Raw genomic sequence first — 72,089 nt, 5'->3', positions numbered from 1 at the left:
TGAGGAACCTAGAACCTTCCAACACAGTAAAAGCAACACATAGGCTGTTCTGGACCAATGAAAAAGAGATGTGTGGCCTTTCACCTTTAATCTTTGCTCTTAAGCCTTATCCTTCATTCCCCTACCCAGAGGCACAAGCCCATATCAGTCCCTAACGGCTTAGTGAGGTCAGCCGGTTGGTCTGAGATCCTGATCTAACAGTTCCTCTCATGTTTACTGATTTCTCCGGTTTCTTCCTGTGGAAGGTGTACCCGGGAGGCTCTGTAGGAGCATGGCTACATAGCCACTATCATTGACCACCAGGCCGATTTCTAAGATTAAAGCAGCAATTGAAAAACCTGCTATATTTTTCCTGATGATGCTATTAATGAACTTTTCAAAGTTAAGAATGATCTGAACTGATTTAAACCTTGGGGTGCTTTTGCATTTTCCTGTGACACGTTCATGGTACAAAGGGAGTCACCGTTCTTGGTATTTAGGAAGAGTACAGGCAGGAAGAGCCCGATTGTGTGTTAGTCCATTCCTGCAGTATAGTGTGAGCACCTAATGGCAAACATTTCCTATTTTAAGGAACGCTCAGACAGAGGAGGACTTTATACTTGGAGTGCGGCTCATAATCTCCTATTACCATACACCAATCTAGAAAGGGACGTGTTCTAGATTTTTAAATAAAATCTAACATTCATTAAGTGCTTTATTATGCACTAAGTACTACATATGCATTTTATCTTTTCCTTCTCACAAAAATTCTATGAGGTCAGTTTTATTATCCTCATATTGTGGATGAGAACATGAGGCAGAGAAAGGTTAAGTAGCTTTTCCAAAGTTACACAGTAATAAATGGCAACACTGGGACTCAATCAGAGATATGCCAGACAGCAAAGCCTGGGTTCCACTGAGACTCTTTTGGGGAGTCTATTTACGAAGAACTTTCTCACAGATAATCTCAGGTAAACTTCTAAACAACCCTGCACATTAAATATTATATCCTCATCTTATGGATGAAACCAATATGGTTAAAACGTACTTAGGTCCATTATTTTTGCATGTAAGTCACTTAAAAACGCCAAACAATCATATGAACCATTAGAAACTTTTTTTGTTAATCCTCACCTGAGGATATTTTTTTCCATTAATTTTTAGAGGAAGTGGAAGGGAGGCAGGGAGGGGAAAAGGAGAGAGACAGAGACAGAGAGAAACATCGATGTGGGAGACACCAATTGTTTGCCTCCTTCACAGACCCCAATTGGGGTAGGGGATTGAACCTGCAACCCAGGGTATGTGCCCTTGACCAGGAATCAAACCTGTGATCCTTCAGTGCGTGAGCTGACACTCTAACCACTGAGCCAGGGCCCATTAGAAACTCTCTATATGATGTTTTTTCACATGGCATATTTTAAATATTCATCACCTAAGAAAATTTTAATATAAAATTTTGCCAAGTCCCTTTCTGGATAGGGTTGCCAGGTTTAACAAATAAAAACACAGAACATCTAGTTAAATTTGAATTTCAGATAAACAGCAAATGATTTGCATAGGGCATATGTATACTATAAAAGGATTCATTGTTATCTGAAATTCAAATTTAACTGGGCATCCTAAATTTTATCTGGCAACCATACTTCTGGAAGATATATTTAGTATGCAATAAATAAGGACATTTTAAGCCAATCAGAAAAGGTTAGAATGATATTTCTTTATCATCAGCTAAGTTTGTACTAAGCATGCATCTGTTCAGGATGCCTGCCTAGATGCTATGCAACTACGTGGTCTAGTTTCTGCCTTCCAGGAGTTCACAGTCTCGAACAGTCATTATAAAATTGAAAATAGTGACAAGTTGATGATTCTTTTATATGTGCTTAGTTCTTGTGACTGAAAATTAATAATAGGAATTGCCATTTGTATAGTGTTTGATGTTTTGTGCTAATTCAAGATTTATAAAATGTTATGAGGGCTGTGGGTGTTCCCATTTCACAGATGCGTGAAGCTGATAAGGAGCTGAACTGGGGTTTGAGTCTCCTGACTCCAGACTCATTCATCTTTCCTCCACACTCTATAGTACCATGCTTCTCAAAGCAGCAGGCAGCCAGGAAGGGAGAGCACAGAGAAGGTGCGGCCAGAGCTAAATGAAAGCCCTGCTTTCTGGCCCTAGATGACAGCAACAGGTGAAGGTTCTCCAAGGAAGTGTCTGCGGGTTGATCTCAAGCCCCTAGGGCTCTGTTAATGGAGCAGTCAGGCAGCACTGGCTCAGGTGAACAACCTAGAAGGCAAGTTAGTTGGGAGCAAAAAGTAATCCAGGAAAAGTAATCCAAGAAGTGATCTGGCCTCCATCTAGGTCAGATGTGATGATTAATTTCATGAGTCAACTTGACTGGGCCACAGGGCTCCCAGTGAGTTGGTCCAACATTATTCTGGGTGTTTCTGTGAGGGAGGTTTTGAATGACTTTAATATTTAAATCGAGGCAGTACAGCAGATTGCCCTCCCTAATGGGGGTGAGCCCCATCCAATCAGATGAAGCCTGAGGAGAAAAAAAGGCTGACACTTCCCCAAATAAGAGGAAAGTCCTCCTGCCTCATGGCTTTGAGCTGGAAAGATCATTGTTATATGGCCTCTTCGAAGGACAGTTTGGAGGAGTATTGAGGGTCTTCATTTGGCTGCCCAGAGCACCTTTCCAACCTTCCCTTCCACTTCTCTTTGACACATACTGTACACTTGTCATTCCTGGTTCCCTAAGAGCCTGAGTTTTCCTGAGTCCATGCGCTGGCCAGGCCTTTCCTCCTCATCTGCAGAGAACATACTCAGATTTTGAGCCACTGGTCCTCAAACATCAGTGTGCATCAGAAGCACCTGGTGGCTTCGCTCCCAGAGTTTCTGATCAGGAGGTCTGGGGGTGGGGATGAGAATTTGCATTTCTAACACATTCCCAGGTGGCACTGATCTGTGAACCACACCTTGAGAACTAACACTTAGCAGGGCTTCTCAAACCTGGCTGAATCTACAATCACCTAAGGACCTTGCTAAAGGCAGAGCCTGATCCAGTAGGTCTGGGTGGATCCCAAGGTTCTGCTTCTCTAACAAGCTCTCAGGGCCCCCATTTTGAGCAGCATGATTGTAAGGCTCGGCTCAGAATATCCCTAATATTTTTTTCAGAGGAAGAGAACTCTCCCTCATCTCTATCAGTGATTCCCAAACTTGTCTCCACATTGGAATCACCTGGGGAGCTTTATCACCTGCTGCCTGTGTCCCATCCCCACACTGTGGTTGATCTCAGGTATGGCCTGGGCTCTGGGAGTTTTAAAAGATCCCCAGGTGACTCAAAATGCAAAATTATACGAGCCACTGCTCTAATCATTCATGGTACCACTCATGCCTCCATTATATTTCCATTGTAGCTTTGGTTGTTTATTTTGTCTTTGCTTTCATCCCATCTGCCCTACCAGCTCATGAACCCCCTGAATGTGGAAATGGAGTCTTTGTTTCCCTCACAGTGTTTTACACACAATAGTGCTTAATAAGTGTTGTTGAATAAATAAATGACAAAAATAAAAATGAAGGTATAAAAGATATTATCCAGTTCACCAGCACCTAGTAGAGTAGGGTTTCCCCAAAAGCTACTTACCTAAAATAATTTTTTCCCAAATAGACTTAGAGAAACTATTGCTCTTCACATGTTCAAGTTTCTGAACCGTTTAAATGGCCCTATGAATTCCATGGAGAAACTTTCTGGTACAGACTTTATTTCACAAAGTTGACTTTTTACTTGCTATGACAGGCTTACTAAGGAATCCAGCTCTGCTCCAGGATCCAGGGACACAGGCCTGCCAGCTCCTGGGATTCCCAAAAACCAGGAGTAGGGACCATCCAAGGCTTTTGCACTGACCCTCTCCCACAGGGGGACTCCGTGTGTCCTCCATCTATATAGGGTGTTGAGCATTAGGGAGTGGCCTTGTACCCCATGGCTGAGGGCTTCTATCAAGGGGCCAAATATCTTTGGAGTTAGTCCTTCCTGTCACTTTCTTCCCTTCCAGACCTCCCAGCAGCTACAAACGTAGCAAAATCAGCCAAGGCCCAGATCTCCAGGTCCTAAGTCTTGTCATGGAGTGAACACGCCTGTGGGTTTTGACAATGAGCATGGTTTCTTACAGTCCAATGGCTTCCTGGTCACACCTGGAGAAAGCAAAAGTTCTCACACTGCATTTATTCTCAGAGAAGGAGTAAGGGTTTACAATCACCCTCTGTGCTCGTAGCTACTATGTAGGGTCCCAGGTTCTCAGGCTATTTCCTGTTCGGAACGGATTTGTGTGAAGTCCTGACATTACCCCCAATCCAAGAAGAGTACTGAGGCCTGCAGCAGTGTGTGAGTTAGAAGAAGTTAGCTGCTCATGACCGAGATCCAAATACCCACTAGCTTAAATAAGTTGAATTTATCTTTTTCCTCCTTCTCATCTAACAAGACTTTTGGCTAATGTTCCAACTCAAAATACCATTAGAAGCAAGTGTCCTTTCATTTCCTGCTGTCCTGTCTTTAATTAGAGGACATTATCACTTCCTGATTGCAAGGTGGCTGTGGCATCTATGGGTTTCATGTTCTTATTTCCAGGCAGAGCACATAAGGAAGAGAAAAGCATCACCTCTCCCAGAATTTCCAAGAAACTGTGAGCTGATGCCACAAGGCTCCCTTAACTGCAAAGGAGCCTCGAAGAGTATTGTCATTGGGGCACAGAGCCAACTTATCCATTAGGTACAGTACGTGGAGCCCACCATACTTTTAGGAACCTACATAAATGTCTTAATTTTACTTCCTTTTAAAATCAGAAGAAAAAATAATATAATAAATATGAATGTATAATTATAAATTCAGTCTAGATTGCATTTTTCTTTAGACCAATAAAGTTGTGCAATAAATTTTATTTTATTTTTTAAATGGAGAAGCGGCCCACAAAGACAAAAGCACCTACGGACTATAAAGTTAGGATGCCTGAAAGGTTCCCACTGGCTTCTGAAGTGGCATGACGTCAACCAAGCACTTGCTGTCTTTGTTCCTTACCTTGAAAGTAAACCTGATAAGAATGTGGGCATTACAAAATCTGGTACACATAATTAATAAAAATAACAGCATTGTGCCCATTGGATAGATCTCACCCGCTAGAAGTATCCACTAGAATTTGTTAGTTTTTCTGAATAGTATATGTGACAAAAATTTTTTGAACTAAGATACTGTTGTGCAATGCTAAATTTCTTGATATTATTTTTCAACCCCAAGATATCTTAGTAACTTCAACCTTTGGCTGCTTATGGTTTATCATTGCTCAATCTGCTGGTTCTCTTTCTCAATGTTTTGCCAGTCAGATGGGCATTACTTAGATCAGTGGCTGTCACGGGCTCTGTGCTTTCTAAATACCTGACTGCCTGCACAGCCTGTCATCTTGGCCCTTCCCTGAAAGACCATTTAAGAGGTAGCCAGGCTAACGATCGCTATATTTCATTTGTGGGTGGGAAGGAGTGGGTTTTTCTTCTCCACCAACATTTGGCCACCAACTGCCAGGAGTGTCATTTATGTGCCATTTGGAAGAGTTGTGGGTCCCTAATTGTTTCCAGATGACATTTCAAGTGGATCATGTGGTTGAATTCACAGAGGGCAAGGGATATGCTTGGCACCTCAAAGCATTGAACCCGGAAACACTTTACAGAGAGCGTGTACCACGAAACCGTCCCTAAAAAGGAGGCTTTGGTTGACAATACAAGGGCAAAATTCTTGAGGCAGAGGCGTTCTTATTCAACTTGGTGTTCCCATGGCACAGTGTACCCAGTGACCTTTCGGGCCTCTCACAGAATCGTGGTCCAGTGAATTACATTACCAACCTAAAAGAAGCTGGCCTTCAAACCATTTTATGTTTCCAACACCAATTCAATATATTAGGTTTTCCTGGGGGAAACAAACTGTCATCATTTATGACCCTGACTAAGAGGAATGCCAGTATGCAATTAAATAAAATATTGTCAGCACCATGCTCTCTTAGACAAGGGGATATCCCTAGAATCAGCTTAGGAAGAAAAAAAAGCAAAGAGGGGAAAGGAAAGAGAAAGAAAGGAAGAGAGAAAGAGAGAGGGGTGGGGGGAGAGGGAAAGGAGAAAGAAGGGAAGGAGGGACTTAGGGGAGGAGGGAAGAGAGAAAAAGAATGCTACCTTTCTGAGAGGTGAGATTAATGAGTAAATTGCTTCACTGTCTAAACACTTTCTTCATCTAGAAAATGGGGATAGCATTACCTACTTCTGAGTAGTTGTGATGAAGACTAATCAAAACAATGCTTGTAAAACAATAACACAGTGGCTATCACAGTTTAAGACTCCAGTAGATGGCATCGATGTTATTACTATTATTGTTGCTGCTGTTGCTATTTATACAGTGAAGTGCAGTTACCAGTCTAGATCAGAAAATCTATTTTATGGTTATCCTTGCTATAGTATGGGTTTAGAAGACTAGAATTGGGAAAAAAAGAATATGAGAAAACCAAGTACTCTTTTAAAAATTTGTTTATTGAGGTATAATTTATATAACATTATATTAGTTTCAGGTGTACAACATAATGATTTGATATTTGTATACATTGCAAAGTGATTACCACAATAAGTGTAGTTACCATCTGTCTCCACACATAGTTACAATTTTAAAAAGTTGTTTCTTGTAATGAGGACTTTTAAAATCTACTTTCTTAGCAACTTTCAAATATGCAACACAGTACTACTAACTAGAGGACCATGATGTACATTACGTTTACATGATTTATTTATATTATAACCGAAAGTCTGTACCTTTTAACCCCTTTACCCATTTCACCCACTCCAAGATTTTATTTCTTGTTAGTTCACAATTTTCAACCAGCATGAATAAAATTTCTGAGAAAGCAATAACCTGAGGTATGACTCTGCTGTTCTCTACTAAATCATGGATTGGAATCTCTTGCACACCAGAGACAGTTTGTGATTTTTAAAATTAACTTCACATTAATGAATTCAATGAACTGTCTCCTACATTACCATTCCCTTTAGTTACATCATTGTGTCCCAGACTTTGAGAAATGAAACACGGAATCATGGGATTGGCATTCCCGAGAGGGCTGTCCTCTGAAGGGTGGGATTTCCTCCTGTTAATCACATACCCAGCACAGCAAGGAAGTCACACTTTGATCCTATCCTCCTAAAGGAGGACTCTCCCCTTTTCTTGGGACTGAGATGGGGTTGGAGGCCTCTGTTCCAGCTAAAGGGGAACAGGGTCAGTCCTCCTGTCCAGGAGTAAGGTGGCCCCTTCCTGGAAGGGTGTAGGAAGCTAAGGAGCCAGGTAACCTGTGGAAGAGCCCTAGGGAAGGTCCTAGGAGGAGACTCTAGGAGACACTCTATCTAAAAGCTAGTTTTTCATCTTCTCCTTTTTCATTAGCACTACCTTATACCCAATACTTCAATCTTCCTTTGTTAACATTGCCACATAGTTTTACTAGTAGCTGGTACCTGAAGGGATTGCCATCATCCACATGGAAGGGTCCAATGTCTGTACTTAGAGAAGAAGCCAGTTATAAGATGGCAAAAGATGGAAGACTAGTAAACAAGGAATATTGGAGCAAGAAAACTAGCTGAGGGGTGCAGGGATGACCAACTCTGTTGAATGGAGCATAAAAGCATTCCTAAGCAAATTCTCAAAATTTCACTAGGTGTGGTGAGAAAGTAGAGAAGAATCTGGCAAGATCATATCTCCACATCGCTCAGAATGGAATTCCAGACTATTGTTGTGTTTGCTTGTTTACAGTCATCGCTGTTTGAATTAAAAGGAAGAATTACCTCCTAAGCTGAAGAGTTTGCCAACATTTGGGTTGTATCAGCTTGTTGGGAATGCCATACCAACTACTATAGACTGGGTGGCTTCAACAGCAGAAATTTATTTTCTCAGTCTGGAGGCTGGAAGTCAGATCAAGTTGTGGGTGGGACTGGTTTCTCCTGAGGCCTCTCTCCTTGGCTTGTAGATGGCACCTTTTGCTGTGTCCTTTCGTGGCCTTTACTCTATGCACCCACATCCCTGGTGTCTCTCCCTCTTCTTATAAGGACATCAGTTTTATTGGATGAGGGCCCACCCTAGTGACCTCATAATCACCTCTCTAAAGTCCTTATATCCAAATGCTTTCACATTCTGGGGTAGATTGGGGGCCAGGGCTTCAATGAGAATTGGAAAAGGACACAATTCAGGGGATAATACAGGTGTCGGAATGCAGTAACATCTAGCCCCTAAATCTGGATAAATAAAACAAGGAGATGCAGATGGCATCAATGTCAGGTCACAACCTTTCTCCTCTTTATTCTGATCTTCTCTCTTATCTGGAATGCATGACATCATTTTTAACTGGTTGTGCTTCTGGCTATCTCCTAATGCTAGCTTTCCAGAAGGTATTAATAGAGAGCTCTCCATTAGGGATCAGTGAAATGGTGCGATGGAAAGGACCTGAGGGTTAAAATCATGAAATGAAGGGAGTCTCTTGTCTCTGGGCCCAGCAGTAAGAGCCTGGCTCAGAGACAAGTATGCTACACGCAAATCTGCTTTCTGCACTTGACTTCCCAACTACCTCTGGGGCATCCAATACTTCATTCAAACATACTCAAGGCAAAGCACTCAAAGGCTTGCTGAACATTTCTCTGTCAAGTTTCCAGCACTTCATTCCTCTTGTTAATGTGACAGAGAAAATTACACAAAGTATCCCGGATGTTTTATGCTACTTGTCTCAGAGTTTGCTTCAAAGTCTCAGAGTTTTCTGAATTTTACTTTCTGGAACAAATATTACAGGCAAAAGCATCAAGTAAGTCCAGGCAGTTTATTCTTTTTTTCTTTTTTTTTTTCAGAGAGGAAGGGAGAGAGAGAGACAGAAACATCAATGATAAGACAGAATCATTGACTGGCTGCCTCCTGCACGTCCCCCACTGGGGATTGAACCTGGGCATGTGCCCTGACCCGAATTGAACCTGGGACCTTTCAGTCCACAGGCCAACGCTCTAGCCACTGAGCACAACCAGCTAGGACCCATGCAGTTATTCTTCATGGTAGTGATAAGCAAGTTCTGGATATTTATGTCCAGAAGTAATCTGTCTTCTAGCCATTAATAACTAATGGCCATATAGTAGTAAGTTTAGTTGGCACGGGATTATTTACTCCATTTGATGATTCAACAACAACAGAATTTAAAAATATACCTGTTTCTATAGAGTTCTATAACACTGTGGCATTAACTGTCATTGCCCCAGGTTCTCCTTTTGTTTCTTTAACTGAAGACGACATATAAGGAGACCTATTTGATTCATCAAATCATAAAGCTAGACAGGACCCCAGAAATTGTTCAGTTAAATCTGCCAGGGAAACCAATACAAGACCATCAAAGTTTTCCAGGGCAGAAAAGCAGACTTTCCTATATATTTAGCTGTTGGAAAGGTTTTCCTGTATCAAAGTCACTTCCCTGCCAGTGTCTGAACGCAAATAAACTCTAAATCTTACCAAATCCCCTTCATGATATCCAGTCTCAGGGAGAGGCCTGGTATTCCACCATTTCTCAAGAAAATACACAAACTGAAGCCTGAACAGTGACCTGGGTCACCCTTGAAATCTTGATTTCTCGAATTAGTCATAGACACAGCCAGAAGAGCATTCAGCCTAGGGCTGATTCAAAAATTCGAACTTAATGGATGACTCATGTGGTCAATCCCTTTGAAATCTAGAGATTAGTTCTGGTCATAAATGTGAATTTTCAGGGGGAACTCTCTGTAATTTTTTTTGAAGTGCTTTTTTTTCTTATAATATGTTAGAAATGTGGCTGGTTGTTTATTTTAGGCTATCCGTGCCTCAACGTGGATTATTGAAGCATACTTTGTTGTCCTCAACTCTTTCTTTCTCCCAGTCTTCAACAAAGCTCTGTGTTTTTTAAGAATACCACCCACCCAACAGTGCCCTCTGCCTCCCACATGGCAACTTAGCAATGGGATCATCCAGTCCTGGCTCTGGACTCCCAGCTTGTGGTATTGGCCAAATAGGAAGTGATATTTGCTCAGTGACCTGCTGCTTGCAAACAGAGAAATGCAGGCACATGGGAGAGTAGCAATAAGTGGCTAGAGTAGGGCTTGGGCTGTACAATGTTGCACATTAAATGCATCATCATCAGCCCAGAAGCTTTCTGGACATAGAGTCAAGGTGGAAATGCTTCAGGACTTATCGACATAGTTGAACTCATCCCCCAATACTGCCCAATATAGTGCAGCAGCTAAGACCCTTATTTCATAGGTGGGGAAACGGAGTCCCAGAGACATGCATTTGCTCAAGTTCATGTAGCTGGAAAGTTGCATGTATAACTCAGGTACCCTGACATTATACTGGGTGGCTCTAAGGGCTTCTTCATCATCCCACCCATCCCATAATGCTACCTTAGCCTCACAACCATATAAGTCAATGCTCTGCATGCCAAACCAAAACCAGGTTGGAGTACATGAGCTGTGCAGCCAAGAAACCTGAGATGAGGGCATGCTTTACTCCCTCCCTCAAAAATTGTCCATTTCCTTCCCAGCCCCTGAGGCAGCTAAAAGGCACTGTGGTGGCTTTGATGCACAGTCTACAGAGAACAAAGGAATACAAGTAAGTAGTATCTCTAGCATCCTCAAATTCCCTCTGGGTTTCCTAACACAAGTTCCAACTCCTTGGCTCAATATTAGAAGTACTCCTTGGCTTATGTTAAACCTCCTGCTTCCTTTCTCTGCAGCTGTCCCCTTCCCTATCCCTTGCATCATTGTATTATTGCCCCTTGCTGTCCCTTTCCCCTTGGTCAAAGTGAGCCTCCCATACTCGTCTTCACCTAATTCTAGCTAAGCCTCCAAGGCCCAAATTCCTTTTCCTAGGCCTTGTTTAAGAGGGGTCCCCTCTACCTTCTCACTGAAGTCATCTAAGCACTCCCTCAACACTGATTAGACAGGATCAGCTGTTGTTTTCTGTGTATGTGTCTCCCAGATTTCTCCTTTCCTAAAGGCACCCATTATCAATGTTTTTTAATATCCACTGAACACAGCTGTACCTTCTCACCTCTGCACCTTTGGCCATGCTGTTCTCTCCTTGGAATTCCATTTCTCGTTTCTGCCTATTAGAACCCTACCTATGTATCAAAGTTCACCTGAAATGCTATCCTCCTTCAACTCGCTCTAATCCCCTGTTTTCAATGGGCACTGTCACAAATTACCACAAACCAGTAGCTTACAACAACTCTGCCTTCTGTCTCTGTCCTCTTGCCTCCCTCGTATAAGGACCCTGGTGATTGCACTGGTCCTACCTGGATATTCCAAGAAACCTCCCACCTCACCATCCTTAATTTTATGACATTTACAAAGGCCTTTTTTACCAGGTAAAATAACATATTCACATGTTTGGGAGATTCTCTTAATAAAGAATCTTTCTCATTTCTGATATCCCATAGCACTGTGTTTGTGTATCTGTAATTCAGGGCTTAACAGAGACTTTCATGAGCCTGTCTGTATCCCTAGAACAGGATAAATTCTCTGAGAGCAAGTGCCATGTCTTACTTGATCTTATGCTTCTACAATATTAAGCTCGATGCCTTGAATATAGCAGGTTTAGGCACAAGCCATTTTCACCACTCCATCTCTCCCACTTCATCTAGCCCAGTGCCTGCCATATAGCAGCTTAGTTAGAGAGTGTTTGTTAGACAACTTGGAATCAGTAAATGAATAAATATGCTCTATGGATACTGTGTGGGTGGTAGGTTAAAATATTGGAAGTTTGAAAGCTAATGAATCTATACTGCTTTTTTGTTTCTCCTTAGTAGGCTCAACAATGAAGAGAACAGGACTAGAACATAAGCTCCTGTTTTCCTAGTAAACACCCCCCTCTATTCTGGCCCCTTTCCTGCTTAGAAACAATAGCCTCCTGAGATTTTAGGTTTGATATTCCACAGCCACTTCTAAATGGCTCCAGCGGCTCTGAGTCAATGCTCCACTACTGAGAAGCACCTCATTGCCTTGAAAGCCAGACCACAGCAATATTGGCCCTCTTTGCAGCCTACTGACTCATGTTCCAGAACAGTCTGGCTACACATGCAGCCCTGTGAACTCTGTGGGGCAAGGGTGTAGCTCCATGCGGCATGGTGTACCCATGACATAGTGTCTTTCATATACAATGGCTTAGCACAATGCACTTGCACACAGGAAACTGAATAAAATGTACTTGAACCCTCGTATTTTCTATAAGTAGTTGTATAAATTAGTGCAATTTTTCTAGGGGTAGTTTAGGAAAAGACTAAAACATATTAATTGTGCATATCCTTTTCCCTTACAATTATATTTCTAGGAACATCCTAACCTTTCTCCCTTACTACAATGCCCCACATGGGTACAGAGATAATTTACTTACACAAATATGTTCATTTCAGAAATATCTATAGCAATAAATAATTGCAACAACTTATCAAGATGGTACTAGCTATTAAATTATGTTATAGTTAAAAAAAATTCCAAAATACTAAGTAGATATTAAAAACAAGAGAGCTGCATAAACTGGCATAGAAAATGTTCACAACATGTTGTTAAGTTAAAAACAAAAGTATGTGGCAGGCAGTGCACCTAAAGCAATTTGGCTTTTGAAGACAAAATCATAATATATTATTATATATAATATATGTATGTTAAGTTATATATGCAAACAGAAAGATCTGAAAGATAAAGAGATTATTTGGGGAGTATGTGATTTTGAAACATCTTCACTTTCTTTGAACATTTGAATTTGATTTTATAGTTAGGTTTTGGCTTTCTAGATGGAGAAAGGAAAAAAGAAACCTATTTCTGAAAAATATAGCAACAGATGCTAGGAAACAAGAGCGGGCAATAATGGGCATTTGGTAAGAGACCAAAATGCAGGACACTCTCCTTTCAGAGGAGACTGAACACCAAGAAGAAGGTGGCACCCCATCGTTAGTCCCAGTGAAACCAACTGCTTCACATTTACTTCCTGTTCCACAAAGTGACAGCAGTCACATCAAAGTACTTCTCGGTGACATTCGGATGTCAAGATTGCACTGCTCTCTACATCTGATTCTTCTCGGTGCTCCTGCAGCTTGACAAAAGCTCAAGGAAATCTTCCAGAATTCCCAGGGTGAGGAGGGAGAAAAAATACCTTTCGTTATTGAATTGATACAGGATTACAGGTAATATTAACAAAGAGTATTTTGAAAGTGCATTTAATTAGATTGTTTATGGTTTTAAATGGTTCCATTGTGAATTTTAGAGTTTTTAAATGAGTTTTCTTTTGCCCTTAAGTCCCTGTGTCTCTATATGTTTTTTTCCTCCTATACTCTTGAATTTAATCAATTTAGAATTCTTTACACATGACGATTATTTGAATTGAGTTTGGCCACCAAAATAGCAGGATGCTACCAAACTTATTTTTTTTTATATGAGAGTCCATATGTTTGTTTAAAAGTCAACATGGAAATATGTGCAAATATTCTAGAATTTTTTAAATGAGAAAAAAGTCTCCCTTAACTTGAAACCAGGCCTTATCGGTAGTTCCAGGTGTTCTGAAACAAGGTGGTTTGTATGTGTATGTAGTTGATGGATGGCGGGCACCAACCTCACTTTCTTCCTTAAAAATCAAATCCTCCAACAGACCCAAGAGGGTGCCCAATAATGATTTTCCAACTGACAGTTTTTTGTAGATACTTTTTTAACAAACATCATTCTATTTACTTTAGTCAACAATATTCCCACTGTTATCCTTAGGATGAGAACCACAAGGTTACACCTTTATACCCTGTCTAGTAACATGATTCCTCTATTCCAGAATAATAAACCCGATTATCTGTTTATTCAGAATTTCAATTTAATTCAGTATTCAGAAGCAATGCTAATTTTTTCTCTGAGTCTCATTTCCATCATTGGCAGTCTTCTCTGCAGACAATGTCTTTTACTGTAATGAGGCTAGAATTTCAAAACCTTGAGAAAAGGCTCTACTTAATAAAGTCATAATAAGAATTTACAAAAACTTGGTGCTGTTTATTTCTACTTAGAATGGCCTCCTTTGATCCAGAATCCCAGAACCCTTATCAGGAATCAGTGTACTAAGCAAAAACTCCAAGCTCGAGGAAGGAAAGAAGAAGAAAGGAATGCAAGTGCTTGTGTTATATGATATCATGACCCAAAGAATTCTAAGAGGCTTGGAGTACTGCAAATATCTTCCCAGTTGTAGGCAGGCCCAGCCTTGCAGAGTGCCACCGGCCAAGCTCCCCCCTCCTCTCCCGCAACCTCAAACTTCCTACCCAGGCACCTCCTGCTCTGACCCAGGCACCTTCCCACCATTGCCCACTCACCCTCTTACCTCTGGTTTGGATACTCACCTATAGGTAGGTGAGTTTGATTACATGTGGTTCAGGATATGAATAAACATATTTTGGGGATAAAATATCAACTCATCCTTTATTTCTTGGTCCATTCTAAAAAATAAAATGGCATCCCTCAGGACAGAACACAAATATGCCTGTTCATTCCAGGCAGGGGATCTAGTGATGGTGTTTCTCAGCACTTACACAGGAGAAGAAAATCCATTTTTTTTTGAAGTTGAAGATTTGGGCTCATGTTTAAAGAATACTCAAGTCTCTTACTGACTGAGCCATTAAGATCTTTTATGAGAAGAAATGAAGAAAATTGAGCTCTTGGATAAAGTAGAAGTTGGGGAAGCTGGGAAGTAAAAAAGTGCTAGAGTGGAGTTTGGAACCAGGAGGATGCTCCACCATGGCCAAGGGGCACCAGGAAAGGGATGGAGGGAGATCCTCTCTGGGGAGGTTATCATTTCTATTGTTTTATAAAACATGTTTGTCCATACAACTTTGTATGTATTTATGCAAGTGAACTGTAATATAAACTCTAGGGTTGCTAATTAGCATATGAAGCACCCTCATAGAACCTACGTATGGGCAATAGCTCCAAGTATTGCTCTCTAAATATACACCAGAGTTTTTAATTACAGTGAGGCATGTTACAAATACCTTTCCCAATTGGAATGAGAGATTTTTAAGAAGGTGGTTGGCCAGGAAGGTTTAGACATATTCTTGCCCCGCATGAATGAGGTGTCAGGTTATAGCAAGCCTAGCAGTCTAACTTCTTTGAGGGGGCGTGCCCTTGATCTAGAATGCCAATTGGTGCTATGTTCCCTTAGGACCACTTAGAAAGGACACTTAGAAAATGATCCTCTTGCCTGATTCTACCCACAGGTCAGCGGATACTACAGTCAATATTTGTTTCTTTTGCTTCAGCACAAGCTTTCCCCATGAAGTATGTGTTAAGGTGCCAGTAACATTGGAGAGTGAGGATCTCAGCAAGTTTAATAAATAAGTTGTGCGACTGTTTTGGTGCCTCCTTGTTTTAAAGGTTTATAAGTGTGGCAGTGCTGAGTCTGAGATTTTTACTCATTATAATGCATGTGATTTTGTTTATCTTAATAAACCACTTGGCAGAGAGGTTGATCAAAGAAGGCATGCGGCTCCCATCTACTCTACTAGTGGAAGGTGACTAATATTCACCAAAGAAACGTGACAGTTGGGAAAGGCCAGCCAATGGGCTTAAGTGAGTTCTTAAAAGAGAGGAAACTGCTAAAGAGCCCAGGAATGAAGTCCAAGCAGAGTTCCTGTTTGTCAACCACCTGGTGCATTAGACAAACGTGAGGCCAGGGGGACAGAGGTTCCTGGACCTCGACGTAGGGATAGCTCCAGAAACTATCTTGCGTCCTCGCCTGGTCTTCAACATGCTCTGCCTAGAACTGAAACCTCCATGATCCCCAGGAGCTTTGCGCACAGGCCTCGCCAGCTCTTCGGTACCCTGTCATTCTCCAAAAGCAAGTCCTCACTCCTCCTCCGAGCCCAAGAAGTGGCCGTTCAGCCAGGAGTCTTGTGGATGTCCACATGAAGTGGGGCTTTGGGAAGGATATTCACATAAGAGGTGATGTTCTGGTGACCATATTTTTCATAAGATAAAATGTGTTTCTATTGTGAATGTTTAGAATAATTAGTTAAATAAGGCAATGCATGTAGGCAGTGTGGAATAAAGGGGGCCAGTCTTGTGGGGGATAATACACAAAATAAAAACACAAAGAGAGCAGTAGAAGCAATGAATTTATCATCAACTGTAAGTATAGAATAATCATTTTGCCAAAGTGCTATTCAGATAAAAACCAGACAAGTTATTTTTTTTAAATATAATTTTATTTATTTTTACAGAGAGGAAGGGAGAGGAATAGAGAGTTAGAAACATCGATGAGAGAGAAACATCAATCAGCTGCCTCCTGCACACCCCCTACTGGGGATGTGCCTGCAACCAAGGTACATGCCCTTGATCGGAATCGAACCTGGTACCCTTGAGTTCACAGGCCGATGCGCTATCCACTGAGCCAAACTGGTTAGGGCCAGACAATTTATTATTTAAGTATCCAAGACAAATAGAGTTGCTGACTTGGAGCCGATTTTGTATGTCTTTATGCTGGAATTCTTTTTGCTTTAAAAATATATATGTAGCTAATTTGTATATATTTGTTTTCTTAGGTCTGGCAAGCTTATGGTTGTGGGTAAAAGAAAGCTGACCATAAGATCACTGATTCACCACAGATAATTGTTGAGAAACAAATCACGGAGACCTGGAAAGGTGTTAGAGAACTTGGTGGGCAAGGGAGGTGACACCAAAGGAGAAAATGACAACTTCTTAAAAGAGAAAAATAAGGTAAATAGTGAAACTGAACACTAGTCAATTTAACATCTCAGGATTTTCCAGAGTACATGATGAGGTAGGAGACAACCCTTTTGAATCAATCTGTGTCACAAAGAAACATCACTCTAGAGCAGTGGTTCTCAACCTTTCTAATGCCGCGACCCTTTAATACAGTTCCTCATGTTGTGGTGACCCCCAACCATAAAATTATTTTCGTTGCTACTTCATAACTGTAATTTTGCTACTGTTATGAGTCGTAATGTAAATATCTGTGTTTTCCGATGGTCTCAGCATATTAAATCTAACTAGACAAAGACCAAAGATTAAGTTAGGATTTTCTTATCAACTATGACTTTAAGTCAATGGGAGACATTAGAAAGTCATTGAAAAAAAATGCAGGGATCTGGCCATGGTGAAAGGTCTTTAGGCCTGAGTGGAAAGACAATTATATATCACTAGAGGCCTGGTGCACGAATTCATGCATGGGTGGGGTCCGGCCGACCAACCACCCATGGCCCCTCCCCCGGCCTGCCTGGCCCAAAGGCCAGGCTGGCCGGAGGTCGGGGGTGGGCAATTGGGGCCCGGATCAGGCTGGTTTGCTGCTGCAGTGCGTGTCATAGCAACCAATTGTCTGGTCATTCTGGTTGTTCTGCCGTTCTGGTCACTGGGCTTTTATATATGTAGATGAGAGACAAATAATCAAGTGATCACTTGGGTGGCAGGAGTGGGGAGTTGCAGATTTCTATGAATAGGCTCAGGAAGAAATAGCTAATGAGTGTGGTTTAAATCCAAAGATGTAGGTCACCTGGCACACCCTTCCTGAAGCTGTAGAATGAAGGAAAAATAAGGTTTATTGCATCCCATCAAGGTCCAGGCAAAAAACTCTGGTCATTAATACCTTAGTTAACTAGGATGGTACTTGCCCTACTTTAAAGGTAGGCATTTTTTCAAACCCAGAATTGAGAACTTAAGTAAAGAAATATCTTAAAAATGAAAACCCAATAATATTAATATTCTTGTATTAAAGATACCTAAAATTCAATATTTTATGTACTTGTAATGTTTGGGAATTGCATTTGAGTAATAGCTTTGTAACTTCAATTTAAAATATCTAATTAAGTAATTGATTCAGACTTGTAGTTCACACTGGAATTCTTACTAACTATATAATACAATATTGTAACACTTAAGAGAACACAGGGTTCATGATATTTATAAACTTAATTTATTAGATTTATATGAATTACTTGGTGAAGTTGGCCAGTCAGGCAATTAAATTACTCTAAAAGGAAATAAAGTACATTAAACTTATAAATACAGGGTAAAATATGTGAAAGTATTTAATTAACTAGCTGTAAATGGGATCAAGTATTGTTCAAAGGCCATTAGAGTGATTGCTATAATTGCAAGGCAGAACTAGAATAACAGGATTTGTAAAGTAAACTGAAAGCCTAGGAAGAATGATGTTATTAAAAATCGGTGACTTTAAGAAAGTGAATATTAATTTTTGAAAACAAAGTAAAAACCTGAATAGTCTTTTCGATATAGAAAAGCTATCCTTGAGTGAACCAAAAATCTCACATCAGCTTGTACAATGTCAGGATGGACCAGCAGCAAGTGTGAAAGTGACTAGGGCCGGATGTTGAGTCCTCAAAGGTTCCCTGGAGGTCTCAGAATGAAAAGCCTGCCAAGAGGTGCTGCAATCTTAGGCTGAGCAGAGATGAGAGTGTCAGAGAGAGGAAGCTGATCACCTCCCTCCATTCCACACTAATCACTCATGGAAACCTGTCATTAAGCCCAATTGTTGCCAACTGTCCTGAGCCTCACAGACTCTGAGGTTTTTCTTAGTTAATTTGTTTTGGTGGATATTTTGGTAGATAACAGAAGTGGGTGAGATTAGTTACCTTCCCACAAAGTCACCAGCAAGTTATAATGCAAGCAGGTCTTCAACTGAATTCTGCCTCTTGTCTACCAGGCATTTACTAAACAAACATCTATTAATAAGTAGACACCGAAACAATTTGTACAGCCTGCAAGGCCAGCTCTCTGTCCTTTTGTGTGATCTGACCACACTTTTCATGGAGAAGTCTCTAGAAGCAGATGTGACGATATTTCAGTGGCAGAAACCTGTTGACTCAGGGAAAAGCTGCCTTCAAAAACTGACAGGACTCTCACAGGGCACAGGCCCAGATTTGTGAGGCAGCTTCGCAGAACCGAGCAAAATACTTCAGAGAAAAGATCCCGAGACACAGACAGACCTGGGTTCAAATGTTGGCTGTCCCCATATACTAACTTGCCAATATTACAGAGTCTCTTTTGCCTTTCATTTCTTCATATGCAAGTCAGGGATAATAAAAAAAAATAGCCTATTTTTAAGGTTGTGGGAACTAAAGAATATAATGCCCAGAATGTACATAGTGTCCAATAGTCAGCACTCATTAAATATATTATTGTTACTGGTTTGTGAGGCAGAACTTGATTTTATGGGTGAGAATCAGAAATAGGAAAATTGTGAGTCGATTAAAAGAAAGTATTTTCTGGCAATTACAGTGTTAATAAAATAGATTAAGCTATCTTTTGCTGAAATAAATGGTCTAAGGTCTTATCAGAGGTTTATCTATAGTTTCGGAGGAGATTCCTTCGGAGGGTAGAAAATTAGATGTAGGAAGGTCTCTATTTCTCTTCAACACAGAGATTCTGTAATATTGGCCAGTTTTCTTTCCTGTGAGCTACAATGTAGATGTGATTATCCACGTGCAGTCACAGGAGTGCTCTCTAGTCTGCTAGTTTTACCCATGGAGAAGGTTGATCTATAGAGAATCACTTTTTCTTTATTTCTAACTCTATGCCCTCCCCCTGAAAACAGCCCCAAGCTCTTCCACTGCCTCTTTATTCGTGTTATAAATAGTGTAAATAATTTTCTGCATTCACACTTCTTCCAGGGGCATACACTTTCACCAATCTGACATTCCTCATTCATTGACTTATGTCCACAGTCACACATGTGTTCAAACAGACCTTGCCCCATATGCCCCATATTAGCTTTAAAGGACAGGTCTCTACTGAAACGATAGGCCTTGTTCCTGGAATTAAAACTGTGCCCTGGGCTACCTTTCCAGTTGTCTTCCATTTGTCTTTTTATGCCATGTTTCTTGTACAATTTTTGCATATTTACCTGCCTCCCTATTCCTTTTTCCACCAGGAAAGACTATGCCCAGCTGTATTCATGAGGTCCCTGCTATGATATTGCTACCTCTACAGAAATCATTTCTCGACTTCCCCAGACTTAACTCATGTCTTGTCAGGACCCCACCTCTGACCTCGCTCTGGTTTTGTCTCCTCATCCTCCCCGCTTCTTGGTTATTTTTCACTTCAGGATCCCCCTAACATCCATACCTGTCTGTTCCTTTTAACAAGTAACTTTTGTTCAATTTGGTAACCTTTAACAAATTACCATCAATTTTTAACCAGCTTTTAATGTTTCCCGTGCCCACCACTTCATGCATGACGAGTCAGAGGCGTGCCCTGGTCCTTGATGAGTAGACCAATCATACAATGATAGAAATGCTTTAGAAACACTTAAAAATGTTTACCCTCACTACTCCAAAAAAGCAAATGGAGGCAATGAGGTGCGATTTTTCACCTACAAAATTAGCGGATTGGAAACCAGGTGTGCCTTGCAAGCCTGGTGGGGGTGCCCTGGGACAGGCATCCGTGCGTAGCACGCTGATAACAGCGGAGCTCGGTACAAGCTTTCCGGAAAGCAGTCCAGCACAACATCAAAGGAGGCATAACAGGTACCTATAAAGCTTTAGGGCATAGAGATCAATCACGGCATTATCTGCAGTGAAATATAAGAAACAATTTAAAGGTCCAATGTAAGTAACAGACGAGAAAGTTTGCTATAATTGAATATTTTGTAAACATTCAATATTTTTTCTTCCTCTTTTTTAAAAATTAAACTTTCTACTTTGAGATGGTTATAGAGTCACATACCATTGTAAGAAATAATATAGAGGGATTCCTTTTACTCTTTACCCAGTTTTCCCAGTGGTAATGTCTTGTGAAACTGTCACACAGCATCTCAATCGGGACATTGACATTGATGTGGACAAGAGGCGGAACAGTCCCCTCACTGCAAGGGTCCTTCGTGTTGGCTTTAACCCGCTCCTTCCTGCCAGCACCCCCTCTTTAGGCCCAGCAACCACTCATGTGTTCTCTATTTGCATACTTTTGTCACTTCAAAAAAGTTATATAAATGGAATGATACAGTATGTAATCCTTTGGGATTGGCCTTTTTTCACTCGGCATAATTCTCTGGAGATTCATCCAGGCGGTTGCATGTATCTTTTTTATTGCTGAGTAGCATTCCATGTGATGTGGTTGTAACCAACCCACTGAAGACATCTGGGTTGTTTTCAGGTTGGGGCTATTATGAATCAAGCTGCTATGAACATTCACGCACAGGCTTTATGTGAAGATAATGTCCTTGTTCTCTGGGATAAACACCCAGAAATGCAATTGCTGGGTCATATGTCAGCAGCATGTTTGTTTCTTTAACAAACCGACAAACTGTCTTCCGGGGGGCTGCGGTTTTTACATTCCCACCAGTAATGTAGGAGTGATCCAGTTTTTCTTCACCTTCATCAGTAGTTGGTATTGTCACTATTTTTTATTTTAGTTACTCTGATAGGTTTGTAGAATATCTTATTGTGGCTTTACTTGTCTTTCTCTAATGGCTAATGATGTTGACTATCTTCATGTGCTTATATGCCACCTGTATCTTCCCTACCTTGACTTGTCTCTTCAGGTCCTTTGCCATTTTCTTATTGAAGTGTTTTTTGTTTTTTTTGTTTTACTGTTGTATTTTTAAAAATTGAGATGTAATCAACATCATAAAACTCATCCTCTTAAGGTGTACAATTCAGTAGTTTTCAGTATACTCAGGAGATTGTGTGACCATCACATTTTATATAATGGCAGAACATATTAATCACCCCCAAAAGAAATCCCATATCCATTAGCAATCACTCCCCACACTCTCCTCAACCCTGGGCAACTTCTAATCTACTCTCCATTTCTATACATTTGCCATTCTGGACATCTAGATATATAAAAAGCCAGCGACCAGAACGCTGGAATGACCAGAACAACCAGAACAACCAGTCACTATGATGCCCACTGCAACCAGCCAACTGGCCTGATCAGGGGCGGGACTGGCCAGCCAACCATCCACGGTCCCTCCCCCTCCCCGCTGGCCTGGCCCGGATCAGCCCCCATCAGGTGGGCCAGTCAGACCCCACGCGTGCACAAATTCATGCACTGGGCCTCTAGTTTAATATAAAAGAAAGCATACAATCTGTGACCTTTTGTGACTGGCTTCTTTTGCTTGGCATGTTTTCAAGGTTCATCCATGTTGTAGCATGTATCAGAGCTTCATGTTTTTAATGGCTGCATAATATTCCATTGTGTGGAGGGACCACAGTTTGTTTAGCTGTTAATCAGTTGATGGACATTTGTTTCCACTGTTGGGCTAATATGAAAAACGCTGCTATGTACATTTGTACACAAGTTTTTGTGTGCACCTATTTTCAGTTCTTTGGGTATATACCTAGGAGTGGCATTGCTGAGTCATGTGCTAACTCTATGTTTAAGTTTTGAAGGAACTGCCCACTTTACACTCCCACCAGGGATGCCGGAGTGTGAGAGAAAAGTAAAGACGCAAGGAAAAGGCTCTGAGACAAGATGTTTCACTCAGGGCCGTTAATTACGTCTCAACTGAGCTAATGATTCTGACCTCACGGTGTTGCAGAGGGACCATATGTGAAGTGATGTAAGTGACAGCCCTCAAGTGTCCAACACAGGCACTGAGCAAGCGGCTATCTTTCACACTCTTCTGGGGGCTGTTACCACACTTTGTAAACGTCCCCCTGAGCTCATCCCCCTCCTCCAGGAGAACTCCTATCAAAGACTCCCTCCTTATCGCATCTGACAAAGCAGATCCTAGCAGTGCCCCACAGCTCTGTGGGGAACATCTGCTTTTCAGAAACTAGCCTCCGGTTTTAAGCTTTTAAGGACGGAGTCAGCAGGGAGATCGCCCCTGAAGACACCGGGGAAGGCATCTTGCCTGCTCCCCTCTGCCAAATATCCAAGCTTCTTCGCAAACAGCCCAGGGAAAGGAGAGAGCAGGAGGTGGGCTAGGGCCTCTGAAGACTAGAAGTGATGGTCTCCCTCCTCCTGGGGGGGGGGGGGGGGGAGGAGGGGGGGAGGGGCGGTAGACCAGCACCATGGTGTGGAGCATAGAGGAGACTTCACTCAGCACGGGGGGGGGGGGGGGGGGGTCGGGGGCGCCCAAAGTGTTGGGGGAACAGAGCGCATGCAGCTCTCAGCAGCTGTTTACAGGGTAACCAGGCCCCTCACTCTCGGGGCTGAGCTGTTTGAGGTTACCCCGATGGCCAACACACCATCCAGCATGTCCTTCATGGAAGCCTCTGACATTGATCCTTCCCAGACCGTGGCTGTCATTTTTATTTCATCTTTTAAATTAAATTTATTAGGGTGACATGAGTTAATAAAATTATGTAGGTTTCAAGTGCACACGTCTATGATGCATCATTTGTATCTTGCATTGGCTGCGGGTCAGCCACCAACAAGGATTCCTGTCAGAGGGCAATGGGGGTGGTGGAAGTTCCAGAAAACGGGTCACAGGAAAAGGGCCTAAAGGAACTGAGGCAGGGGCCTAGCGGAGAGGAGGCCGGAGCAGGCGTGAAAGGCTGTCTTGCGGAAGAAAAAGCCTGCTTAGTCTGCAGCTCTGAGAACTCAGCTAGGACCAGAGGGTGGGTGGAAAGCAATAGAGGCGTTGGGTGCAGAAAGGTTCCAACTAATAATTAAAGCTGCCAACTGGAAGGAATCAGCAAATTAATGCATTCTTACAATTCTCTACTCCATGCGGCTTTCCCGCAGCCACCTGGGTCTCTGGGTGAAAGAGCTAAGCTGCGCGTTAACGGCAGGGTATTGTGTGAGGGAACAGATTAATTTCATATTGCTCCCATGTAGTTATGCTCAGAGGTAAGCCTAATGGACACATGAATAAAAGGAAAGATGACCCCCCTTTTCTGCTCTGATTCACCAGCTGCTTGCCACTCTAAGGGCTTTTTCTCAGGGGTCCTGGGGTCTCAAGGACTAAAAGGTTGGGAGCCTGCTGTCTAACCCCACTTCTCTCAGGGCCTGAACCCCCTTCTCCTTGGCTATTGACCAGCTCTTTCGGATTTGCTGGGTAGAAAGTTAATGAAGTGTTTGGAAGAATCTAGAGGAAAAGGATATTAGCGTTAAAGGGAGTTGATGTTCGCTGTAAGGGAATGAAGTAAAGGCTCTAAGAAGAGTTGCCAATCTTTATAGACTCTTCGAATTTGCAGCCCAGGATGACAGAGCTCTGGGGTCCTCCTCAGGCCTTTTCCCCATGGGGTCTGCATACCAGTGGGCCAGCCCCTGACAGGCAGCCTGCATCTTTCTTTCACTTCCCCAGCAAAATGCACTGGCGCTGTGCGCTCCCAGGGTCTTGTGCCCTGCAGTGCCTTAAGTTCATGACCAACAACCGCCAAGGCCGCAATCAGCTCGTAGCTGGTTGTCTAACGCAGAGGTCTTCAAACTTTCAGGGTATTATACCCTCTAAAGGAATCTTGACAAAGTATGTGCCATCATATAATTTTTAAGTTAATAACAGTTTTTCATCGTAACTTTAAATATTTTCAAGGAATGTAATTTGGATCATACTGTAAATATTTCTATTTTAAAATGAAAGTTGTTTCTTTTGTCAATGTATACAATCAAATATAAACACTATAACAATTGATAATCCATTTTATTTTTAAAAGCAAACACTTCTCTAACTTGCAGAAATCTGACTTTTCTTTGTCTCATTGCACTTAAATTTTTATTCTACTTCCCCCAAATAAGTTCACTTTAATGTATATATTTGCTTGAAAGGACTTCATTGATTATGCTATCACATTTATCTTCAACGAAAAGGTATCTAAATTAAAATTTTAAACTTTTATTTTCTATTACCACAAGTCTCTAAAATTTAAAAAAATCTGTGTGATTGGATCATTATTGGCAATACACTACTGATTAAAACAACATGAATATACTATGCTAATTATCAAATGCAAAAAGTGAAATTATATTGCAAATGCATCTCTTAATGAGATGACAAACTTTTTTCACTTGGTTCATGTATCTGCAGATGAATATTACTTATTGCTAGAATGAGACAGGGTTCAGCATCAATTCTACTTGTAATTTTTTTTATAGATGTAAGCCCTAAGAATTGAAAGTTTTATTACAGCAATTTAATGCAATTCTTTGAACTCCTTCGATGTTGTATGCCAAAATTTCAAATAATGATCTCTTATCAAAAATATTTTTAATCTTCTGTCACTTGACAACTTGATTAGGTCCTTCTTCATTTTTATTATAAACAGTGAATTGGAAAGCGCCTGACTTATAAAGAGATTTGTTCTCATCATTAGAATAAGTCACTTTCTCATTTTCTGGGAAGTATACCAAAAAAGCTGTACTAAAACCTATCAAATTATTGTTAATTATGCTGTAATGCTTTCACTTAGACCAACCTTTTTAAATCTCAGATCTTAAAAAATGATACATTTTGTAATTAATTTCATTACATTTTGCAAAAATAATGTTTTTTGATAAAATACTTTGAACTTATTTCTTGTTTTAAATATATAACTATGACTCTCAAGATGCAGATTTAACTCATTTATGGACAATGCCTACCATGAATCTCATTTCAAGTTGGCTAATCATCACTGTTAAACCAATTAGACAAATCAGATACACTTTCTGTCAGAAAAAAAGTCTTTGACTTCATTTTTCAATTCAAATAGCTATTTTAAGTATTATTATAAAATTAATAAGAATTAAAAGCATGTCTTATGAAATTGATTGCTAAAAATATGGGAATTAAAAGCACATCTTTTGAAATTGATCACTAAAAAATCAAAATTATATAGATCCAACATAATTAATTATTCCATACTTAAATAAGTTCTAACACCAAGATGATCAATACACTCTCATAAAAAGTAACAAGAATGATAATAAAGAGCATGGTAAATATCTGGTAAAACTGGGTGAGGCCTTTGGATGCTGCTGACTGCTTTGGAGAATAAGTAGAACTAGTGTAAAAATAAGAAATGCCGCTAATAATACAAAGGGTCTAGCACATAATATTTTTGTTGTTATTATGAAAAGAATATCTATAGATATAAAAGCCTAAGCGACCAAACAACCAGTTGCTATGACACACACTGACCACCAGGGGCAGATGCTCAATGCAGGAGCTGCCCCTGGTGGTCAATGTGCTTCCACAGCAGGAGTGCTGCTCAGCTGACCAAGTAGTCCCAGCGGCCCACCAGCCCAGCAGCAGCCACTCACTCCTCAGTAGTCCTGCAGGTCCAATCTCCGGAGAACGGGCCAGACACCAACAGACCAGCACTGCCTGGAAGTTGATCTCGGGCACCGGGGCCATTTCCCCTCCCTAGATGTTCTGAATCCCAGGCCAGCAAGGGCATCCCACTGCCGATTGGGCCAATCGTGTCCTGCCCCCCCGCTTGGGATGGGTACCAGATGCAGGGCTCATGGCTAGCGAGTGCTGCTGTGGTGGTGCAAGCCTCTCCTGTTCAGGACTGACTGGGTGTGAGCCCGCGGCAGGCACAGCCGGGCCGGGATGAGCAGGAGCGGCAGGCAGGAGCAGCAGGCAGCGTTGGACTGCCAGTTTCAGCCCAATCCCTGCAGGCCACACCAAGGGACCCCAACCATGCACCAAGTCATGCACCGGGCCTCTAATTAGTTTTAAAAGATAGAATGTGATGATCATTTACTATATTTGAAATAAAATTTCATGCTATGATTTGATACAACAAATTTTGACAACTTTGTTGACTAATGAATGTCAAATCTGGAAGAAACCACATGAAAGTTTATCCTTTGGTTTTATCCATTTTACCTTATAAAAATTTGATATTGCCCAAAGGTATTTTATTTACATTTAAAGCAATCAGCATTGCAAACCAATATTGTTTTAGTTTTTCTAAGTTACCTTTCTTCCCAGTTAAGTTATATCCTAGAGTAGGGAGTATAGTGGAAAATAATTGCTTAAAATGACATGAATACAGTTTTGGTATTTAATGTCTCCTGCTGATTTTCCCTTTGCATCACTCTCTCAGGACTCTCCCTCAAGAGCAGGGGTCAGGAGGTGGAAGAGGAAAAGGCCTTAAATAAAAATTTCAATTATTTCCATCTCTCCACTTTATCATATATCTGAAGTCTAAAAATTCAATATGAGTCCAACACTTCATTTCTGTGTATTCTAGCATATCTCTTTTAATGTATATATAAGAAGGAAAAGTCCAAAGTTCTATGGATTTGTGATTAATCATTAAAGGAACCTTTCTCTTTGTTTCCCACATCTGGGGTTTTTATGTCATACTAGAGGCCCGGTGCACAAAATTTGTGCACTGGGGGGGGTGTCCCTCAGCCCAGCCTGCACCCTTTCCAATCTGAGACCCCTTGGGGGATGTCCGACTGCAGTCGGACATCCCTTTCACAATCCAGGACTGCTGGCTCCTAACCACTCGCCTGCCTGCCTGCCTGATTGCCCCTAACTGCTTCTGCCTGCCAGACTGATCACCCCCTAACCACTCCTGATTGATGCCTAACTGCTCCCCTGCCAGCCCGGTCACCCCCAACTGCCCTCCCTTGCAAGCCCAATTGCCCCCAACTGCCCTCCCCTGCAGGCCTGATTGCCTCCAACTGCCCTCCTCTGCCAGCCTGATCGCCCCCAATTGCCCTCCCCTGCTGGCCTGATCTCGCCCCCAACTGCCCTCCCCTGATCTTGTGACAACATGGGGGTGGCCATCTTGTGATGACATGGGGGCGGCCATCTTGTGATGATGCGAGGGTGAGACGCCACCTAGGCTTTTATTAGTATAGATTAAGGGTGATGTATCCTTAAGATTTGGGATAGGTGAAACTTGTCTGTATATTTTTATAATGTGGGGAAAAGGACTATTATGAACACAGATTCATTCTCAGCAGGTCAATTTTAGGAAAGAATACGGTATGTATAGAGGATCTGGAAAGACTTCATGTAACCCTGAGGTACACCTACCTGTTGGAAAATGATGAATTTATCAGACTCCTTTGTAGGCTAATCTCAACCAGTCCAATATTATTTACCATGGGGATCTCCGTCTGAGGTGGGGGTGGTGTAATTGAAGAGTTTCAAAAGGCCCAGAAGTAGAGATGAGCTGCAGCAGCCCCTGTTTGGGGAACAGTAATGAGGATCCTATTTCCAATCTTGTGTTCATAGATTTGCAAGTGCTACATGCTATCCTATCTAATAAAGAGGGGATATGCTAATTGACCCTCACACCATCGCAAAGATGGCAGCGCCCAGAGCCAATAAGGAGGGAATATGCTAATTGACTGCCCCACCCTCAAAGATGGCGGTGCCCACAGCCAATAAGGAAGGAATATGCTAATTGACTGCCATGCCCTCAAAGATGGCAGCGCCCACAGCCACAAGATGGCGGTGCCCAGTCCCCTCAGCCCAGCCAACACCTGAGGCACAGGCAAGCCTCAGATGGTGGCTGCCTAGCCGCTGAGGGCCGGCCCAAGGCTCAGGTAACCAGGGCCGGCCAAGGCTTGTGCTGCTGGCAGTGGTAGCAACAGAGTTGTGATGGGGCGTCGCCTTCCCCTGATCACCGGGTCACCTCCCACCCCTGATGGCTCCTGGACTGTGAGAGGGGGCAGGCTGGGCTGAGCTCTGTCTCAGCAGTTATTAACTTCAATATTAACTTCAGCTGATCTTCTCACATGGGTCCTGCTACTTTAAAGTGAAGGGTAGGGTCAAGCTTCATGGAGGCCAAGGGAACTGTGATCAGCAAACTCAAGTCCAATGAGTTGGATAGAACTTTAGACATCGTTTATTCTGGCTTTCCTGATTTTATGGCTTCCAATAACATTCTCTAAATTTTCCTTTCGGGGCCAGTAGCACTTGTATTTGTAAATGAAGGCTATGCAGCCCCAATATTATAGTGTCTGGCTGCTCTCCTCACCAACTGTCCATCTATGGCCTACAATTGCCCTGAGCACTTTAACGTCAGATGGTGTGCCGCCATTAAAATGCATCCAGAAATTCTTTGATACTCCCCCTTTCAGGAAGTAGAACTTAATTTCCTCCCTGTGAGTGTAGTGACTTGCTTCTAATGAATAGAATATGATGACGACGGTGTCTTCTGAGGTCACAGGCAGTATGGCCTGCTCCAAGCTTTCTCTTGAAGTACTTGCTCTGAGGGAAGCCAGAGGTCATGAGGACACTTAAGTAGCCCTATGGAGAGGCCCATAAGTGGAGGGACTGAGTTCTCATGCCCATGTGAGCGAGCAGACCCTTCAGCCCTAGCCCAGCCCTCAGATGACCGCAGACCTGACATCTTGATTACAAACTCCTGAGAGATCCTGAGTCAGAACCAACAGCTAAACTGCTGCTGAATTCCTGACCAGAATCTGTGAGATCCGTAAAGGTTGTGTTTCAAGATGTAAGGTGTCGTGTGGCAATAGATAACTAATAGAGATGGGCATAAAGCCACCTAGGCCATACCACCCCCACGGCCTGGCCTTTGTTGTTCCGTTTAGCAAGGGCAAGAAAGCAAGATGTATCCCCTCACAGCTGTGATAACATGCAGATGATGGGAGCCTGTTGGGTGAAGAAAATGGTGATTGTTTTTAAGATGAAAGGGAATTCAGTTTAAGGAGGACTTCTCTTAACATTCACCAGTAATAATCTCTGGATGGGTTTACCAAAAGAGGTAGTGGTCTCTCCATTTTAAGAATTTCTTTTCAGATTGAACAAATCTGATTATCTGGTAAGCAGCTGGGATTTAGTTCTGCCCTAAGGCTCCTTTCTCTCAATTAGGTTAAAGTTCAGGGTAAATAGAAAACTTAACCCAGATCTGAAATGTGCCTTAATTTCAAAAGTAACTCCCCCATTTAGATGTCCCTCCCGACAGGCAGAGGGGTCAAGACCCAAGCTTTCTCAGAGCATCTGATCCCCACGCCCCAGAGGCTGAGCTCCCGTGTGGGCAGGGCCGCCTTGGTTCCTCTCCCTTTCTCACTGCCTCTTACCCCAGGGCCTGTTCCTCAGCCTTCATTTCGGTGAAACTCAAATATCTGAACCCAACCAGCCAATTTAGCACCTTTTGTGTAATTCCAGTTGAAGTTTCACTCTCATAAGGATGAGAAGGGAGCAGCGGGCACTTCTCATTCACCGGGAGAGATTGAATCTCCTGAATTGCAGGGTTTCAGGCTCACATGAGACCTCCAGAAGGTTCTGCTGATGCCATCTTATCTACCGACTGCTAGATTCCAGGTAGCTAGGTCCACATGAACTAATGGCTTAAAATTATATCTCAAATTTTAATCTTCTTATAAACATAAGCCTTTTGTCTGTTTATAAGTGAGATCAGGTATCTTTTGGCACGGATAAAGAATACCAGAGAGCCCTGGCTGGTTTGGCTCAGTGGATAGAGCCTGGGCCTGCAGACTGAAGGGTCCCCAGGTTCGATTCTAGTCAGGGGCACCTGCCCGGGTTGCAGGCTCAATCCCCAGTAGGGGACGTGCAGGAGGCAGCCGATCAATGATTCTCTCTCATCACTGATGTTTCTATCTCTCTCTCCCTCCCCCTTTCTCTCTAAAATCAATTAAAAAAATAAATAAAAAGAATACCACAGAGTAGTTTCTAATGGTAAGGAAGGAGTAAGAGAGAATTAAGTTTTGAGGTGTGTGGGAGTGACCTGAAAAGGGGGGAAAAAAACAAAACAGTGTAGAAATAAAAGGGTTTTGGTTTAATTCTTCTTTGTATCCAGAGGAGGCTCTGCAAATTCCACCCTAATGAGTGAGTGCCTGGCCCCTAATCTCATAAAACCCTCCAAAGGGAAAATGTGTGGAAGGCAGAGCTGATTCCATCCCTTTGGGTATTTGCCCCTGGGCCTACTTTGGAGGCTCTGAGAACACGAATTAACATGAACCAGTGAAAGCATTCCAAAGTAGGCCTTTCCAATGACGAGCCAAGCCAGTTACCTTACAGCCTGTATATTTATTGAACAAATACTACTAAAATACATTGGGTACTTGTCATGAGTGCATCATAAAGATCACATTGTTACAAAAGCCTGCATTTTCAGTACACAACTGCAACTACATAAATGCCACAGATGCAGAATACTGTTCTTGCTCTATTTACACAGCTGATAACCCTATTCTAACAAAGGAGGGAGAAGGGAAATGCACGAGAACTCAGGCCAATGGGGGAGCAAGAGGAGAACGAAGTGCAGCGCATGCATCATCGATGTTTAACAGTCAGAAGCGGAACAGTTCAGAACAGAGCCTACCCTGCCAAAGGAAGCGCTAAAAGACAGCTATATAAAAATTAAGGTGGGCTTTCAGACTGGCTAACGCAACAACATTCCATGAGTAGATGGTATTTCTGATTTTTTGTTTGTTTATCCATTCCATTGGGAGCAAGGACAAAAATGTAACATCTATACCTTGCTTATCAAAAAGTGTTCTATCTTTTTTTTTTTTTTTTTTTTTTTTACATTTTGCAAAGATACTTTTTCCGACCTAATATTTGGGAAAGGTGTAATTTCCCTATTTCCACTCAAATGCCAGGTTTTTTTGGATTTTTTTAGAGGTCATTTATTAAAAAAAGTTTTCCCTTTCCCCCCAAATATTCTTTCAAACAAAAAGAACCAAGAGAGACACCTAAAAACGCCTGTCCAATTATTGCTTTTCTTTCTCTAAGTTAGGCAGGCGAGGCTACCAAAAGGAAGAGATTTGGTAAGTAGATTACAGTTTTGTGATTGCTCCCGCTACAGGGACTTCGGGTCCGCGAGTGCCAGCCAGTGAGACGTGGTCTCTTACACGCTCTCTGGTAGCATTCACTCAACCTACAATGCTGAAGAAGAAAGCCACACTGAAGACACAAGGAAAACAGGTCAATCCAGTCTAGAGAACAACATTCAGGGAAACAGAGTACCAACACCTTCTTAGAACATGGAAATAAAAAATAACTCCATCAGAGCTACCTCGCCAAGGAGCATGTTGAAAGTCCAAAATAGCACCATTCATCAGTGTCTCAGGTCCTGTGGCAGCATCTCGGTCACTTACCACAAGGAAACAATGAGTTTCAAACTACTTCTATACATCAAAAGAGTACATGGATAAAATATAGAGATATACAGACAATTGATGAACATAAACTACTAGGCTTGTTACATCTAAATGAAAAAAAAAAAAAATGGGGACTCTCAGCCTCTGCAAGAAGCAGCCGGGAGCTGTATGCGTGACCAGGCAGGAGTGGACCGGTTGTGTGAGAGCAGTGGGAGTCTGAGTTGTGGAAGACGTCATCGTAGCAAACCAGGCCTGAAGGCCCACCTGTAAGGGTTGTAAACGTGGATTCACAGTGTGAAATTCTGAGCGTTTTCACTTGAGTCAGAAAGATTAAAAACTGGTTTGATGATACCTATTTGTCCACTGTAAATTCTCTAAAGCAAGGCTCAGAGTCCCATAGTTTCTTCTTATACTTGATGATTTACACAGAAAAAAATCCCATATATGATACCATAACCTCATCAATACCCATACACCATACGTAATACAAATGGAGGTGTTACGATTAAAAAGAGTGGAGGTAACTGATGCTTGGGGAGTGGAGTTCATTGCTGCCAAGTGGAGTCAGAGAGGCAGCCTCCGTCTCTTCGTTCTTCTTGCGGTTCACTTCCTTTGGGACGGGAAGTCTTCCCTGAAAAGCAGGTGGGCCCAGACACAGAGGAACACACACAAAGAGAGACACACTTAGTCATACTTCTGAAAGCACTTGGAAATTTTTGCCTTTTATCCTTGAACTCCCAATGTTTTGCAGAGTTTACACATTAAACACAGCTCACCTGAATGTAAATATTAGGTCTGCGGGGGTATGAAGTAATTAAACACCAGCCGCCTTGGCTTCAGCAGAAACAAGTGCTTCTCTAATGGCTTTGCCCAGCCACGTGGGAGGTAGCATTCCCCAAGAGTCAGGTTTCCAGGGACAGTTTCTAGTGTCAGGTAGGGCCTGACATGAAGCTGGGTGAGAGGTGCTCACAGCGGTATTGAAAAAATGAGTTCAATGGCTGTGGTGGAGTAGGGCAATCGTCTATTTTCTAATATAAAATAAAAATATTTAAAAGCATATCACAGCATGCGCAAATGTAATTTATGTAAGGTCTATTCTTTAAGCACTGGCACAATCCATGTGGGCCTTCTGGTCAGAATCAGAATGAGGACCAGAGGTGGGCGTGTTTGGGAGGAAACAGTGTGGGGTTCAGGGGGAAGGTGTTGCAGGAAAGAGGAGGATAGCATGAAACCAAGAGCAGGCGAGAGAGAGTCAGTTAGTTGGGACTGACTGGGGCTATTCTAAGTCTCTCATCACAATCCCAATGAGTGAGATTTTTGTGTTTCTAAGATAATCAAACTACAATGAGCACCAATGGAAAGGAGCTCTCCATAGCAACCAAACAGCACAGGACAGGACAGTGAAACCCATTTGCCATTGGATGATATAAAATAGAGGTCCTGTCTACCACAAATACACTGTATGCCCCGATCAGATATGAAAGTAGTGATCTGACACATTTCTCCTTTAGACAAACCATTGATCACTGGAGTTTTCTTTGGAAAAAATGACCCATTGTGGTTTAAAAGATCTTTCCTCCCCCCCTTTTTTGCTCAGGTCACATGTTCTAACAGGACATTTATAATAAGACTAGAGGCCTGGTGCATGAAATTCATGCACTTGGAGGGGGGTTTCTCAGCCTGGCCTGTGCCCTCTCACAGTCCTGGAGCTCTTGGGGGATGTCCTACCTAAGAGTGGGCCTAAGCCATCAGTTGGACATCCTTAGTGCTGTGCAGAGGTGGGAGAGGCTCCCACCACCGCTGCTGCACTCGCCAGCTTTGAGCCCGGCTTCTGGCTGAGCGGCGCTCTTCCTGTGGGAGTGCACTGACCACCAGGGGGCAGCTTCTGAGTTGAGCGTCTGCCCCCTGGTGATCAATATGCATCATAGCAACCTGTTGTTCTGCTGTTCAGTCAATTTGCATATTAGCCTTTTATTATATAGGATGATTTGGCTGGATATAAGAACTTGGATTAAAGTGATAATCTTGCTTTGTGACTATAAATAATCCCTTTTCAATTTCTTAGTAAGAAGAATTCAGACATCAGGAACTTCCTAATAACTTGAAACTGAATCAATGTTTTCATCAGCCCCTGGGTGAACTAAATGTCACAAATAATTCAACTTCAAGAAGTCTTATTCACTTATAGATTTTTCATACTAAACATCTGGTATGCCCATTTTTGTGTTTAAAAATCTCAGACATTGAGAGCATACAACATTTTAAAGATGTATATCAAATCCACTCAGTATGTACTTTAATGTTTCTTTGAGTTGTGAAAATAATTTTAATCTTGAGATTTTGGCATGCAATCCCAAGATTTAAAAAAAAAATAAGAAAAGAAGTCCACTGGTAACCTTGGTGCCTATTTTTTAAAAAAATATTTTTATTGCTTTTAGAGAGGAAGGGAGAGGGAGAGATAGAAACATCAATGATAAGAGAGAATCACTGACTGGTTGCCACCTGCACACCCTCCACCATGGATCGAGCTCGCAATCCGGGCATGTGCCCTTGACTGAAATCGAACCTGGGATTCTTCAGTCCGCAGGTGGACACTCTATCCACTCAGCTAGACTGGCTAGGGCCTGGTGCCTTTAAAATAGTATTTTTCCTCCTCCCCCATCAACCAGTTAGCATTCCTGGTTTGAGATATGACAAACTTAGGTTTTAGACAAGTGAAGAATTCAATGGTTTCTTATTGTCAGAGGCCAGGACGGAAGATCAAAAGTTCATAAGTATTATTTCACTCAACTATCCTCTGTACATGACTGGGCTTCAAATTGCTAACTTCAGAGTTACTCTGTTCAAAAGTGAATATATAGAACATTATTCTGTCTCTATATAAGTCTCAGTCTTACTAACCTGTTACCTCCATGAAAAATACTTAACAAAATGAAATGAAGAGCTGAGTGGGATCTCGACAATTTGGGAAGAGGTTATTTCCAGGGAAAAAAAAAGAACGTGAAGATTATTTCAGATGGGAATCTAAATTTTTACTATTTTTCTCTCTTGTGAGGTTCCCAAACATTCATGTCTTCATTTATTATTCATGTTCTGAGAGCCCATTATGGCTTGAGTACTCTATTAGATGTTAAGCCTACAAAGATTAAAAGAGAGACGAAAACAGTCCCTGCCCATCCTGCCCTTAACTGAACTGCTGTATGGGAGATGGCCAAGTACAACGGGACAATGGCAAGGCAATGGCGTAGCCCATGCAGGGCATATGCTACTGAAGCAGCCTGAGGGGCCATGACCCGACATATCTGTGGGGAGAGGAGCTTCTAGGGAGATAAAATTCTACCCATCTTCTCTTTGGAGGCCGGAATTTATTAGATTTCAATCGTTACTTCCTCTCCTTCATTAAAAAAGAGAAAGAGTCCAGTCTTCTGTCCCACTGAAGGAATTGTAGGCTTCTATGGAAAGGGAAGGAGGCACTTTGAAGGGAGGACACAATGATGTCTTATTTCTCCATATGTCAGGTCTTATGAAAATTCAGGGGAAAATAAGCATATCTTCTTCCATCGTCCAGCACAGTGGTCCCTAGAGGAATGGAACTGGAATAACTTAGAAGGCTGGAGGAGGGGAATGACGTGTCCACTGGCTTCCACAGACCAGCTCTCCTGGATGCCCCTACCGCTGACCTACCTCAGGTTGGATGCCTTCTCTCATGATGACTGTCAGTACATGAATCTCCCAGTTACTCAATAATGTGATTTGGATGAAGTGAGTCAAGATTATTTTTTTATGATTATGCAAAGATATGCTTTTCCAGAAGGAAACTGCTGAAAATAGGATAAATATATTATGCTGAAGATACTATTCATATATTTAGAGAGGAAAGAATTTAAAATTAACAGAAGACCTCAGTTGCAGGATCCACTGTGCCACCCGTGAAGCATGCCTCATTGTAGGCAAAGCCTGGGGCCTGGACTGGCCTTAGAGGAAAGGGAGGCACTATTGGCCTCAGTGAGAAACTTGCCTAGTCTTGTCTCCTGGTTGCTGTCACCAGTTTCAAAGAGAGGGTCTCTGGATGCCTGCATGGGGCAGAAAAGACTACACTCTCTCTCTCGCTCATTCCATTATCATGTCTCATCTTCAGCTGCTCAGGGGAATTTTGCCCTGAGCCGTCCTGATCAAGAATGTTTACAGTTACACTGCTGATGGTGGTGATATGGTGGTGAGGTGGCGGGCTAAAGGTGTGATGTAAGTGAAGCTCCAGTATTTTAGCTCACTACCACTCCAACTCTACAAGATCAGCACACGTCTAGCTCAGACAGGGTCCAAATCATGTTGCTCATCTACTTTCCTGCCAGTTATTTAAACCTTGACCTTCAGAAATTCTCTGAAAAATTAAAAGTGATTTAGAAGTGCTTTCTTTCAGTGCAAACTGCCAGTTGACACAATCTCTTCAAATTCTGGCTGCCAGTAAAAGGTAGAGAATTGCTGAAACCATTTAGTGTAAATAAGAGAGTTTTTCAAAATTGAAATATCAGTCATAGCTGGGTAGCCCTCATCATTGGTCAATTACACATATGAAACTTTTAAATGTTAATTCTTATTTTCAATGAACTCTATTTTTCTTTATTAGCTGCAAACTCAGCAGGTCAGTGGTAAAAAGTTACAATCCTCTTGCTTAAGTGATATTTACCCTAAAAGGCAAAATTCAAAGGTATCTATAATAAAAACTGGTAAATTAAAAAAAAATGTTTGTGTTGGATTTTTCCCCCCCAGAAATGGGGCTAAAATCTAAAATGTACATTTTACAATATTTTTAAAGGCAGAGAATTATCACATCTAAGATGTAAGCACAATGAAAGCATTTTACAGAACATATTTTAGGCCTAAAAGTTAAAAGAAAGAAACATAACAGTTTTTTAATGTGCTTTCTGTTTTGTTTCCCAGGTAATCTTATCAAACATCCAGGCATTATTACCAGACAAAACTGTTATCATCTTATCCTTTTAAGATATCTTTTAGTTTGAGCATCATATTTGACTTTACCCAGGAATGGAACAAATTAAAACTCTGTAAAATGTACACTGATTCCACGGTTACTAAATGAAAATTTGCTTTGGGCTTGTCAAGAAAGGAAGATAATGTGAAATTTAAGAGTCACAGGAATTTAGGATATGATTTTTTTTTTAGGATACATTATTTCTAAGGTCATAATAGTATCAGATAAGTGAATTACTATAGTTGACTATATTGGATATTAAAATGAAAAACGAATAAATCTGATTTTTTTAATTGCTTCTACATTTTAAAATATTAACAAAATAGCAGCTTAAGGATCTTACCTTAGGAAGCCTTCCCTCCATTTCCTTCTTTGGAAATGGTTCTTGGCTGACCCAGACAGAAAGCTCTGGGTAATAAACCTGTAAGAGACATAAGAGCACACACATTTAGGTTAAGAACAGGATCCACTTTGAAACCACCAGTGATCAGTTTAATGAGCTCAGTCCTTCTCAAGGATCACTCACTTCCCCATTGCAACTTTAAAGTGCTGGGGAAGCCCTTCACCTCTTTCAGGCTGTTGGTGTGCTTCTGCATGTTTGCTGCCCTCAGGAGAGTTGTAGCTCCATGTCTTGCAAGGCTAGGTCCAATAGAGCAGAGATATCGATCACTGTAATCTTTAGCACACCAAGGGGCAGCTTCGTGGCACGACTGGCTGAGCAAACTAAGGCACTGGGGCGGCCTAACTTTCAACACAACCTGTGATAAGAATCCCTACAAAGCCCCATGTTTACGAGATAATGTGCCATGCACCCATCACACACGGTTAGGGGTTATCCTGATCATTTCTTAGGAGGAGGAGAGGAAGAAGCAGCCTGCATTCTCCCAGGTCCATGTAGCCACTAACAACAAACACCCTGCCCAGCTGCCTGAAAATAGCGAAGTGTCTGAGCGAGAGGGACAGGGAGATGGGCAACATCCCCACGAAAGATACAGAGAATACTAGTTGATGAATTTGGGGGGTGAGGATAGGGGTAGGATGAGGTGGAGAGAGTGAGTCGTACTGAGTAGCTCTTCTTTAAATATATATACAAGGGTTATTATCATAAGAAGTTTGCTGACCAGCTGTTCTCCGTCTCTAGTAAAGACAGGAGTCAGGGATTAGGACTTAAATTACAACTACAGATTTAGGTCAGCTGTAAGAAAGAACTTAGCAGAGGAAAAAATGTGAAACCTACTTTAAGAAATTTAGAAACAGAATTTAACAACCTAACTCAGAGCTAATTCACATTTGATTTAGGCCCTTCTTGAAGGGAGGGAACTAGATAAGATTTCCTCCAGATCTGATTCTCTAAATGCTACAAATAAGCCTCACATTTAATAAATAATATTAAGAATCACATCGCATTAATAAGTTAACAGACAGACTTACATGCAGTTTTTGTTTTTGAAAGCACCAAATGTGGTAGCCTAATCACTGGGCTAACTGTGAAGTTTTCAATGTCCCAGTCAATCCACTTGTGTGGAGGTCTGAGGTAGGAAAGTGGATGGCTGTGTTAGTTCCTTGGGATAGTCTAACAGTGACTTTGATCTACCCCAGTAACTTTTATGGCACATCCCAGTCCACAAAGCAATTTTGCATACATTCACTAATTAATCCTGACAATAAGCCTGGGAATAGGTCTTATCATTACAGAGAAGAGAACACTGAAACTCAAAAGGTCACCGACTTGCCCAAAGCCACACAGTCAATGTAGGATAAGACTTACACTCAAACCTGGTTTCCAGATTCTGAACTTCAGTTCTTCCCACTATTCCGATACTCTTGAATGATCCCAGAATGCAAATTGCTACCACCTCTCTTTCAAAAATCACACAGTCCACAGCCAACACATACATTTCGGTCTTAAATATCTGAGAGCTCATCCTGTAAGAACGGGACCTACTTTCTGACTTTGCACTGGGTCTGCTTTCCGGGACATGTGTTTTCCCCCAAACCCAACCTCCTTCCTCTTGCTCAGCTTTTGAGGCTTTGACCAGCTCCTTCTGGGAGAATTCTACCATCTGCCTTGTTTGGGACAGAGAGCCACCTTCATATGACCTTTAATCAGGAATGGGGGAAGAAAACATGGTTTTTTAAGGCTTAAAACAAGGTCACAGCACACAAAATCCCAGTTTGGGTTGAATTTTAGAAGACCTAAGGTTCAACCATCAGTTCACTTATTATAAATTGGTAAAAATTATTACATTTCTACATTACTACTTTTAAAAGCATGCTTTAAGTACCACTGAAAAGATTACACATATTAATGAGTAATAAAGTTTCATTGCAAACCAAACATGTTGATAAAAATACATGTCAAAATTCAGTAGGCACATGGATGCAATGAAAAGCAAAATCAAGTAAATGTTTTATCTGTGTTCTTGTGATTTTTGTGTTCTTGTAATATTCTACTTTAGCAAAATCACACTGCTTTAGCATTTAACTTCTAGGTTCAAAGCCTCAATACTAAAGCCACCCAAGTCTGATTTGTAGGGAAAAAATAGTTGGCCTCTCAGAAATTATTATACTTATTCTTACAATTTATTTCCCCAAGAACTTGCCTTTTTTAAAAGAAAGTCAGTGATTTGTTTGGCCAAAGAATTCAGGAACACCAGTATTTGATAGCAAAACCTGTGACTGAGCAAACTCCCCACCTACCTCAAATTTGTTCTTTTGAAACATTAATTTAGCCACAGATTTGCCAAGAGCATTTCTAATTAGGCATATTTTAGTGTTTGAATCATAAAGTAATCTGCATCCTTTAGGAAAAATAAGCGTCACTTTGGCCTTGCGGTAAATTCTTTGTCTCCTTCAGAATCAGAACCTTAAGCCCAAAGAGATAGAGGGGTCTGTTACCTTCTGAAAAATTGCTTGCCTGGTCTCTAAGAACTGAGCATATCCCTGGACATGGTATCTAAAGGAGACACTAAACTTCCTTTTTCGATTTAGGGAAAAGGTGGTAGATTACTGGAAATATATACCCCTTACATTACAGCTTTGTTCCTTCTTATACCAGTGGTGTTTGGAAACTTTAAAATGAAGGACTTCCGAGGAATGATCTATGATGATTACTACCCTTGCTCTCAAATAATTCAAAATACCTTTGTCATGCATGCACTCACCATGAGTTTGTGAATCACCTGCAATGGTTGGGCACTGCTGGATTCTGGGGATTGCAATAAGAGAATATAGTTCTTGCTTTCTAGTTCAAATAGCCAGCAGAGGTGACAGACCTTCTAAAAGATCATTTGAAAAGCATGTACTATGGGCTGAATTGCATCCTCCCAAACCCCAAATTCAAATGTGTAAGTCCTAACCCCAGGTACTTCAGCATGTGACTATATTTGGAGATAGAGTTTCTAAAGAGGTCATTATGGGGGGCCTAATCCCGTGACTGTCCTCATAAAGGAGAGAATGACACACACACACACAGAGGGAAGGTAATGTGAAGACACAGGGAGAAAAGGACCGTCTATCCACAGGACAAGTCTCAGAAGAAATGAACCCTGCCAACACCTTCATCTCAGACTTCTAGACTCCAGAATTGTGAGAAAACAGACTTCTGCTTAGCCATCTAGTCTGTGGTGCTTTGTTTTAACAGCCCTAGCAAACTCATACAGTGCTTTAAGTGCAATTTTTAAAAAAGTATAGGTCATGTCAAATGTACCAGCTGTTGGAACATGTATCAATAGACTAAAAACAAACCAACACAACCAACGTTTAGCAAAATACAGTGTCAACAGAGGAAATGTGGGTGGCAGTGAGCAGATGTGGAAGCGACTCCTTAGGCTGCGACTCCGCTGACTGCTGTGTCCTGTGTTTACCTAGCTCTGAATATTAGGAGCTGACACGGACCCTGTGAGAGAGGCTGCTGAGTATTGGTAACACGTGGGTCAGAAACACGGAGATAAGTTGATCTATCTTTCTGGAGTCCTTCTGTTCTTGCTGGACCCTAAAGCTGTTGGTTCTTCTTGGTACTAGTCAACTGATGCTCTGAAGGCGGACACATGGCTTCAACTATATTCCATTCATTCAGTTTTCCGGATTCAAGTTTGTATTTTTTTCATGAAGAGCAATTAAACTAACTTTTTTCTTTTTTCTTTAACTTCACTGAACTCTCTCTCTCTTTATGGTGGTGGCGTGCGTCTCAGAAATGTAAGTCATCTGGGGAATCCACACGGGAATACCTCAAAACTGTTGTTTTATTAAATAAGTAAGCCAAAGTGTACCCTGATTTTCCCAAGAGAAGTGTCCTTTTCAAAGTGTCTCCCATCTATAGATAAGCAACTGTTTGTTCTTGCTCAAGTAAAATCCTCAAAACCCTCTAGAACAGCAATCATCAAGCGGTGTGTTGCAAGAATTCTTAAAACATGCAATGCCTGACTGTTTAGTCAGGGGCACTGACCTCCTTTCCCCTTAGACTGTCAAATAAAAAAACAGCCAACACAATCATAGCTGTCTGGTGTGAATGAATCAAAATTATACCTATTTTTTTTGTCAGATCTGCAAAAAATGTATTTTTTGTGTGTGCTGCAGAATTTAGTAATCAGATTCTGTGTGCCATGAGATGAAAAGGGTTGAAAATCGTTGCTCCTAGAAGACTGTTCTTATGGAAGAAATCAGAGAAGCAAGCTATACACTCACAATTAAGAAAACATTGTGAAAACATAGAGGGGAAGGAAAATTTTGTTGTTTTAAATTGCAGAACATGCAAAGGTTTTGCTTAAATTCTGGGAAAGGTTGAGTGTTTATGCTTGTCACTAAATATATTAATGCAGCTTTTTCTACAATGCTCTATTTATGTCACTAATGACTACATTTAAAAACAACAGAAATGACATGAAAAAAACCCCCACATGATTTTAAATACACTAATCATGATAGATATGTATTTAAATATCCATGAGCAATTCTTAGGTAAAAGGAATTTTTTGCTTTCAAGTATATTGAACATATTAAACCCACAATATATTTAGATATAGTTTAATGGTGAAAATGTACTATTTCTTACTGATTCTCTTAAATGTATGTGATGGTTGGGTACTTAAGTTTCCACTGTGTGTCACAGCATACAAGCTGAGAACACAATGCCCACGTTTTTGCCTTTTTAAGTCTTTCAAACCTTGTTTTCCTCTCTGGATGATGCAACATAAAAAATAATTTCATTTTTTAAGACTATAAGGTAATTGGGTGGCAATGATCATGACTTGGTAGCCCAATTAGAAAAATAAAACGTCGAGAGAATCAGAGAGTACTCCTACACGGTCCTAAAAATATGTTATCCTTTAAATTATTTCTTAATCTCTTTTAAGCTTTTCATTTCAAAACTTTATTTTCCAATAGCATGGTCCACATACAGAATCAGTCTAATTGACATGTCTTATCACTTCTCTATTGCAAGTAAAATTTGAATGATACCTATTACCTATTTCTAAATTTGTATTTTCCTCTACTTACTGTCTTTATCACTATTCCTTCGGGGAGACTGTTACAGGAGATGGGTCCTCAAGGGTAGGTTCATAGCTTGATTCAGAGCTTAAATACACCACACACGTATATGTTGCTTACTTAGTTGGTTAACATGCTGTCTCCAAAGCCTGCTAAGAAGATGCTGCATGGCTTGATTGTTAATGACCATAATTATATTTTTTCTCCTTGAAGAAGGTCTATGTGCTCAAAAGAATGCACACACATGGCCCTTTTATGTCTTAACAAAGATAGGTGCCCACCCCGGGTAATTAGGAAAGCGGACTAGGGCAGCAGGTGTCCAACCTGCATAATTAATTCTTTGAGCAGCAAAGAAGTCTATTTCATAATCTCTCTGCCAATTGAACAGTGTAGGTGTGTATCTGCATGTGTACATGCTCTATTCTGCCTAATTGGCTCAGAGGTTGTGGAACCCAAAACTGCAGTACAAGGGGAAATTACGTGCACACACGCACACTTCATTTCTGCAAATATTCTTTGAAGTGGTGCTCTTAGGAATCTCCCTCAAAAGCCACTCTGCGCCCAGGTGTTACTAGTCATGTGAGAGGGCAGGATGTAAACTGAAACCGTAAATGAGTTACAGGGATCATTTTCTCTGAACAGCATTGCATCAACGGTGAGAGGGGCCAAAAGATGATGCACTGTCTCTCTGGAGACCAGACTTAGAGACCTGCCTAGCCCTGTGCGCGCTGCTTGGAGATGAAGCACACAGTGGAGGAAATGCATTGTAACCAGAAGACAAAGGATAAACAGGCAGAACACTGAGCCATTCTGGATGTTCTGGAAAGCAAAGTCAAAGTGTTACTTGGTGCCCATGTTGGCAAACATTCTGGTATGGGAACTAAGTGAAACATGCAGAGACCTAATTTAAATACACACAGGCGTGCGCGTGCACACACACACACACACACACACACTCTCTCTCTCTCTCTCTCTCTCTCTCTCACACTCACACACAGGAGCTGGCTGTGGTGACAATGGGTAATTACAGAGAAAGCATTACAAAACGTTCTCAGCCATAAATGTCTTCTTGCCAGAAGGGACAGGAAGGCCTTTTAGGGCAGTGCTGTGTTACAACATGCGCTGACATTCTCCGCTTTTCCAGGGTCTGACAAGCTCTCAACCAGTAGAAATGGGGGGAGGGAGACAACACAGCTCAAGGAGGAAGATGGTGATCGCTCACAGATTGGTTAAGCCCGTTGGCATGAGCTTGGCTTTGGGTGCAGATGTCCACTATGGGCACAGAAAATATCCCCATTTTTAAAAATATTGCACAGCAGGTTATGTTACTGTCCAACGTTACGTGTCAGATGTGGGTGTCTGAAGCAAGCTGTGTAAACTTAAATACTGGAGTCCTCTAAATTCTCGCTGCTCGTGTGAGGCCACGTGGAGAGGCCACTGATGAATTTGTGGGAACCAGACAGCTGTAGGATTTTATTTCTAAATTTCAACGAGGCAGAGAAAGGAAAAGGAAATCTCCTGGCAACAAAATGAAAGTGTTTACATGTGAAATTAATTGTCAGCACAAAGCGCTTTCACAGTCACTCTGTTCCACAATGCAATACTCGGCTTGTTTGGCTGCTGAGTCTTTTAAAATTTGATTTCTAAGAATAATAGCAAAGACTTTCAAGAAAAGCAATGAATCAAGTCGGGAGCAAGCCACAGAAGGTTAACAACATTACCTAACTTTGCTTTTTCACCACTATTTAAAACAGCTCGTTGGGTGAGTTTTGGGGGCTTTGGTGGTGTGTGGGGCAGGGCAGGGTGCAGCAGCCACCGGGCAATTCGAGCATGGTGAACAGGTTAGCAGCAAGCATCTGTGTTGAAGCAAACTTCTCCTCTCATCCCAGCCTCATTCCTTTCCAAGAGGAACATGCTGAGCACAAAGCAATCCACCTAAAGACTCCATAAATCCAAAAAAGGGAGTTACTGATCGAGGAATTCTCAGATTTCTGCCAAGACTCCCTCCCCTGGGCGGGAGGTCAGCCGGGTACAGTAACAGAGCCAAACTGTGGACTGGACTCCAGGAATCAAGTTCACACTTCAAATCTGGACTTTTAAATGGGCAACGTTTTCTATTCAGTGATGAAGACAAAACAAAGCACAAAGAGCTGATAACAGCCCAAAGCGAACCAGAAGCAAAAGTACAAGAGTAAGGCTTGGAAGCCAATCTCATAAGGGATATCTATGAAGAGATTTTTTAAACAAAGAGGAAAAAAATACAGCAACTTTTTAAAGCCCTGGTTTGAGATTAAGCAGTTTGTGAATGAACAATAAAAAGTAAAGGCCACGAAACAAGATAGTTGCTCTTTTCAGCGGAAAAAAAAATACTGGCCTTTGTTAACTAGCAGGGAAATAAAGAAAAAAAGGCCCCTCAAACATTTAAGCAGAGCATAAGCTTTTCCTGCCTTCATGACCTCACCAAATATGTTAATAAAATCTTCTACCTCCCTGGAGTGAAACCAGAGTAAATATTTACTTAACACATCTGAGTTCTAAGTCTGGACCACCTCACTCCCTTATATAAATTGGTTTTCATTTGTAATCAAGAATTTAAAAACACTACATTTTGTAATGTTTTCCCTACCTTTAAGATAAAAGGAGGAAAGGAAGAAAAACTCTATATTGTGCCATCATACAACAAACTGCACTTTTAATTTTTGAACTGTATATTCTTTGCCACAAATGAGAATAATGCTGTTGATATGCTTTCCAATACTAGATATCTGGAGATAGCAGGACTTTTTCCAAGCACATTCCAAGGTTAATATGAAACATCTAGACTTGCTTTTATTAGCTGGTTTGAATAATTTTAGATACGCTGGGTTTCACCTACAAATAAATAGTTGTAAGAAGTCTAATTTCTACTCACCAAGAATACTACGTTTTCTTTCCTCTTGTCCTAAAATGACTGTGCTAACCATTAAAATCTTATGAAAAATTTTCCTAACAACATGGAAAAATATGTCTTCAAAAATCAGATTTCTTTTGTTACAGTCCTCAGTCAAAGGCTAGCGAGATATGTATAGACATACAGATTTGGGATTTTTCTTGATCTGAGTGAATGATGAGACAGACAGTTGCTTTTGATAAGTTTGTGGACACTTCAAAACATTCCTCTTGCAGACATGTGCAAGACTGAGCTTTCCAGAAAGTGTGCACTTTCTCCCAAAGTGCTTGTTCCAAAGGAAACGACTCACTCCTTCCATCAGCTCAGCGCTCCCTCTCCGCTGGCAGCTGCGACCCCTCCGCATTCATCAGGAGTTGCTCCACAGTCCAGTGCTTCTCTCGCACTGTCCTGGTCACCTAGAGACTCACCTCTCTGCAGCAACAAGCAGAATCCCAACAGATAACCGAATCCCAACGAAAAGTGGTCATTGTGGAAGGGTGTATTCGAAATGGGTTTAAATCAGAGTCTTGGTTATTTCCTGAGAAGTTTGCCTTTAAAAGAAAGGAAAATATTTCGAGATCTGTACCCCCATGCTCCAAGTACTCAGGTCACAAAGTGGCCACTAGAAGGCTTCCAATAACCTATTCTCCAAGAAAACTGGCAAAAACTACAAGTACAAGAGGAACAGAATAAGATTAGGATGGATGTACCCCTGTACACCATCTGGATTTTCAACCCCACTGGGTAGAGCATGGTCCGATTCAGTGGAAGGGTTCTTTCGCTCCAATAAGGGCTCAGCCAGCCAGTACCATGGGAAGCAGAGAAGACCTAAATGGTGGCCACCAACCCAAATCAGTGAGATGTTTCAGGGCTGGAAGTCATGGAAGAAACAAATATCTCAAGAGTTTTGAAGATTACTACAAAAGGCATGCCAAATTGTGGGGCTAAGTTCCCTGGACACACCCTCTGACATGAAAAGAGAGAGAAATGGAAACTCAGACCTTCATTCCAAGTCCTGACTGCATTCTCCAACAGAATAATTCTACCTCATCTTTTTGTCTCTCTTCCATCGTAAACCAATCATCAAAACCATATTTCTCCAAAGGAAGAGAACTATGAACAATACACGGAACTTGTTCAAACCTATATAGGCAGATATGTAAATTTGGGAGCCACAGTTTTCTGTGGAAATGAATATAGAGTTCATCATAATGTTTTTTTGTTTATTTCTAAATTTTAGGCATGTTTTCCAGGTGCATTCATTTAATCCTCACAGTGCTGTTTCAAGGATGAAATGCATCAATATATATAAAATGCTAGCAACAGGGCCAGGCACATGAGCAACTGGATCTGGGTAAGCGATCACTATCATTATCCTCACCGTTCTACAGATGAGCCTGCCCAAGGTCACAAAACCAAGAAATGGGAAGACAGGCTGTGAACACGGCCCCTCCTCTCACAGAATGCAGTCCCTCAATACCCATCTTCTCTGCCGTTTCCCCAAAGCCACCCGGAGTGATGCCACAGGCCCCCTCGTGCTGGGGCCTGTTTCCAATCCCCCAAGTACGTGTTGAGTGTCTCCGCTTAGTGCCCTTGTGATGGAATTTAGGTGGATTTCTGACATCTAGTGTCAAGAGTAATTTTCTCAAGAACATATGTTGCTCTACTACCTGTGTTTCTGATAAATAGCTGTCCTTCAAAAATAACTTACATTAAAAATATAGCACTGTTTGAGGACACAGAGGGTTTGTAGCACAATATTTATATCTGGTAATCATTGCACCTAATTATAAAGGGCATTTGCTAAGAAACCAAATTGTTTTAATATGACCCCCAAATGAATTCTCAAACAACTCTCAGATGGCCTAGCAATGGACAATCTAATTCAGAATATCTTTCTTTCATCAGATGCATCTGAAATCATGTTGGCTGTATGTTTGCTTTTCAAATTTTTAGCCAATTAAAAAACAAACTGCTTAGTTAGAGGACATTAAAATCTTATCTTTATCAATGATCTGCAGATATACAAACTATACACTACATAAAAATATAAAGTGCTCCAAGTTGAAGAGGAAGAACTTATTAGACCAGAGAGGCAGCGTGTAAACTACTAAGAATGGTGACTTGGAATGAAAAACAAATTTAACCTGACTCCATTTGGAAACTTTTAATCAATGCGGTAGAAACACAGATAGTTCTAAATTGTGGTGTTCCTCTGGCTTGGTACAAACAACATCACAACACCTGATCAATTTAGTAAAAATTCACATGATCCGGTGAATTATTTCTCTGATGCCAATTAACAAGTTTAATTGAATTTCTGATTGAATTGATTATGACAGTATAGACAGTTGAGCTTCATATAATAAAATTAAAGTTTAAAAGGCAGTCCTCATTAAAAAAGGGATAGGCTTAATGAAGATGAAATGAAAAGATGTGGAGACTTGGCTCCCAGACCTTGGTAACAAGATCAGAACAATTTAAGATTCTATTATCGAGAAGTGAGCAAAATATCCACGGCCAGGGTCATTTCATGATGTATCATTAGACCCAAGGCTCCACAGGGCAGCATGAAATGGAGACTCAGTTATGGTTCAGAGCATCCAGGCGTTGGAAACAGTCAAATCTTGGTAATTAAAGATCAAAATTATGGAGAAGGGACCAGAGACGATGTGGGCAGAATTTCTGATGCTGTATTAACTGAATTGGCTGGGTATAAAATCTCATTTGTCCAATAAATGAAGCAATAAATATTTACTAAGTACTTACTTTCTGCAACATATTGAATATTTGGTAGGTAGTTTTCAATCCTATAGAATGAACATCTTATTAAAGAATATGTCCCATTAGTTTGAGCTAGAAGTACTAAAGTAGCAAAGAAAACACATTAAAAAAAAACACAACTTTTTAGAACTAAGCCACCAAATCCAGGGACATCTATTGGGGAAAGTAGTGGGCTAGTTAATTCATCTTTTCAAATTCTAAATCTCTTACCCATACAACTGTAGTCCCTGATACTGCCCGTTTCAAATAGTGGGACCATTTCCTGCACAGTATTCATTCTTCCAGCCGGTGTTATATCCCTAAAATGCAGCAGGCACTAGACTAAGTGTTCAATCATGTGCTACCACATGCACACGCACGCACACACACAAATACACTGAGATTCAGCAACTGCCTGGCAAATGTGCAAAGAACAGACTTTGAGGTCATGGCCCCAATAGCGTTTAGGGTAACTTTCTCTACCATGACACTGTGAAGGGAAAGAAACAGTATGTCTTGGAAAAGTGCCATATTTTTCCATGTATAAGACGCCCCCACTTTTCCAACCCAAAATTAAGAAATCAGTATTTTAAACATTTTGCTGGTTTTCCTCTTAAGGCCTTCTTCTTTTCTGGCATCTTAAGGAGTTGTTCTTCCTGTTTTCTCCACTGTCTGATCACACACTCAGTGGGAGGAGGTCCAAATTGTCTCTCTGCAGCTCTATTTCCATGCTCTTTTGCATAGCTGATTACATTCAGTTTGAATTTTGCAGAGTAAGACAATTGCTTACCGGTATTTATCTTTTTATTTTTTGACATCTTTATGTCCCTGTTGCATCTGTGCACACTCTACCTCCACCTCCAACTAAGGCATCAGCTGACATCAGTAACAGAAAGGAGGAAGCCTGCTTGACAAGGTATGGGCAGCTATGCACCGGCATGGCTCTCTCCTCAGCTGACTTCCGTGTATAAGAAGCCCCTCGATTTTCAGTCTAACTATTTTAGAAAAAAAAAATAGCATCTTATACACCAAAAAATATGATACTTAGTAATAATCCCTTACTTGGGCTCATGTTTATAAGCATCTTACTCCATATATTTTTATCCGTCTAACTACTGACTATAGATAGACCTTCCTTGACAGTTCTGAATGTTGACTGCCAAAGATGCAATATCTTCTCCTAATTTCTACTCTTTCCGGTCCAAGAATAGGTTCTTGTGTCTGACACTGACTTCATCCAATGAATATGCCCTCAAAATGTCTAGACCCATTTTAAGCACAATTTGTGTCAATTTCTCCTTGTTCAGCCACTGGACTGCAGTACTTTTCCCTGCTGGAATGGTATCAAACACAATTCCGACAGGAAGGCTGTTACCTGCCCCAGTCATCAAAGGACAGTGGTGTGTGATGGTGATCTGAGTAAGGGCTAAAGCGGAGAAGGGAGAAGAGCTAGAACTGGGCAACCACGCCAAAGCTTCCGTGCACATTATGAATCTCCCCCTTGTTTTAATTACTTATTAAATGGTATGAGTCTCTGGCTCGTTTTTGTTTGTTTGTTTGTTTGTTTTTTTACTGGCAATGGCTGTTCAGCTGTTCTCCTTCTTTTCCAATCAATGGCTCTGGTTCCCCATTTCAGTTTAAAAGGGGCAAACAGACCTTCCTTTCATTGGCGACATTCTCTTATGTATCTCCTTCTCCTTTCTAACCATGAGTTATATTTGTATTTTAGTCTATGAAAGTAAGGATAAACACTGAAAAAACAGTCTAACATCAAGGGTTTAAAACCATCTCCAGCTAGATAATCATAATGCTTTTAAGGCAAAAAGCTTAGATTGAAAACCATTCTAAGGTAATAACAGGCAATAATTTTATTTATGAAGATTTCATTACCTTGTGAAACTGGAGTAGATTTTGCTCTACTGTCATGAATACCTCAATCAGATTACTGAGAGACAAACTGCGGAACTGCTGGGAAAACACCATTAATAACCTCGTGCATAATGGCGCTCCACAGCCAAGGTTTTTGGATGTGTGAATCTACTCTAAAACGAGATTCCTCTTTCAGCAGACCAGACCAAGCTAAGTGTGTGGACTCTCTCAGGACATCTTCTATCTAAGCAAGTGTTAAAGAAGGGAGCACTGAATTTAGAAATTGTTTTTGTAGTGTATTTAGATTTCACTTAGTTCCCCTCCCACCCACCCACCCACCCACCATTACCGCCATAACATTGAGCCTTCTGAAGTGTTCAGTGAGAGGGACTTTTTAGTAGCAAATGCAAAATCTGTGTGTATCTATATATTTCATAATCTGAACGGTCTCAACTCTGCAATGTGTTGGACAGTTACCAGTTATAAATCTCAAGGTGAGCCACCTGGTTCTGCTCCACGCAGATCTCCGTGTATCCATGACCAGGAACTCATACAGTTATTCCACAGACGTTTACTGACCACTAAGGATGTGCAGGATCCTGGATAGGTCCTGAAGCAGCTATCAGACTGGCTCACCGGTACGGAATCTGTTCCAGGGTCCTATTAGACCATGCCAATGAAAGCTAGGGTTTCCTACCACTTTGCAGAAAGAAAAGGCCAATCAACTTCACACTAGCTTTCCCTCTCAATGATGACCCTTTGCCACACCTAAATTCACCATCCTGCTGATAGAGGCAAAGGAAAAGAATCACAGCCTCAATTGCTACCAAAGAGAGAATGCTCAATTACTAGGGGTCAATTTTCTGATTTCAAGTTTCCAATCTTGGAAGGTGGAAAAAAGCTGCAGCTATAGATAGAATGTTGGAAGTGTAATGAGTATACGGAGGAGCATGAGATGATTCCCCTCGGATGTACTGGGGTGAGTTTCATAAAGGAGTTGTCATTTAAATTCGGTCTGGAAGAATAGCTTTATTTTGTCAAGAGGAGCATTCTTTCTAGGACTGAGTAAGCAGAGGCACAGAGGAGGGACTCCTGGGGCATATTAGAATAACAAGTGGCTTGCTTCCTCTAAGAAAATATATTCCATCCTGGCTAGAAATACAGTATTAGTTCACATAGTTCCTGGCATGGTTACCCAGCCAAAAAAAAAAAAAAATTAAATTTCTGGAGGTCTAAACACAGCAGTTGGGGGGAAAAAATTGTTTGAAAGGATGAAGTGGGAGTAGGCAGAAAGAATTCAAGGAGCAATGCTTATCTACGTCACTTTTATTGAGAGACTCAGTGATAAGTCAACCTCATCTGAAGGGGCTAAAAGAGCGAGCAAAATCATTTCATGTTGAAAATCTTGTAGCTGATGCATTCTAAGGTGGGAGTCTGCGCTCTATCCAGAAATTTCAAAAAAAAAAAAAAAATCCTTCTTGTTCTTGGCTTTCCCCAAATTTTGCATATCATGGGATGGGATTCCCTTTAGATGGTCACCAGACTACTGACTAAATTACTAACAGCCTGTAGGCCTCAAATTGTAAACAATTTTATTATGATGGTGTAAGTGCTGGCTTGAATCTTGAATAAGTATGTCAGGCTACTCCGGAAGAAGTGGAGGGAGAGAGAACCAGCTGGGTACATGTGGCTACACCCCGCTAGCCTCCCAGAAGGGAAACACGGTGCCGCAGCAACCCCGTCCCTGGCCAAGCAGACACCTCTGCATTGCTGGGATTTGCCAACGGAAGTGCTGCCACTTTCACAAAAGAAAAAGGTTAAGTGCGCTCCTTTCTTCCCCCCTAAGTCCTTCTTGCTGGGGACCTTCCTTCTCTCCACCACTCCACCCAGGCCCAAAGGCAGAGAGACGCAACAAAGTAATAAGGTAAGTTTACATTTAACCTGGAAATGTATGTGAGTGTGTGTGCTCCTTTCTGTTGGGCACAATCAAAAGGCAAAGAACCTGACCCAGGCTGGAACCTTGAGTGAGAGCCTCTGGCCATGTCTAAGATGCCTGCTCAGCAGTTTCCTATGGCTCACCGCATCAAGTCCTTGACTTCTAGGTCTAGTATGTGAGCTCTGTCCTGGATCGCAAATAGGCCCTAAGTGGACAAGGACATTCCCTACTGCAGTAAAAATGCCTTATGCTCGCTCTTGCAAGCGTACTTTCTAATGGGTTCCATTTTTCTGGAATATGCTTCTCTCTTATCTAAATCTACCCACATATCCTCAATTCTTCATTCGCTCAATATTTATTAAGGACTGGCACTAAGCTCTAGGAATAGAAAGCTTAAGAAGGCATAGCACATGTTCTCAAGGAGCAAACAGCACACTTCTAGGTTTCAAATTTTGTGCCAACTCCAGCTGGTTGCTAATGGTACACTATACTGAAGATTTTGAAACCATATTCAGGCTGAATAATAATAATAATGACTGTCAGGGTTGATTAGCAACGTCTGCCACAGGTGGAGCCGGAGTTAATGGTGACATGTAAGTCATATATTTGCCATCTCTGGGTCTTGCTTAATTTCTACGTCCTTAAAAAAAAAAAAGTGCTCTACAATCTCCGCTCCCCAGTCCTCAAGCACTCTTCTAGGTTATACTATATTACACCGTTAAGTTTGTCATGCCTGTTGGTCTTCCTTCCGCATCTAAAATGTAAACCCACTGAGGGCACAGAGCAAAGGTGCACTTTCTATAATACAAAGAACTAAGCACAAATAAAATGCTCAAAAGTAAAAAACAAACAAAAAACACACCTTGTTCACTTGACATGGGATCACATGCATAACCTTACTGCCAACTCTTCTTGTCTCGTCAGTGCTTTCAGACATGGCATCTTTGTGTCCTTGGTATCATCTTCAAAACACCACAGAATCAGATTATATTGGAAATACTAGTACGTGAGGACTTTACATTTCCAGTACTGGGGTCCTTCTGGATCCCGGAGGGGATACTGTGGCTGCAGGAAAAGTTGCTGTGAGCTTTGAGCTGGATCAAACCTAGAGAGCTAGCATCTCACCAGGTTGCTCAGAGTGGCATTAAAAGCTGGTAAAGGTGAGCAATTGCAAGCCACTCTTTTTTGGCAAGTGCTTTTATGGCTTAACCACAATTTTTTTCCACTCCTGTTAATAAATTATGGAAAATAACTTGTTGTGAAAACTAAAATAAATTCACATCAACTTCCTAGATTTTTAGAAGAAGGTAGAGATACACATGACTTCTAGTTCACCCAAACTAAACATGATTAAGTCATTAACGATAAATATATCCAACTTAATATATATTAGCATGCATAGACCAAATAGGTATTGATCTTCTAACATATATTTAATACTTTATTAAGCATTATACATGAACCTTATAACCCCTCTTGATGCCTATAATTTAGATGGTCAATGGAAGAACTGTATATGACCCAAACAACAAATAATGCAGGGAGGTATATCTAATGTTATACCCAGGTTAATACCAAGTCACTGCTACTAATAACTGAGTTGACATTTAGAATTTGGTTGCAAGCCTAAATCCTTGTTAATGTTTAAATCCTAAATCATTAGAGCTGCTAACACTTGCCATGCATTAGAAGATCAATTTCAAAATCACTGCTATTTTTGAAACCACTGAGATGAGATATTTTTAAAGCTACCCTTAAGTGCAAAATATGTCTAGAAATACCCATTTCATATAAATTTGGACCCAATAAATCATATTTTCAACAGCCATAATTTCTACAGACATGAGCTGAGATTTATGGTTAACCTGCCTTCCAGTTCAAAGCAAAGGAGAAGTTTAAAATTGGAATCTTTTAATATATCTTGATCAACCAAGATGACAAGTCCAAGTGCATTCAATACATTTTCCTCTGGTATATTCTAATTGGATTTGCTGATAAAATTTCTTTCTTCTAGTCTCTTCCTGTATAACAAAGGAATTATTCAAATAATTCAGGCAAATCCTTCCCACTCCTATATCACTCCTGCAAGATTTTAAGTAACCAAAATGAATCAGACAAAATCAAGTGGGGCTTTTTTAAAAAAGCATAATTATTCAGATAATTATCTCAACCCTCTATTTCATTTTCCCTGTGAGGATAAGGCCTTAAAAGACTTTCCAGCCAGAAACAGCACTAAGTAAAATATGTGCAAGACCAAGGAAGTTACAATATTTCACTCTAAGACTAATCTTTAGCCAGTCCAATGCAGATGAATATTTAATGTATTAAACTAGAAATCTGGAGGTTACTCATATTCATATTTTAGAAGTCTATTTTCCCTATTTTAAAAGTATTCATCTTAGGATTTAAAATAAGGCGAATTCCTTCAGTGTATTTATGATGATCTGACTTACATACAAGTTTTTAAGAACTGTATTGGATTAAAATAGAATGATACTTTGAATAGCTGTTTATTCAAAGATTTCTGCTAATATACACCCTCTCCTGCCTGAATTATCTATGTAGCTCAAAAGGAAGTTGGACTGAAGTTAAATCCAGATAGACCATCCCTGCTGTCCTAATTCCCCAAACAATTCCCAATTCTCCCTCCCCGTTACAGTGTGCTGAACGGCCTGGTAAAAGAGAAGATAGTACCATATAAAATTACCCTCCTAGGAACTCTTCAGCATCCCCACAATCAAGAATCACTGTGAGCAACTTGCAAATTTACATTCTAAAACCCACTGGCAAAGCTACTAATAGAACCACATCCCTCCTCAATCTTTGTCTTTTTCTTTAAACAGGAAAACCTTATGTTAGTGGAGAGATTATTCAAAGAGTCTCCTTATAAACCCATGAATGCCACTTCACAGACTACAGAAAGCAGAGCTCTATGAACCATACAATGGAGTCAACTCATCTTTTCTAAAAGCTCAGCAACAGCCTTAAAGAGAACTTAAATTGTTCCAATTCCTAGGTCTCTGTTAAAACATAATGAGCCCATGCTTTATGCCATTATGAGTCCATGGCACACACATACTCAGTTTCCTGCACAGAGGGTAGGCATGTTGAAAATCAGAACTTAACCTTGACATTTTTCAAACTATTCAATAAAACCATCTATGCATTCTGAAGTATTTTCTTCTCACTGATGGATCAAAAGCAGGTAACTTTAAAATAAAACACCTAAGTAAATAGCACGGACCCATATAAAACAGTACTCCTGAGTTGCACAATCCCAGGTGCAATGTAATCTATGTAAGTGGCACCCCCTGGAGTTGTGCTTATAGGGTCCCAAGCACAGCACACAATGTGATTGGTGCTTCTTACAGCTAACAAAGTGGTTGTATTTTTTTGATAATGCAAAAGGCACTCACTCTAGGATTCATGAGTGAATCTTCAAATTATTGTGAAGCATCATTTTGGGGTATGTAAAATGTCTAGCTATCTTGAATTCTGGAGTTCTTTTATGGAAATGAGCCGATTAAAAATCTGTATTTGGAATAAGCCCTTTACTAAATGGGGTAAATACACTGGCTTTAGATCCTCTATAGTGTTTTAAATTATGCAAATGGAATGACATGTTTAACAGAAAGGGTGTTTTATATTTTCTAGAGATAGCCAGGTGTTAAATCTGCTTCCCAAGCAGTAGTTTCTATTGCATGTGGGCTAAGTCTTTAAGTAAGCTAGTTACAGATCAGCAAAGTAATTTCAGTTTTAATCAAGGAAAGAATAACTTCATTTTGCCAAAAACTGAAAAAGTAGGGGTACGAAACACGTCTAATATCAGTTTTTTAGAAACAAAATTGAACATTTTTTTGCATTAATATGTACAAAGATTTTTAAGAGCTCTGACCTCCCAGATGAGAGAATTGCTAGAAAGTTACTTGGAATCACCCACAGACAATAACTGTCGGTGGTTTCATTTCAGGCAATGGCTTGTGCCAAAAGGAACTGACATCTTGATGAAAGGATCACCAAAAAGTTGTAAGAATTTTTCCATGAGTGAAAATCCTTCCAAGAGCAACAAACTGTGATTTCTCATTCGGCCACCATACATAAATGACAACTGTAAGAAATTAACAACATGTAATAAAAATTCGGAATTTGCTCTTCTGCATTCAAATCATTCCAACTTTCATTCTCAGCTCTGGCTCACATGCTTGCTTCCCACAAAGCTCACTCCACTCACTGTTACAGAAACATGATATGTTTTGAGCTTGATCTATAGGGTTGTTTTGGCAGGGTCAGCGGTCGAATTTATGTTTAACCAAACGGGTCACCTGACATATTACAACCATCTATGGTGACACAGAGAGTAAGGTTCTGGGATAAGGTGATGTGGCAAGTCCCGGTAAAAGATAATTAAATAAACAAAAAAAACTTTGCAGCAGTTTATTTTATTACCATCCTGGTACTCTGGGACAATGGCTAATTAGGAATATAATATGAAGTTAGGAACTATCGGCACAAAAAACCTTAAACGTTTAATTATCTGCTCACACCCCTTTTGTTCCTCTACCTCAAATCCCTTAATTTGATCATTATTAAAGTCCGAGCAAGAACTATTTTATTTGGTGCTTTCAAAATCCACCTGTTGAAGTGACAGGTGAGGCATACACAAAAAATAAAGAGCCTACTTGATAATAGGATTGAAACTGAACTCATTTAATTGCTTCTGATTCATTTTTCTCATTGGAAGCTTATACTTGGGTTGTGCTCAAAGAAAACATCAAGTATATCAGATTCAATTTTGATTCATTAAATTCCTCCCTCTTTTAAAAGGAAAAACTAAAACTAAATTTGGAAATCACACATTCTAAGTGGCAAAGGGGTGATTTAAAGAGTAAAACATCTGCAGGAGGACATGCTGTACTTATCTGGAAAGTTTCATGACATTTCTTTTTTTTTTTCAATTCAACTTTTTTCCAAAGAGATTTTTCATAGAAGACAAATATACTTATTTAATGTGTATTTCATCTAATTCTTTAATCAGCCATCAAACACTCAACTGCCTTCCATGTAGATCATAATACTTGTTAAAAGTAGTTTCCCTTTCATTTAGGGGAGAACAGGCTTGACTTCTCAAACTGAGCATGTGTCTCTCATAAATCATCAAAAAAAATGCTAATTACATTTGAGATGCAGTAGACAGAGTGCATTAATACAAAAGTCCATGTTCTTCATATATATTGCTCGTAAGGACAGCAGATACTATAGCAATTTGATTAGCTGGACACAGACTCCCACTTTTGGGTATGTTCTGGCTGTCTCTAACATATGACCCATTGCTTTGCTTGAGCCCTGCTGCTGTCAGCCTTTCCTTGCATGTCACAACACATCACTCTTCTTAAAGAACAGAACGGTTTCTGTTGTGTTCAAGTTAAATAAGTCTTCACTTCTGAAAAAGGAATTTCAGTTTTCTATGATTGAAAATCAAAAGATCTAATTCACCACATCCAATTCATATAAATTACTGCGCTGCAAAGCTCCCACATGCTGGAGATAGAACCTTGTAAAGGTCAGATGGGGTAGGAACAATGAAGGGTTGAGGCGGGGTGACGGTGGGTGGCTGACATTTATATGGAATAAAGACGGAATGAGACTGAGAAGCTCCTTGGATGACCAGTTCTTACCATTTTGAGAATCATAGCAGCCTTGGACTTGCACCCTCCCTCTCTTCAGTCCAGGGAGACCAACCTGCAAAATATGTTTAAACACAGTAGACAAATCGCCTCACCACAGGTCAGCAAATGAAGAATGTCTGTTTAGAGGTCACAGACAAATAACCACTTTCTGTGGTTAAGATAAGTTACATGCAAATTTCTGTTGCTGCGGGGCTTCTGAGAGAGCGTTCCCAGCTGGCTATAGGCTGAAAGAGGGGACAAAGGAATCCTTGGTACCTGGCTTTGCAGAACCCTGGGCTATTCTTAGTGTTTGCTTCATTTTTAAATTGCAGTTCAAAAGGTTTAGCAACTTAAAAGTAGAACCAAGTGATAAAAATAGATTGTTTTCTGGCTGCTCTTTGTTCCCAGACATACTACTGGCGGTATATTTGCAATCAAGACAGCAGAATAGGAATTAGCTTTCCACCGTGTAGTGTAATGCCTCAGAGTGGATATTTTTGGAAATGGCACTGCATTACATAACCTTCCGTGTTTAGGGGGGGAGAAAAAAAACTACATTGGGGAAGAAAGTCAGGAATAGACACCTCATGCCCTTCTCCCTAAACAAATCAACATTAATGCACATACTGCAGTGATTTTCCTCTCAACCTTTAGGTCATCACAATACAATTCTTTTGTTAACGTAAGTTAGGACAAAAATTAAGATGAATGGAGAAACTAAAAGTTCTCCAAAAGGGTATCATAAGCTCTTAGAGTTTTCTTATGTTATCATACCTACATATAAATGCAAATCAGATTATTATCATTATCAATCAAAAAGCAGTCATCTATTCTTAAGCCACCCTTTCTTCCCCCAAAGTTCAACTGCTTTAAAAGAAAATGCAGGAAAAAGGTGCTGGACGATTGAATGCCTCCAAAGACCCTTGGCGGCAACAGCAGCGTTGAAAGAGTAATAAAGTGTAAAGATGGAAGGACACAAATTCATGTAATAAAAGGGGGCGGGGGTGCATGCCGCAAAGTGCATTCAATGCAAAGAAACAAAACAGTTCCCAACAATGCTTTCTGAGCAAGAAGAACAAAAATTAACCACACCAACAAGCAAAAGATTAAAAAAATTAAAACAAACAAAGCCCGCCCCTTCCCCAAAGAATTCTCCCTCTTGTGCTTTTTTTTTTCTTTTTTTAAACCCAATTTAAATTCCAGCCTTAATGCAGCAGGTCCAAAATACCAGAATTTCTCCAAGGTACATGCTTCAGCTCTAAAATTTAGAGGGAAGGAGCATGAACTCTGCAGGGTTGAAGGGTCCGGCTAAGAGTCAAGGCAAGAAATCGACACAAAAGAGAAAGCAGCGCTCCCGGCCGGCGCTGGGAATGGCATATACTTACAGACAAAAGCCCCGCTCCCTGTGCACTCTCTGCTCTCTACACCTGAAACACAAATGTGGATGAAAAAGGGCATCATGCTAGAAAGACAGCTGGGGGGAGGGGAGGGGAGGGGGGAGGGGGGAGGGGGAGGGGAAGGGGTGGAGGAAAAGGAGGGAGGGGGCGGGGGAAGGGGAAACAAAACCCAAACCGGCTTCACTTCCAAGAAGTGCAGCCCTGGAGAAAGAAGGAAGGGAAGGTCTCCCTGCCTCGTGCTCTGTCTTGCTCTGTCTTCAAGAGTGTGCGCCTCTCTCTAAGAGTCTCTCTCTCTCTCTCTCTCTCTCCCCGTCTCCGCTGCTAGTGTGCTAGTGAACAATGAGCTAATTCTGATGGGGCTGGCGCGGCGCCAGCGCCCCAGCCTCGCAGCCACTGTGCTGCCGCGGCGGAGCCAGACTGCTTACTCGGCAGGAATCGGCAGCTCGGGGCCCCGTCGGCGGGCGGCCAACGTGCGCGCACCCCGCGCCCCCGCACCCCGGCCCCCCGCGCGCCCGGCCGGCCCCGGGGACAAAGGGGCCCGCCGCTGGGCGCGCCGCCCCGCCCCGCCCCCGAGCACGGGCGCACACACCCGGCCCGGCCTCCCCCGCCCCCGGCGGGCTTCTCCGCCTCGACGTGCGGTGGCTTTTCAGACAAATAAGGAGGTGGAGGAGGCGGTTTGGGGGCGCGCCAAGCGAGGAGGCGGCCAGGGCGCTGCACGGCCCGGCGAGCTGCCAGGGCCGCGGGGGGCGGCGCGGCCGGTCCTGTAATAATAAACCTGCGGCAGAGGGCATCTGAGGGAAAGGGGACGGCGACGGCGGCAGCCGCCTTCCCTTTAGGAGCCTGTCCCGAGCGAAGCAGAAAATGGTGCCGATGGTGACACCCAGACGCGCCGAGCCGGGGCCACACGCGTTTGCGCACGGCCCCGTGTGGGTCCCACCGGTGCGCGCGCCCCCCGCCCGCGGGGAAGCCCGGCTGCCCCCAGGCCCGGCCCAGGGGCCCGGTGGCTGCGCGCGCACACTCGGGCACACAGGGGCACACACACAGGCGTACACACTGGGCACCCTCGTGCACAGACAGCAAGAGCTGAGGCTGGTGTGATCAGCCCAACACACTTCCCGTGTAATTCCTTCTTCCCTGAACGATTTAGCATGTTCTCCATTCCCTGCCCCACTGAAAAAGTACTTTTTAAAATTGAAGATTGCTTTTTTAAAAAGTGCTTTGCATTTTTGATTTTTAAAAAAGTCATCTTCCTTATTTAAAATATCTTTCTTTCATGGTAACGTGATAGCTCAAAATTTTGCTATGAACTGCCAACAAAACGGGGTATTTTATAGTATCGGATGTTAAAGAGGAAGATTATTTTCTAATTAAATTGCTTTGCCAAGAAAAAATATATAAAGGATCGTACTGTCTTCTAAATTTGACATCCACATTTTACTTCTAATCACTAAAAGCAATGTTTTCTATTGTAACAGTCAAAAGAAAAAGGGCAGGGGAGAGAATTTACAAAAACATGTTTATAGAATATCTTCTTTTTAGATTTTAGTATTTTTTGGGGGGGCACAGAAATAGCACATCTTAAAAAGCAATATTTTACACTCTTTTGTACAGAGTAAATTCTCTAAGACTGTCTCCTTTCACACTACGAAAGCCACTGCAGCAGCAAATGCTACTACTAGTCTGCTAGTGGGTATTATGTTTAAGGAGCCCACTAGGAGCTTCCCTGAATTAATCTAAAACATAACAGTCACTCCTCCCCCACCCCACACAAAAGCTGTTGCTGAGAACAAAGGGAAGAAATAAAACTTAAACTTCCCTAATGCCTGCGGGCCAGAGTTCACCTGCAGGAAAATGATGAAGGAAGATCTGGGTGGTGGGTGGTAAGTAGGGTGGTGGAAGAGGGCAGAAGCCTTGGGCTGCTTCTGCAAGTCTGAAGTCCTAGCAAGGCGTCAGGGGCACCTCAATATTGAGATCTTCGTCATTCGCCTCAGTTGGGCTTGAAAAGAAACCCACGAGGGCACTGCCACATGGACCAAAAATCTATCCCAAGAGGTTATAGTCAAAAGTTGCTTCTTCAATAAAACACACACACACACACACACACACACACACACACACACAAACTTCAGTGTTTATGTAAAAGTTACCTAACCTAAGATGTCCTTTCAAAATGGAAATTTTGGATTTATTATATGTTGATATTTCTTCATTGTAACCACAGACATTTAGATGACATAGATTTTTAAAAATATGTTTTTATTGATTTCAGAGAGAAGACGGGAGAAGGGGAGATAGAAACATCAGTAATGAGAATCATCTATCCACTGCCCTCCTGCACACTCCCTTCTGGGAATCAAACCTGCAACCTGGGCATGTACCCTGACCGCGAATTGAACCATGACCTCCTGGTCATGGGTCAATGCTCAACCACTGATCCACACCAGCCAGGCTGACATAGATTTTTAAGAAATAGAATATTGGGCCCTAGCCGGTTTGGCTCAGTGGATGGAGCGTCAGTCTGCGGACTGAAGGGTCCCAGGTTCGATTCCAGTCAAGGGCATGTACCTTGGTTGCAGGCACATCCCCAGTAGGGGGTGTGCAGGAGGCAGCTGATCAATGTTTCTCTCTCATCGATGTTTCTCTCTATCCCTCTCCCTTCCTCTCTGTAAAAAAATCAATAAAATATATATATTTTAAAAAAGAAATAGAATATTGGGTCAGAATTACAGTCTATTTACTACTGTGTTCCAAAAAACAGTTACAATCCAACTATCCAATAAACATACTTGAGTCTTTCTACGTGTAGGAGACTGTGCTAACTGCTAGGGGCATAAAGGAATTCACACCATGTCACCTCACTCAGGGACTATAGCATTAACTACCTCACAGTGCTCCGGGCTATCATGCTCTGTCCCCTCCCTTCTACTCTGTAGGTTGTATGGGATACCCACTCTCCCGAAACACCTTTCTAAAAATGGTTCCTGCTGCCCCATTGCAGGATGAAGACCACACTTAGCCTTCCACCCAGAACTCACCACAACGTGACCAAAATTTAACCCTCTAGCTTTATCATCCATCTCTTTAATCTTTTTCCCAATCATGGAATAGCATCCTTCACTTCAGTCTGATTAATTACTTAGGGCATATGTCCATCCCTAGACCATAAACAGTCAGGAAGCAAAGTCATGGAAACACTGACTTAAACCAGCCTCAACCTCAGCACTATTGATGTTTGGGGCTGGAAGAATCATTCTTGGATGGGGCTAAGGGACAGGGTGGGAAGAACGTGGAGGAGGAAGGGGGCTGTCCTATTCATTGTAGGATGTTTAGCAGCATCTCCGGCCTCTACCAATTGCATGTCAGTAGTAAATCCCAGTTGTGACAACCAAATGTGTGTCCAGACAACTCACCTGTGGTTGAGAACCACTGGCTTAAACAATCAGATCCATTCCTTGAGATGGGAAAGAGGTGACCTCCCTTGAGCTATGTGGACTGAATGCAGGAGGGACAGAAACCTGAACAAAAGCAAAATTTTCTTAGGAAAAAGGAAAAATAAGTAGGCAATATCCTTATCTTAATGGAATTTATAGTCTGGGATACACGCATGGAGAAACAATCAAAGCCAAAGTGATGGCACAATGTGGTCAGGACAATTGCAGAGCTCTGCACAGGTACACCGTGAGCAGTGTGACAGGCGTTCAATGAAAGTTTCCTAAAAGGGGTGACGCTTAAACTAACTTTGTGGAGAATGAACGAAAGTCAGAAAATTGAAGAAAGGAGAAAGAGACATTCTAGGCAGAGGCAGGGACAGATCATGAGCTAAGAAATTTGATCAAAGAACCCTGGGCCAGAACCTGACCCTTGTCTTCTGTCCCTGACATGTGTACCATGGTCCATCAGAAGATGTGGTCAAAATGAAAGGATGAACATTAGATACAGGTTTTTCCTTCAAACTTCCTTAAATATTTCATTCTCAAATGCATCTTCATATATCCAACTGCATCTCAAATACCTGCTCCCACAATTTTGTTTATTTTCAGTCTATGTCATTGGAGTAACAAATTCCATGAGTTTGAGTTCCAGGTGAAAGGCTGTGTATAAAAGTGGTTCGAGCCATGTCTATGTGACCCTGGAGAAGTCAGTTAACCTTTTAGTCTCAGTGTCTTCATTTTTTCAAGTGGGCTTTGTACCATAGTATTAGAGTGCTGCATTATGTAAAATTGTGTATAGTGTTTGGCATTTTAGTTAGCGTTACATAGAAGGTAGCAATAGGTATTATAGGTACGTGCTAGAATAAAACGTATGTGATATGCCCCGGCCTCTCATTCTAGCCTCATCTTTAGTCCCTCTCTGGTCAGCCTGAATGATGTGCAGCTTTCCACTGAGTCACTCTGCTGCATGACTCTTGGGCCTTTTCACTTGCTCTTCCTGCTACCAGAATGCTCCTTTCCCCTTCTTCAGTGTGATAACTCCTGTTCATTCTTCATAAGTTTAGGTTATTGCATCACCTTCTTTAGGAAATTTTCTTTGAACACCGGGTCTGATTTTTGGAAAGGAGTCCTTGTGCTCACATGTGCCCTGTGCAGACCTCTACAATTTTCCTCACCACACTGCACTGTAGCATTGGCTTCACCCCTAGCTTGTAAAATGCATAACAGATTTTCTTGGTTACCTGCCAAACACCCAGTGTCTCTTTCCTTAATTGAACCCTGATTTTGCCCTGGTCTCCATCCTTCCCCCATATAGTTCACAAGTTCCAGGGAAGGTGACCCCAAGAAGTAGATCCTAATTATTTTAGCCAATCAGTGTATTGAATTGTTTGGATCTGGTAACAGTGTAGAGATAAGCATGTGACCTAAATTCAACCATTCGGACTAAAGGGAAATAATTTTATTGCATGCTTGAGCTAAAAAATTGAATTTTGTGTTTAGTACAGACGTTTTTGAAGAAATTTAGTCTGAAAGTGATTTTTTTTTCCCCTAAAAAGATTATTCTTAGAGCAATTCGGAGAATGGGTTTGGGAAGAGAGAAGGGGCAGAATTGAGGAACCCAGATTTTTAAGAGACTTTTACAGTAATCCGGGTGAGTAATTAACAATGGCCCAAATTAAGCTAGAGACTATGGGACAGGAGAAGAGGGAAGGAGTACAGTGACAGCAGGAAGGCAGAATTGCAGAACTCAGTAGGACCTTGATAGAGTCCTGGAGATTAGCAGGAGAGGAGTTCAAGATGATCCCAGGTTCCGGGCTTTGTGACTGCTTCAATGATGTTGGTCTTTCCTAAAACAGAAACACGCAGGAATAATAGTGGATTTGGGAGAAGGGGATGATAATGAGTTTAGTTTTGTATCTGTTGAGTGTAGAACTCACATACTCAGTATTTCCATAGCAAGCCTTAGGTAATTTTCTTATCACCATCTCCCTTTTCCTCTTGCTTTCTTTCTATGATGGGCTGGATTGTGTCTCCTCCAAAATTCATATGTTGAAGTCCTAACCCTCAGTACCTCAGAATGTGACCGTATTCGGATACAGGACCTTTAAAGAAGTAAGTAAGGTCAAATGAGGTCATGAGGGTGGGCCCTCATCTAATATGTCCCAATCAAAATAGACAGTTAGGACACAGGCACACACAGAGGGAAGGCCAAGTGAGGACACAGGGAGAGGATGGCCATTTATCAGCCAAGCAGAGAGGCCTCAAAAGACACCAACTCTGATCTCCAGAATTGTAAGAAAATAAATTTTTGTCATTTGAACTTCCTAGTCTGTGGTATTTTGCTGTGGCAGCCCTAGCAAACTAATATACCTCTCTTACACAAACCATTCAGAAGACAAAGGATTTGTAATATTTTTGTTGGCTATGAGTTTTAGGATATTGTAAAGCAGAAAGTCCAAGAAAGAGCCTGAAGCTAAAGAACTAATATGTCCACCAAGGGAAAGGCTTTGTCCAAAACCAGAAAGTCACATTTAATAGGTGGATGAAAGTTGTGCTGCAGTCCATGAAGGCTCAACTGAAATTCACGGTTCGTCGTTCTCAGAACAGCGTTCCAAAACACATAAGGAAACCTATTTACAATCGACACTGTCCACTTGCAAGTTTCCAGCTGTATTTACACAGCTGCGGAAGGCAGCACGGATGAGAAGGATTCTCCACCTCACCACTGAGAAACCCACACTGAGAACAGGTTCAGAAAAGCGCCTTCATGCTTGAGAATTCTGTTAAGTCTCACAGAGGAACACAAAAAGCCGAGAACTGAGCCATTGATGTTGGGGACATTGGCAATGAAAGGAGGAAAAATTGCTGAGAATTTAGTAAAGTGTGAAGTCTGAATGTAAAAGAGGATGACTTGGAACCTAAGACACTACAAAAAGTATAGAAACTTTTGAAAATTATGGTATCCTCAATGTTGTATTTTGTCCAACATCTGGAAATAATTGAAAATCCCTGGAAAAGCCAAGTTAGCTCTCTTGAGGTGAAGAACAAGCTGGCTGCTGCTTGAGCAAAGAGAAAACAAAGAGATAAATGGAATGAATGTCTCAAAGGAAGGTTTACCCAGATTATCCTACCACGCAAAACAGACCATATGAAACACATTTAAAAATTAGCCTTCTGCTTGCCTCAAAACTTATCTGAAATGGTGATATAAAACTTTAAAAGTAATACTGGTGGTTAATGCTGTTCCAAAAAAAGAAAATTATTTTAAAATCCCAGTGTGTGCACGTCTGTGTGTTAGCTAATTAGCCTTAAAAAAAAGAATGGTTCCCCCCCCCCCCTGCATTGGAAATTCAGAATTTTTAAATTGATTAATTAATGGATATTCTCCACAACACTGGGGAAATGCAAAAATTTGTTCTAAGAAGCTGATGAAATATATATTATTCGCTTGTCTTATCACTTAAGAGTGTGTGGAGTAACAAAAAACGTCTCTGAATTTAAATATCCCTTGATACTGTATCGTGGTTAAAATAAAATTCTATACATATTCAATCTAATTTTGCAATTAATTCAAGAATCTTGACAGTAGAGCACAGTTCTGTCCCATTACAGTGGGATTTGTCCTCCTCAGATTCTAGGGTTCAGCAGATGCTGAGATATCCAGGGTTATAGTTTGGGGTACCTTCATTTAGGCACGTTCCTCACCTGACCACTCGGTGGACAGTAGAGATGGAAGAAGGCTGACCCAAGAGAGAAACAGCTAGGTAGAAGACAGAAGACTCTTTGCCTTTAGAATGAGCTTCCTCCTTTCAGAAGTTGGAGGCAATTTACCTCCTCTCTTACTCAAGAAGGTAAACTTCAGATGGAGATGGTGTTGTCCCCTGGAATTCATGGAAACACACATGAAAGAATAATGAAGACATGTGGGTTTAACAATAATAATAATAATTCCACACCTCTTCGTTGTACTTTCTTTTTTAACTTGTAAAAATATTCACATTTTTACTTAAATATATATATACATATCATTAGCCACAAGAATCAGATGATGAAATGGAGTCAGTTAGAATCACACTAATTGGACTAGCTAAACCATCATCCTTTCTACCCAAAGCCCCCAATTTCTCAGAAAATAGCATTTGAAACAAGCATTTCCCATGTGTATCAATTCTGTGACATCAGTATCTTCACCTCACAGATGAAAAATTGAGGTGGAGTGAGGTTAAGCCATCCAATTATTTAACACAATGTAAGCAGTGGAGCTGGGACTTGAACCCAGGAAGTCTGAGTCCAGAATCCAGGCTCTTATCCACCATGCTCTTGTACCTCTCCTGTTGTGCCTTGAGGCCTAGAAATATCCAAATCCAATGAACACTAGCTAGTCCTTTACTCCTTGACTTCTTTTAATTTCTTGGCCTTACTGTCAGGCTTCTTCTTCCACTTTTTCAGACTCATCTTCCGTCTTATACTCTATAAATTCTGGAAATTTATAGGAATGAAATGGTTTTTCAGACAAAACAATTTGTAAAAATGGTAACTGAACTATCCTGAAAACAGCTTGTGATTCTTTGAGATGATTAATTTATGGTTTTGAATGACACCATGTGCCAATTATTCCACTAAATACTGATAATGACATATTGTCAGAAAACAACACTGAAAAACGAAGGTTCTATTCCCACTCCACACACATATATTCATTTACATATCTATCATTACAGTTCCTTTTAAAAGTGCACAGATATCATAACTTCAGGTTTATCTTGGTTTGGGTTGGTATTGTACATAGACCTGACATTGTAAATTAAACACCTTGCTGGAGTTAAGAAATGTGTTTAACCATTTTTTTTAAACAGTATAAAGTTTTATTTTTTGATCCTCAAAGGCATCATAATGTAACAGTGAGAATTTGACTCTGTGATTAGGAAGACCCTTACGGGTCTTAAGACTTCCCTGACAATTCTGAGAATGAGCACTTTAAGACATTGAAATCAGGCCGGTTTCAAGGAAAGTTGCCAGGTTTTCATTTGCATAGATTTGCTTCATTTTACACCAAAAGGTCAGTCAGTGCCTTAAAGCATCCAGCTGTAATCCCTTAACTATGCCCCGAAGAGTTGAAAGTGTAAGCCTCAGCCACTCATTAGAGAGAAAAACCTTATGGTTCAACAATCAATAACACAAGGGTAGAGAGGGTGGTGCAAGGTGGTTCTCTATTATCCATCTCAAGTTGCCTCCCACATACTGAGCCCACCCGGGGATGCACATCTGAAACCTCTTTTCTTAGGTCTCCCTTCCCCAGAGCTTTGCCACTTCCTCTCTTCCTCTTCTCCCCCCAGAGTTGTGTTGCTTCTGCCTCAAAACCTTTTGTCCAAATTAGAAGTCCATTGAGTTCTCCTCCATGGAGGCTGGTGAACTTCTAATGCTGGTGGGAGAGAAGGGCCAAAGGCCCAGGAAATGGGTGGGTAACTGCTCTCTCCCTAAAAGAGCTGGGCAAGGAAGAAAATTTCCTTTGTTATAAATTACTAGAGGCCCAGTGCATGAATTGGTGCATGGATGGGGTCCCTGGAGGTGGCCTTCAGAGATCGGGCCCCAGCTTGCACCCCCAGCCTCACAGCCCCGCAGCCCCGCCTGGCATCCTGCCTTGGCCTGGCGCTGCCCCCTCACCTGCTCCACCATCCAGCCGCGGTCCCGCTCTCAGCGGGGCCCATTGGGGCCAGCAGCGCCTCCACTGCCGCCCACTGCCAGTGCCACGCTGCCGACGCCCGCCATGTTCTGCGCCACCCCCTGGTAGTCAGCGCACATCATAGCAAGCGGGCGAATGACTGCTGAGGGGACAATTGGCATATTAGGCTTTTATTATATAGGATAGGAGTGCTAATTCTTCATTGGTTGCTAAGTTCAGAAACTTCTTGGTTTCTTCTGTCAACAAATTTAGTTTTAACAGTTTTGCAGTTTTAAATGTCCTGAATTATTTTGTCTACTTTTCATAAGTTGCAATTTACTTTAATATCTCCCGCACACTAGGGATTTAAGGACACACATAACAAAACCTCAATTGGTGATATATAAACACATCCCCATCCTCAGGAACCCAAGCAGTCAAGAATTTTGATACTTCAGCTTGAAGTAGGCTAAACTGAGGTTAGATGGAATTGTATTTTTGGAACGTATATAAAGGAAGATTTTATGAGATAGATTAATGAGATAAACAAGATTTAAGCTTTTCAGAGTCTAGCTTTATGTTTTAAAGTCTAGCTTCAGCACATTTTCAGCAATTTTCACAGTATGTGCTGCAGATTAGAAAAAAGGCACTTATATACTAAAGTCGTCCCTGGAAGACCTATGTTCAGAAGTAGTTCACTGGCAACTCTATTGGTGGCTTTTCAAGATAAAAAATATAAGAAACTGGTCTCCAACACAGACCCATTATTCTTTGTCTAAATGTCCCCTTGGCACATCCTTACCGTAATGGCCCGCAGGCATCATAAAGTCACCTTATCCTAAACTATAGTTATCACCTCCCTTGGAAATCTGGGAATATCTTTTGTCCTCTGTCTATGCAAATGGTTACACTTCTAGGTACTCACTCACACAAGGTGGACACCTTCCTTAACTTGGTCTTGCAATCAGCACCCAGTAGGTGTTAATCCTATATCCTAAACAGGGTCCTTCAAGCCTCAGGTCAAGCACTCCTCCTGTGTGAAACTTCCCTGACAGACCTAGTTACTACTATGGCACCATTCATTTGATTCAATAAATATTTATTGAGTGTCTGCTTAGTAAGTTCAAGACATAGTGCTAAGTACTGGAGATAGAGCAGTAAACAAGATAGACTTAGGTACTTTCCTAATGGAACTTAATTCTACAATTACAATAACAAATCCAAGATATAAGTAAATTAGTAAGTAATGCATTTTCAAGTAAATAAAAATGTTTTTAGAAAGTGATGTGGCAAAGAACGACTGGGGACAGGGTGAGGGAAGAAGTATTCCTCAAAGGCCTCTTTGAGTTGATACTTAAGTGAAGACGTGAATAGCGAGATGGAGGCAGCAGTTGGAAGACATGGGGAATAGGCATTTCTATTAGAAGGGGTAAAACAAGTGCAAAGGTACTGAGGCATGAACAAATGGGGGTATGCAAGGGATAGGAACAGTGCAATTGAAATAATGTGGCTGGAGTGTAGTGAGCAAGAGAAAAGAGTAACAAAGGTTGAGATCAGTCAGAAAGGTAGGCATTCTTCTAGTTTAGAAATGTCACCTTGTAAAACTTTCATTGTGTTTGTTTTTCTTATCACCAGACTTTGGGGATCATTACTTTTGATTTTTAGATCCCTAGTGCCTGACACAGAATCTGGCACTAAGTAGGTAAAATATCTGTTTAGCCTGGCTGGTGTGACTCAGTGGTTGAGCATCAACCCCTGAACCAGGAGGTCATGGTTCGATTCCCGGTCAGGGCACATGCCCAGGTTGTGGGCTCAAACCCCAGTGGGGGACATGCAGGAGGCAGCCAATGATTCTCTCTCATCATTGATGTTTCTATCTCTCCCTCTCCCTTCCTCTCCAAAATCAATAGAAACATATTTAAAATAAGTAAGTAAAATAAAATATCTGTTTAATGTATAAATATGAAAGAACACATGTTTTTCTTCAAAAATAAAGTTTAAATAGCTAAATTAATTCAAGATCATGAAGTTTCACTAAATGTTTAATAAATTATGAATATTCAATTTCAAAGATGCACAGAATTTGTGGAGAACTATAAAAGCAAACTATAGTTTTTCTCTTAGGACTATAAAGGCAGCTTCTTACATTAGAATATATTTAAGGTGTTAGAATTATTTTTCTTCATCCTTAACCACACCAAGCTCAAGTTTGATTTAGTGCCAAAGTTGACATGAAGCTGATACTAATTTGACTATAAACTTCAGGAAGAAAAAAATAATGAATTATTTCCAATCTCTTCTTCCTGGGCAAGCAAGAGAGAAAAGTACTATAGCTTGATTTAAGTGAGTTTTTTCCAAATTCTAGTGCTCATTCATGGAACCTTTCTTTCTCCCAGAAAAGAAATATTCAAAATAGAAAATTTTGATTTCACCTGAATAACAAAAGTGTTCAAACTTAATTTTTCATCCATGTTAATATTTCTTTCCCTATAGCTTTTAGGAGAACAGCACTGATACACCATTTAGAAATGCCTGTAATGAAATGCGGCAGAAGGTGTTTATGGAGTAGGCAAAGATACATGAGAAGTGGAAGGGAGACATGAGAGGGTCAGCTATTGAGCTGACACCTTTGGAGAGGTGCTGTGTTAGGTACATTCACCTATATGATCTCCCTTAAAATTAATAAAAACACTTTGAGTTAGGTATTCCTTAACTCATTTTAACAGATCTGGGATTCGTAAGTAATTTGCTTAAATCACACATAGTTACTAAATGACAGGATAGAATTTGAAAGCAGGACTGTCTGACTTTCATACTCTTTTACACATATATGTTAAAATATATATACACTAGAGGCCCGGTGCATGAAATTCCTGCACTGGGCAGGGGGCGGGGGGCTCCCCTCAGCCCAGCCTGTGCCCTCTCACAGTCCGGGAGCCCTTGGGGGATGTCTGACTGATGGGGAGCAGGCCTAAGCCATCAGTGGGACATCCTTAGCCCTGCTGCAGAGGTGGGAGAGGCTCCCGCCACTGCCCCTGTGCTTGCCAGCTGTGAGCCTGGCTTCTGGCTGAGTGGCGCTCCCCCTGTGGGAGTGCACTGACCACCAGGGGGCAGTTCCTGCATTGAGCCTCTGCCCCCTGGTGGTCAGTGCGCATCATAGTGACCGGTCGTTCTGCCAATGGGCCAAAACTGGCTCTCCGATATCCCCTGAGGGGTCCCGGATTGCGAGAGGGCGCAGGCCAGGTGGAGCGACCCCTCTGGTGCACGATCGGGGCTGGGGAGGGATGTGGGAGGTTGGCCAGCTGGGGAGGGACCACAAGAGGGCTCCAGGGCATGTCCAGCCCATCTTGCTCAGACCCTAGCAGGAAGCTAACCTCCCGGTCGGAGTGTCTGCCCCCTGGTGGTCAGTGCACATCATAGCGAGCAGTTGAGCATCCTTAGCATATCATTAGCATATTATGCTTTGATTGGTTGAATGGCCGACCAGATGACTGGACACTTAGCATATTAGGCTTTTATTATATAGGCTATTTAGCCTGGCCGGTGTGGCTCAGTGGTTGAGCATCAACCTATGAACCAGGAGGTCACCACTGTTCAATTCCTGGTCAGGCACATGCCCAGGTTGCAGGTTCGATCCCCAGTAAGGGGCACGCAGGAGGCAGCCAATTAATGATTTTTTTTTCACCGTGATATCTCTCTCTTCCTCTTCCTTCCTCTCTAAAATCAATGAAAATATATTTAAATATATACATATATATAAAACAATTAAACATGTATATTTTAACATCATATATATATATATATATATATATATATATATATATATTTCAATAGAAATTTTAGAAGCAGGATTTTATTGTGCCATCAAAATTTAGTATTTCCCTATTCTTCTAATATAAACCAAAAATTATACCAAAATCC

At 41.4% G+C, this 72,089-nt stretch overlaps 1 protein-coding gene across 2 annotated transcripts; it reads right to left on the bottom strand.

The window, feature by feature from the left end:
• Window positions 1–31,336: 31,336 nt before the first annotated feature.
• NREP (neuronal regeneration related protein) lies at window positions 31,337–59,537 on the bottom strand. Of its 2 annotated transcripts, none has more exons than XM_079779962.1 (5): window positions 59,501–59,537; window positions 59,064–59,105; window positions 57,688–57,751; window positions 37,369–37,446; window positions 31,337–32,663 (listed from the first exon to the last, which is right to left on the bottom strand). In XM_079779962.1, the coding sequence occupies exons 3-5, from the start codon at window positions 57,700–57,702 to the stop codon at window positions 32,538–32,540; spliced, it is 219 nt and encodes a 72-aa protein (XP_079636088.1). In that variant the 5' UTR covers window positions 57,703–57,751; window positions 59,064–59,105; window positions 59,501–59,537; the 3' UTR covers window positions 31,337–32,537. The 2 variants fall into 2 exon arrangements, with proteins under 2 accessions (XP_079636088.1, XP_079636087.1); XM_079779961.1 differs by lacking the exon at window positions 59,501–59,537 and adding an exon at window positions 59,309–59,494.
• Between the last annotated feature and the right edge of the window lie 12,552 nt (window positions 59,538–72,089).

Source organism: Cnephaeus nilssonii (genome assembly GCF_951640355.1).
Source record: "Cnephaeus nilssonii genome assembly, chromosome: 2".
Taxonomy (NCBI): Eukaryota; Metazoa; Chordata; class Mammalia; order Chiroptera; family Vespertilionidae; genus Cnephaeus; species Cnephaeus nilssonii.
This window is presented reverse-complemented; position numbering and strand designations above follow the sequence as displayed.

Coding starts and splice junctions, on each gene's coding strand:
- NREP (XM_079779962.1), bottom strand. Junction 32,664..37,368: donor TGGAGGGAAGGCTTCCTAAG/GTAAGATCCTTA, acceptor CCTGCTTTTCAG/GGAAGACTTCCCGTCCCAAA.